The 72089-nt window shown below is 38.1% G+C and overlaps 1 long non-coding RNA gene across 1 annotated transcript; it reads left to right on the forward strand.

Moving 5' to 3' along the window:
- Positions 1-7705: 7705 nt before the first annotated feature.
- On the forward strand, positions 7706-23615 carry LOC131419822 (uncharacterized). The gene is made up of 3 exons (XR_009223341.1): positions 7706-7867; positions 18160-18259; positions 23475-23615. It is a non-coding gene; the product is annotated as an uncharacterized LOC131419822 (long non-coding RNA).
- The last annotated feature ends 48474 nt before the right edge of the window (positions 23616-72089 follow it).

Below are 72089 nucleotides of genomic sequence, written 5' to 3' on the forward strand. Positions count from 1 at the left end.
GTGGGGTCTCCTGTCTCCCTTGTCACAAGCCATTCTCCCTCTATGCTTTTCAGTGGTACCTTGTGGCCACTTTCAATTAGCTCCTGTAATGGAGTCATCCTTGTGTGACATAGGTTGAGCTGCATTAACCTTGAATATGAGAGAGAGAGAGAGAGGGGAGAGAGAGAGAGAGGAAGAGACTCATATTACGGCATGTTCCCCACCCCACCCCACCCCACCTCAACAGGGAGAAAGTACCTAAAGTAGTTTGTCGCTTTGAGGGTCATAATGAACTAAATGGGTGTCACCCACTCTGAAAAATCTTAGCGATGTCTATCAGCCACTTGAGACAAGAAGGCACCTGTTGTTCTGTCATCATTCCTTATCAGTCCTTGGCTTTGGAAAGAGGAACTTTCTGGAAGGAGAAGGACCTTTGTGGAGTACAAAGGAGGGGAAGGTTTGTGAATTCTAGGCTCTGAAACAAATTGGTGACAAATTGTTCCATAGGCTGACAGTTTCCCCTTACTTTTCCTTTCTAACACTGTACCTCTCATTGTCAGAGACTTGGAGGAAGAGTACTAGCAAGAATAAAATGTAATCCCTTAAGTATATTCAGCACAAGTTAGCTCCAACCACACTGAAAATTCTCAGTGTAATTCCAACACAAGTGTGGTCTGTGATCCAATAGGTAAGTGAAGTGACCCTCCTGAGGAAATACATGTGATCACTGTGGCTCTGGCTTTCTTAGCATTTACTAATTGTTGTGTTCATTTTCATCACACCAACTGCTTAGCACAAGATTGTTTAAATGGATTGAGAAATCTCACGAAAACAATTAAACTAAACAGTTCCTGTTTATGGGCACATGCCTGCATATCAGGAACTTGCTTTATGAAAGCGTGGGCATTGGAGTCAGGCTGCTGGGGTATGAATCCTCATGCCACCATTGTTTGGCTCTGTGACAACAGGGAAGTTACATAACATTTTTATGCCTCATTTTCCTCATTAAATATGAGTATAATAACTGTGCCTACCTCATAAGATTATTGTGAGGCCCAAGTGCAATAACATGTAGTGTACCCTGCCTGGCATCTAGTAACTGTCAATTAAAATGACAATGAAGATAATGTAGGTGTATCTTAACATGTAATTGTAATTTTGTTTATTCAAGGCCAAGTATTCTAATGTAATGGAGTTTGCTGAACACAATGAAATGTCCAGGATTTTAAGACCATGGCTTCATTGCTCCCTCATTTTTTTGCTACTTCCTTTGAACAGGCAAGAAAGTCCCAGTTGACTGACTCGTGACTTTTTAGCAATGTATATTATGCTGACTTCACCCTCATGTGCCCTCAGGGCTATCACTCATGAAATCAGGGGAGCAAAGAAGTGTGTTAGCGGGAAATAAATGAGGAAGAACAAGGACAAAAAAGCATCCTGAGCTTATTCACCGACAATATTTATTATATGGAACAATGATCGTTCTTCAGATGTGTTTGTTCTGTGTTGTACTGTAAATACGGAAGATATATCATTGCTCAAGAGCTGTCTTGATCACTTACCAGGTAGACTTGTGTGGTATGATTGTCTAGGGTGCATTCAAAATACAGTGTCGTTTTTGCATGAAAACTTTCATGGTGAGTGCTCGGTCAGTCATGATTGAAAGAGATCGCCATCTATAGGCTAGTTGTTCATAATAAAATAAATTTCCTTACCTTATCACATTCTTGGTATCATGTGTCAAGCAGAGCTCTTCAGTGGGCTTAAGATTTAGCAAAGAACTTAAAGTGACAACCAACATCCCAATCCTTCTAGATTGCAAATCTTGGTGAGGCAGCATAAAACTTTAGCATGAACTGGAGCTTTGGGCTCAGTCAGACTTTCATCTTGGTTTAAGGTTAGTAGCTGTGTGACCTTGGCACTGGTATTGAACATCTATAAGGAAATTATCTCAGAAATATAGGCAATAAAATCTTCCACCTAGTTGTTGTGAGGACTCAATGAGATTGACATTATAATGATCTATGTTATAGGTGCTCAATAAATATGAATGCCTTTGTTTTTTTCTTTCCCTGTCTCTTTCCTCCCAGTCTCTTAGCGCCATTTGGAAGTCCAAAGTTTATAGGCCTAAATTATTTTACAGATAGCAAGTCAGACACTGGAGGAGGCATAAGGTATTTGAGGACTTTGAAGCTTTCTGCTAAATGGAGACCAGGGGCCAGAGTCAGTATTTATACTTTGCAGTACGTTGGTCAGCTGTTCCAGCAAATCAGATTAGCTGAGAGCAGGGGAGATGCTAGTGAGTGTTTCCCAATGAACTACTGTATGTGGAAGTGCTTTGTAATGGTATTGTATGGTATTACTATCACTATTTTCAGCACTTACCCCTTTTCCTTCTCATTTTACAAGTTAGGAAATTGAGACCCAGAAAGATGAAAAGTGATATCAAAGCAGCAAACCTAGTGTCTGCCTAGTGCCAACTACAGATCGAGGCACTTTCCATGTATTTCTGGTAACTCATGTAATCCTCATAATCACCTTGTGAGGTGGTTAATATTATCCCATCTTACAGATGATGAAACAGAAGCACGCAGAGGTCACACAGCTGTTAAGCGGTTGGGATTTGAACCTTAGCAGTCTGAATCCGGTAATCATTTTGACATGTATGCTATACACATACACATTTGGAAAATAAATCTGGGTTCAGACAATGAATATTCTCTTTATGTTTGATCATTTTTTTCATAACATATTTTGATTCTTTTATTTGTTAGCTTTTGAGGATGTTTTAAAGATTGAAATGATGCACATAAAATGTCTTGGTTATATAAAACAAGGAAATTGCTGTTAAAGTCAGCAAACTAATTTAAAGATAGCTTTGAGATACTCTCCTAGGAGGTTCACGATGGCAGAGATGAAGAGCGGGTAGGTGGTGTTCCAAAAGAAATGCAGGACATATCTTTTACAATCTAGCTGAGGATAGAAATGAAAACAGAGAAAAGTCCAGTAGAAATTGGGGAAGAGAGATGAGCTGGCACTCAGAAGGTAAGGGTTTCAGGTGAGAGATGAGACTGAGGGAGGCCTCATGGGGTGGGCGAGGCTAAAGAGTTTACAGGTGTTATTGTTAGAACGATCAAGGACTTAGAAATAATGTCAAACAAGAAATGGATAAATAAACAAAAACCAAAACCCCGAGACTGCTTAGCTTGGAGAAGAAAAGAGTCAGAGAGATAAGCTTACTTTTAATATTTTAGGACTGTCATATGGCAAAGAGATTAGATTTATCTGTGTGGTTCTAGAGGACAGAAGTAGGGCAAAGTGATGCGAGTAGAGGGAGGAAGACTTGAGACCAAAATGGAGAAGAACCTTCCAGTATCAGCTACAATGAAAATATAAGAGCTACAACAACAGAAAGGGCTACTTCTACAATCACGTAGCCCTTGGTCACTGTAGCTAGATGTGTAAGCAGAGGCTGGGCTACTGGTAATGTTGTAAAGGGAAACAAAGCAAACTGCAGAACAATAAACATTGTACTATGTTCCCATTTCACAAAACTTGTATATGTATCATATGCATACAAAAGGATACCAAACTCGGGGCCGGCCCCATGGTGTAGCATTTAAGTGCGCAGTGCTCCGCTGCTGGCCGCCCAGGTTCGGATCCAGGGTGTGGACCTACCCACCGCTTCTCCGGCCATGCTGTGGCAGCATCCCACATATAGTAGAGGAAAATGGGCACGGATGTTAGCCCAGGGCCAGTCTTCCTCAGCAAAAAGGATGAAGATTGGCATGGATGTTAGCTCAGGGCTGATCTTCCTCACACACACACAAAAAAAGTACACCACACTCATGGCCACTTGCCTTGTATAATCATTTTTTTTTTAGTTTTTTATGAACATATATTAAATAATTTAGAACAACCTATAATTTTTTTTTATTTGGAAAAGCTTAGGAAGGTTAATTACATTTTCTGAAGTCACAACTAAAAGCCAAGATTTGAATCCATCTGTGTCTGACTTTGTCTAGTCTTCTTTCAGGAAGCCGCAATCCCGCATTTCAGAGGATGAAGAAGGGAACGGGTAGAGGGGCCTGTCCCGTGGCTTAGTGGTTAAGTCCTTGAGCTCCGCTACTGGTGGCCCAGTTCCGATCCCGGGCGCGCACCGACTCACCGGCCATGCTGAGGCCGCGTCCCACATACAGCAACCAGAAGGGTGTGCAACTGTGACATACAACTATCTACTGGGGCTTTGGGGAAAAAAAGGAGGAGGATTGGCAATAGATGTTAGTTCAGAGCTGGTCTTCCTCAGCAAAAAGAGGAGGATTAGCATGGATGTTAGCTCAGGGCTGATCCGCCTCACAAAAAAAAAAAAAAAAAAAAAGAAAAGAAGGGAATGGGTAGAGAAAACGTGGAGGTTGTAGGTATAGAATACTAAATTGTAGGAACCTCTAAAATAGCAAACAGCAGATTTGGGACGTATGACTGGAAAGCGACAGAGGACAGTTAAGTCAGTTGGAAGTGAATTGTGACAAAGCTGTTGGAGACACAGCAGCGAGGGTGTGGTCATCCTGGCAAGTAGCAGATGTTGAAACAAGATAGAGTTATTTTCTCTCTCTCTCTGTCTCTTTCTCTCTTTAATTTTAAAGCCCTTTATAACAAACAAAAATGTCCCCAAACAAATATTATGCTTATTTCTATCTTCTGAGCTGTTTTTATTTTTTAGTAACTTCTTATCCTTTAGCAATACTTATTCTTTTGAAACAAATTTTGTCTTTTATGTTTCTAGATAAACTACAAGTCATATTTATGTGGGAATAGAAGTAGTCCTGACTACTCCAGTACAGAGCAGAGTCTAGCTATGTTAGGGCCAAAAGTGGTCTTAGCCGAGTTAGACCCTCACACCATTATTTATACAACAGTGTGGTCTGCCTCCAAGATAGAGTGAGGTGTTTTACGACCACAGGCTTTATGAGTTGTAGCTATAAAATAATCAATCTTTCAAAGCAAATATGCCACAATGTCTACATCCAAATGCTAATTGTCCTTCAGAGCTGTGACCTTGGGAAACTTTTCACACCTTTGGGCATAAAACATATTTAAACTCTTCGCTGGAAACATCCTCAGACCCAGTTTCTCTCTCTCTCTCTCTCTCTCTCTCACACACACACACATATACATTATTTTAAGGTACATTTTATTTTTAACCAAAAATGTTTTATCTTGCTTGCTAACTAATTTTATTTCCCTGAGAATTGGCTATGAATGCCTCTGTCTATCAGAAAAATCAAATCCATCATTAAAAGACAGTGTTGCCACTGAAAAGGTAAAAAAATGATGGAGTGCTGACTCTAAAGACCATACCTACAGAAGAACTGCAAAGATATTTGGAATGTTGGCAGTATCCTTAGTGTAGGAGAATGGCTTTCCAAGATGCTATTTTGAAGGATATATTTAAATGTCTAATTGTATATGTATAAAATGAAAACTAAATCCACTTCATATCCCAGCTTGTTTAGGACACTTTTTGCGGTACCACTTGATTTCTAATTTATGGTCACCACCTTGCTGTCACTTTGCACACTGAACACATGATCAATAGTTCTAAAGCAGCCACACCCAGACGTAAGGAAGATCTATGGTAAATACTGTGTTGGTGAAGGTATGCAAAAGCAGTACGTTTATATACTATTGGAGGAAATGTAAATTGGAAAAACTTTTGGAGCATAAGTTGAGAATATCAAAATTCAAAATGCACTTGCATTTTATTCAGCAATTACAATTTGAGCCCTGTGTTCTGTAGACATGTTCACAAATATACACAAACATATATGCAAATTGTGTTCATTGCAGTGTTGTTTGTAATAAGAAAATACTGAAAACAAACCAAATGTCCATCAATAGGGAAACTGATCAATAAATTATGGTATATCTGAAGAATAGAATAATATACATTTGAAAGAATAAAATAGTTTATATACGCAGATCTGCAAAACATATTGTTAAATGAAAAAACCAAATAAAAAACTGTTTATATTTCTCAATGTAGGAAAATCTATATACATGTATGTGCATATTCATGACAAATATCTGGAAGGATACATAAGAAAACATGATGGCTGTTACATTTGGAGAATGAAACAAGAGGTCCATGACAGGTGAGAAAATAACTTTTTATTGTATACTATCTTGGATGTTTAAATTTTTTATCATGTGCATATATTCTTTCAAAAATAAGAAAAACAATTTAAAAAGATATAATCTACAATGGAGGAATGCATTGATTAAGATGTGGTTGAGAGCAAGATTTGATCTTCTTTCAAAAGTGGTGAACTAAATTTTTGATTCTTGCTCTTTGGATATGCTTGGCGGGGATGGGAGGAGTGAGACCTGGAAGGTAGTGAAAATAGTCGGCAAATCCGAATGCCAAGGAAGTGCCATAAGCTAACTAAGCCTAGAGGAACGACATTCTGCATCAACTCTTTTACATTGTCTGACCTCTTTTACTTAAAAACAAAACAAAACGAGAAATTTTTATTTTTGGACACTTGACCAATTATTAGCCTTTTGGGGCTGTTTTTTTTTAAAAGTAAAGTAAGTGTACCTGGGTGCATTGTCTCATAGTAATTCTTAAGGATGAATTAGTTTCATCAAATTGCCTCCCTTTCTCATAGCTGGTGGAGGAGGGAGATACTGAGTTTATGAGAGCTTTAATGAGGGAAGAAGGGAGATAATTTCAGAGGAAAGGATGGTTTGGGTGGGCACTTTTGTGTTTTTGGAGGAGAATTTTGAGGGCATTTAGTGTTCTGCATAGGTCCACTGAGGATGTTGGGGTAGGGGAAAGGGAGAGCAAGAAAGAGAGTGAGGAAGGAGGGGGGAGGAAACCAAAGGCCAACTTTGACTCCACCATGGTTTTAACAAGGGTGGGGTCTGGAGGGGAAGGATTGTGGATTCATTGTATGAAGATGCTAAACCATGGAAACTCTCTGTAAGGTACTTCAAACTAAGTCAGGATGGCTTTCAATAGCAGAAGCCCTTTGTCTATTTCTCTAGTACTGAGATGAATGCAAATATCTCAATCTAAGGGGACTAGAACAGTGAAATCAAAGCGTGGGCTTGAGAGTCAGAGCAAACCAGGGTCAAAAAAGGGTTAAAGCCCTACAACTGGTTGGTCTTGGATGAATTATTTAATCCTGCCGTGCCTCAGTTTCCTCATCTGGAAAGTGCTGATCATACTACCTCTGGGATATTTGTAAGGATTAGGTTTAATATTTAAACATTTTCTGGCTCCTATGAATTCTGTTGGCTCATATATTGCAATAGGTGACCAATCTTTTGTTTATGGAGTTAGTAGTTGTTTCAAATTGTGGAATTGTTTACTTCTTATTGTCATTATTATTCTTTTTGTTATTATTCTTACTCTTTATGGAGTACCTAATACATTTTAAACCTTGTTCTAGGTATTTCATATGAAGTATTTTTAAACCAAACAACCATTTGAGATGGCTAGGTCTAGCCCATTTTATAGAACGGGAAAACTGAAACTCAGAGAGGTTAAGTAAGGAGTAAGCAGTAAGGACAAGATCTGACTTTCTCTTCCAAATAACTGGCAGCATAAGGCAATGGACCAGGTACCAGGGTGATGGGAGGGGCATTATTTGGCCTAGAGGCTGCAGAGCATGAAAGCAGAGGAGCCCACAGACTCCAGAGGTGAGCTGTGTTTGAGGGCTGGGAAGACCGAATGCTCTGCTCGTCACTAGACAGGAGCTGGAGACAGGCAGATACATGGCTACTGGACTGAGTCAAGAGATACCTTGAAGGGAGGAAGAGAAGCCTGAGAGCTTTCTGAAATTCTGAAAATTATAGCAGCTTCACCTACGGGGAGACAGGCTGGGTAAGACAGGATGTGGAGTATGGCTGGTACTTGCATTGTTCTTTTTCCTTATGCTTCATTATTCTTTTCTTCGTTCTTTTACCTAGGTTAGAAGTTAAACAATTCTTGTTGCTTAGTAAGTTTAAGACTAAACACTAAGATTTCATTTGTAGGTATAACTCCTAGAGAACTCTGATAAAATTTCCAGTGTACATGAATTTTCCATCATGTTCCGTGCCCTTATTACTTTACAATCTGATTTGAAATTACTGCCCATCTTGGAGCTTCAAGGGAGAAATTGTGCTCAAGGTAGACAGAAAAGAGCAATCTTTAGGTAGCAAAGGGTTTCCCTGACTAGTTTCTAGCTCAGAGAAGCAAAATGATCCGATTTTCATATGTATCATATTTGGAGCTGAGCTGACTTTAAAAGCAGACGATTTTTTTGCTTTCATCTTTAATAAATAATGGTGCTTAGAGCAATGTGTGTTTACTGGTAACAGATTCCACCAATGGGTGTGGTGAAAAGCTGAGCATTTGTGGACTGTAAAGCTTCTGCTATTGTCTACAGCATTTCCTCTCTCGTCTCGGAGGTTCATGCTTTCTCAAGCAAGGGCGGTTTCAGGTCCAGATAGATGTCTGGGTTTTCTTACTCCAAGGATGAGGAGGTGGGGGTGGTGGGGTGCTGCTGGTGTGGCTGTGGAGCCATCTTTTTGGCAGGGATTCCATTGTAGGGAAAGTCTGTCTTTAAAAAAAAAAAGTAAACTGAGACAACTAGTCTAATTATAAAATGATTTCCTTGTTGATATGAGGTGAGGAAAAGATAAATAGCTTTTGGGAAAAGAACCTGTGAGTATACAAGGGAATAAGAAAAATAAGGAGTTAAACATCGAGGAAGACTTATGAGTTAGATGAAATGTCAAGGCAGATAATTTGCTTTTTCATTTTGCCGGGGAGACAGTAAGATAATCTTTTTTTACTAAATCAGTAAAGCTCTAGTGTCTCTTCTGCTATGGGAGCATCGATGATTATACTGAGCCCCTAAAGAAAGAGAGCCAACTTACATAAGTGTTCTAAATCCTATCTTGTGGTGAGAGGCCTGAAAATTATAATAACCAGAATCAATACTTGCAGTGTATGCATAAGAGGTGGTGCCTCAAATAGGATTAGGGCCTGTTCTGGCCACCTTTTGTTATGGATATGTTTCTCTGCAAATGTTGTGTGGTATCACACCAGTTCACTTGATTTTTCTTAACAACACTGCAGGCCGTCTTTGAGAAAAACTCAACATTAACAATGGAAAAAAGAATATGTTTATCTTCAGGTTTAATTTACAAATAGCAAAGCCAATACACGACACAGAGTGACTTAGATACTAACAGCAGTGTGTCCTCTATTCCCATCTGTTAGGATTATGATAAACGTGGTCCAGGGAAGTGTTTGGTCTGGGTTGTTCTGTTCATGTGCTTGTTTCTCCCTGTCATCTGGGTCACATGCTGATCTGTGTCAGTGTCAGAGTGCTGGGTGACAGCCTGCGCTGTCCAGGTTTTATGGGTCACTTTCTTGAATCAAAGCTAACTTTCCACTTAAGAGAATTCTGTCTCTTTTGGTGATTGTTCAAAACATAGCGTCTCCAACGCAGATGTATCGTATTTACATGTGCAGGCTATTTCTTTCCTTCAACTGTATTTACATGTATTTTGCAGGTGATTTGTTTCCTTAGCTTTGAATTCTTCAGATATATGATATGCAGAAGGTGTGATTCCAATGTTCTTCAAGGGTTATTTGCAAATATCTTGACCATTGTGCCTGCACAAGTTGTCTGTGACTGGGGCTGTGGTGGGGAGACCTTTGAGACATCTGTGGCTTTTCATGGAAGAAAACAGTTTCCTACTGAGAGTCACCCAATCCTTAAATCCCTTTAATCTGTTTGTGAGTCCCATGTTGCCTTCATGACTGCTCAGCCGTTCTGAATACTGTCCTCTTGCTATTTTGTTAACACTTTGCTGTTTTTTCAAAAAACCATATAAATGTACAATCTCTCTGTCTCACACACAAACATAATGAGGAGTGGCTCATAAACATGAAAAGCAAAACTTTGAATTTTATCTCTGAGAAAAATCAACATTATTGATAAGAAGCTGGTATGATATTTCTAAAAGTGGAAATTCATGAAGAAAATAGATTCTTAATCACTTACTAAATGCCAGGGACATTTTACTAGCATTTTCTCATTTAATTTTTAACAACTTTTAAAGATGATATGCCTCAGAGATGAGGTACCCGAGGTTCTGAAATGTGAAGTCACCTGTCACGGCCACGGTCAGATGCAGGGCCAGGCCAGGCGCCTGCTGTCTCTGATACCCGAGATCCCTCACTCTTAATTATTCTCTATGTTGGGCTTTAGCTAATTTGCAGCTGCTTACTGCATTAAATTCATAATCCTGCTTTCATCATAGCAAAAACAATAATAATCACACAACACGACTATTTGCAGTGGCTTCTGGCCAAGGCCATTTGATTCAGAGTCAAAACCTCATACTCATGAAGTGCTTTCACTTTGTCAAAATCTAATAAGCGTAGTTTTTATACCTGAGGAAAAACAAGGTAATCTCTCTGTTTAATACAGTGACATATCAAATTATTACTTTCATGTATTTTAGTTAGTCTCTTTCTTTGTCTGTCATTCTCTGTGTTTTAGAAAGTGGAGAACTTAGAAATACTTTTGGAAAATTCCTTCTCCAAGGACAAGAGATGGTTAGGTGTCCCTTTCAAAGACAATAGCTTCTTAATGAGAGTGGAGATGAGAATTCCTGTCCTTAACAGAGAGTTCATTGTCCCTCCTACTACATCACGCAATCTGGTGTCTAATCTGTCTAAAGACATGAGTTCCTTGTCTATTAATAGCCTTTCTAATAATAATGTACAGTGACTGGATATGCCAAGCTCCTAACTGGTGTTTTGGAGAACTGAAAAGGTTTTCAGAGTTATATCTAGAAAAATCTTTGGAGTTTCTTGAACATGTTATATGATTAGCAACTGGAACTATGACAGGAAGGAAGGAAGTAAACATGCATTGGAAATCTATTATTTGCCACACATATGAGTAAGCACTTTACATATAATAACTTTGTGAAGCTGATATTAACTTGACTTTACAAGGGATAAAAATTCTGAGAAACTTGTAATTTCCCCCAAATTGTACAGATAGCAGGATTTGACTAGTCTGTCCAACGCCAAAGCCTTCATACTTTTCATTACCTTGTCTCCATCTTGTTTGAAAAATCAAATGTATAGCATTTCATGTCTGGACCGCCTCAACAACAAAATTGGGCACTCTCTCCCTAAAGTAGCTTGCACTAAAAATAACTACCCCTCTTCCACCCAGGAGCTTCCCAAGTTGAAGAGACGAGCACTGGAGCTCTGCTAAGCCTAGGAATGCCGCCTACAGTAATCTGAGATCAATCTGAAATCAGAGGATATCATTCAGATCATTTTTTTTCTTTTCTGAGATTGTCTCTCTGATCTCATATGCATTTTCAAAGATTGTTATGGTGAAAATTTTCAAGCATACACTAAGGTAGAGAAAACAGTGTAATAAAAAATTGGATACCTAGAGCCAGCTTCAGTAATTTGTGCTGTAATTTTATGCTCTATATAATAATAATAAATTATGGATGTCTGTATGTGGTGATGAATAGATAACAGACAACACACTTTTTACCCTTTAGGCCATAGTTCTTACTCCAATACAGCATAAATATTTTTTCTCCCAATACAAAGTCTTGATGGGTTACTAGCAGTGATATTTTAAAAAGCACAATATGAGAGATGAGAATAAATCAGCTATTAAAATAAGATACCATAGGAATATAAATATTTCACTTTGAAAATAAAACAAAGTCAGGAGAAGAGTGGGAAGACTATGAAGTGTAGGAGTGTGGAAACAAAAGACCGTTTGGAGCCATTCTGTCCCCATGAGATCGTGTGTATTGGTTCATTCCATGTTGGGAAGGACAGTTAAAGGGTACAACCTTCAGGATAAGACCACTGGATTACCTGAGAGACACAGTTGTCCTCTGCTACAGGGAGTGTCTGCTGTAGGTAGCATAGCTCATCTACCATGAGAGAAATGGAGACTCAAGGGAAGAAATTTGTTGTCATTTTTCAATTATCCATGAAAATGCTTGGGAACAGAGGCATGGATTACAAAAGATGGAAGATAATAAAAGCATTTGTATTTGACTTTGGAATGTATTGCTGTACTTACATTTGTCTGTTCTAGGGGCGTGTCTCTTCTGATAATTTCCACTGAAGAATATAGGAGGCCATTCTGTTACAACCAGGCCCTGTTGTAGCTGTTTTGTTGTTCTACCAACCTTCAGCGACACACCTCTCTCTCTCTCTCTCTCTCTCTCTCTATGTCTCTCTCTCTGTCTTATTACCTTAATGGCAAGATTTCAAAATGTTCTGGTCCTTACATAATATAAACATACATTTAAAATATTGACAAAGTTGCAATTAAGCAGATAAGATTCTAAGAGTTAAGCTGAGATTTTCCAAAACAATCCAGTTAACAGACTTGAAAGCACTTGTCAAGTCTGTCCTCAGATATAATTACTGAAGACATTAGCCCTTCTGGCCCATTTTTTTTGTCAACAGAGGTTCCACCTCTATCAGTAGCTCACTTCCAGTTTCAGTTTTCACATGATGTTCATTCTATTTCCCCCCTGTTCTGTCTGCTGGCCCCTCTCACTATGGTACTGGGCAAGTTTTATTCCTGATATTGTCCTCACAGAAAATTGTGGGAAGTGAAGATGAGGTTTTCTTTAAGAGCGATAACCTAGTATACTGCACAGGTGTCTATATTTATGCATCCTATAATGGAAGGAAGGAAAAAACTTGTCTTAACTTGCCCATAAATTCGGAATCTGGCCCCAAACAAATCCACCCTTTACTTCACTTTTGTAGACCTGGCACACTCTTATCTGAGGACTCAGTCCATTAAAAAAGCAAACCACAGGATTTATCGATACAGTGATTTTCCCACCCTGAATCACCTGTGCTGTTTGTACGTCAATGCTTCTGTTTCTTTGCTGCTAAGTGCATATGATTTGCCGGATCATTTGTCTCAATTTTAGTTCAAACAGTGCAGTCACCATACTTACAGGGTGATACGAAATAATATACAACAGTTTGCACTGAAGAGAATTGCCCCTGTGTTGGCAAAATAATAAGTATGAGAATAATAATAATCAGTATTTATTGTGTGTTTACTCTCCACCAGCACTATATAGAGTGCATTCCTCTCATGACCCCCTTGTGTCCTCACAATATCCCGATAGGCAAATTCTGTTATAAGCCTCACTTTGCAGATGGATCACTGGAGCTTCATGGGGTTAGTTAACCTGCTTCACAGTAGTAAGAGTAGAGCTGGGATTTGAGCACGGGTGGAATGACTCCAGAACCCAAGCTCTCAGACACACACACAGAACAACTGCCGGATATAGATCCAAGGCAAAACATTCTTGAATAGAGAAGCAGTGTGTAATTAGGAAGCCGTAGTGCAAAGGCAGGGGTAGGCAGGAACAAGGCTGGGTGGGTTCATCAGGATGGGCTCGCTGGGCAAGAGCAGTTTGAAGAAGGTAAAGGAGGCGGGAAAATAGTGGTAGAGAGGAGAGGAAGAGTGGTCAGTGGGTAAGGTAGATAAAGGTAGTGGAGGAGATTCAAGGTCGGAGAAAGAAGTTGGGGACAGGAGATGACAAAGGAAACACCTCTAGGCTACGAGTCTCTTTAAAAGAAATGGTGGTCTATTGCTTTGCTTCTTAGTAACAACGTGCTGATTATACAGACTACTGGGAATCTGTATATTGTTTTTAGAGGCTTCCTTTTCCCTGATGGGTTAGAATTGGGTTCTAACTTCCTTTCCTGATGTTATGATCTGAGACAGGTTTTCGTCCCATTGCTCTTTTCTTCTGAACACTCGAGATTTATTGAAGGAAGTGAAGCACACCTATGCTTTTGATTTTGATGACTAATATTAATTGCCATATCTTACTGATCATAAATTCTTTTTTAAAGTCATTTGAAAGGACATGAGGTACTTAAATAAAGATAGTAACCTTGAAAGTATGAGTGTGTCCTCTGTAGCTAGTTCTATGATATTTTATGATTTAACGTGTACTTGACATATTTGATAAAGGGTTTATCTGCTATGGTTTTATTGGAGTAGATAACTTATCTATTTGTAAATTACATTTTACTTTGTAACTTGGTACCAACGTAAAATGTATTCCTTAAAACAATGTCTAAATAGAAAAGAATAATCTTTGCACATAGATAAGGTGGTATATAATTGTATTTAGGGCTGAATCATATTTTGAAATATATTCTATAATATAAAAACTAGCACATTTAAAAATCACTTTACCAAACTCTTTAATAATACCTGTTTACCGTTAAAATGTCTGTCTGTTCCACTGAGGACAAATTATTATGCTTTTAGTTGTTAAGCCTTCTGAGTTGTTAAGCCATATGAATTCTTTTCATGTTTCTCTGTAGTCATATAAAACATTTTACTTCAAAGGAAAAATGCTATGAATTTACAGTGCTTTTAGAATTTAAAATCTGTTTCCTATTTTGTTGATTAAGACAGAGGAGCATTGATTGTGAATAAAGAACATGCTATGTTGAAAAGAAAATTAAAGATCCTGATGTTTCTCTGCCAGATAGCACAAAAACTAAGAACACCACAGGAATTTTTCAACATTATTAACCTCTTGACAATGTGTGGGTCGTATAAAGGACAAATGAATGTTTTGGAGGGACTGAGAATGCCAATTTTAACAGACTGTCCAATCACTGTAGATAAATATTTGTGTTCCTGGGGATTATTTGATTTTTATCAAAGCAAATTGAATTGGAAACATGGCATGTATTAAGTCATTGGTACTTATTGTCTAATTCTTTTTCCCATAGAAGTTTCTATGTACTGAAAGAGCACTAAGTCATCAGTTAGACATACCATGTAGTGATTCTTATCATATCCAGACAAAATAAAAGCCTTTTAAGAAGCTACTTCACAAGACAACTGCATAGCTTTCCTCACAGGAACTTCTTAAACAAATAATGATTACTACAGCTATTGGGTCAATCGCTTACACTAATTTAACAAGAACAATTCCAAGATGTCTAGCCCATTCCACATTCCATGTGACTAACTATGGTATCCAGAGCTTGGAAAATATCCAGGCAACTCACGGTAGCTTTACTTAAATGCTTTCTGGATACTGGATTTTAAGGAAAGTGATAGAATTAGGCTTACACAGGAAAGACTTCAAGGCATACCTACTTTCAGTGCTATAAATGGTCTCAATTGTATCTGAAAGTTGTTTGAAAGTACCCAAAGTTGAAAACATCACAGATTTAGTTCCTATCTATATTGGAGTTGGCAAATGCATAACTTCTAATTGTTGGCATGGAGATTTATCGTATCCAGTGAGACAGATATACTAGGAGTTTTGTACACACCTCCAATGGAGAGGCAACTATGAATTGGAATGATTAGCTTTCAAAAATGTGTCCACATTAACCACTCCTTTATGCTTACAGTCATGCTGTGATTGGGGTAGAAACGAAGAAGGAAGATTTAGAGTGGAAAGATAGGGATAAGAGAGGGAGGACAGGGTTGAGTCAAACAAGGAGGACTTGGGCAGGTTCGGGGTCAATTCTGTGGTTGTTAACTAAGACAGGTAGGAGCAGCAGTTCTTATAATATTCAGCACGTATAATATTCAGCAGGCAAGAGGTCAAGTTCAGGAACAGCCGTGGGGAAGACCAGTTGATACTCTAGGTCCCTGTTTCTTGTAAGTAGAATCTGGAACCCAGAACTTTGGAGATAAGTTAAGAACCCAAGATAGACTTTAGAATCCTGTGCCAGGAATCCAGGCAGAATCTGGGTAACAGAGGCAGGGGCTAGGAACCAGCACCAAAAGGTGACTAAGGCAAGTGCTTCTTATTTCCTGCTTAGAGCCCAAACTTGTGAAGATTTTGGGAAGGCTTGAGCCCAAAGTTTATTTTTTCATTCAATTTGTATTTATTAGGCATCTATTATGTGCCAGGCACTGTATGAGCAGCAGAGACTATTACTGAACTAGGCAGACATGATCTCTTTTTATAGAGGAGACTTACAATAAACTAGTAAATGAATGAATGAGTAAATAACTCTAGAAGGAAGTAAACAGCATGCTAAGTCTGAGAGTCTGAGGAAGGTGTTTTAGATAGGATGGCCAGAGAAAAACCCTCCAAAGAAGTGATATTTGAGAATGAGCAATTTGCAGAGGTGGAAGAAGAACCTAGTGGAATGGCCTGGGGGTAAAAAAAAAAAAAGACCTGGCATGTTCAAGGAACAAAAGGAAGTAGATCTGGAGGACGGTGAGCAAAAGAGAGTGTGGTGTGAGATGGGGGATAGAGAAGTTGGCGAGAGCTAGATCATACAGTTGGAGGGGAAGAGCATTTGGCTTGAGTAAGGGATGTACCAAGTAGTCTAAGAACTGATTTGAGATAACTCACTGATTTTAGAGCTGTAAACTGGAAAATAGATTACGAGGGACTGAAAATTCTGCCTGAGCAGCCCATGCATTGTGAAGAAGTTTACTAAGGAAGTTTCCTAAAGCAGAGAGAGAAATATGAGGCAGACCATTGGTGCCAGATCTTGGTGATCAGGATAGTTGCTGAAGAGCCCAGGGTTAAAAATTAACTACAGGGCAAAGCACTGCAGTCCAAAAGAGTGGTGATAGTAGCCAGAGGGCTTTTTCTTTTGATGATGAAACTATTCTGCAAAGGAGAGTGGGGCAGGATGGTGAGTCACCCAGCGTGGGCTGGTGTGATGCAGAGCATAATGTGGGTTAGCCTGGGAGGCACATGAATGGTAAGAAGGAAGAAACACAGAAAGCATCATCCTTCTTGTGATTTCCTTTCTTCCACAGAATCAGCTAAGTCACAGGTCCCCTGAGGAGGTCTTTCAATTGGTTCACAATATATTATGCTGCTCCTTCGAATTTTTTAGTAAATATGAAAATTTATTGATAATAGCAGCCAAAAAATAGTAGCAATATCTTGATCCCCCTTATGGGTTGAATTGTGTCTCCCGAAAAGATCTGTTGCAGTCCTAATCCCCAGTACAGCAGAATGTGATCTTATGTGGAAATAGGGTCATTGCAGATGTCATTAATTAAATTAAGAGGAGGTCATACTGAAGTGGGGTGGGCCCTTAATACAGTATGACTGGTGTCCTTATAAGAAGACGAAATTTTGACACAGAGACATGCACAGTGGGAAGAAGGCCATGTGAAGACAGAGACACACAATGAGAATGCCATATGAAGATGGAGGCAGAGATTGGACTGATGTGTCTATAAGCCAAGGAATGCCAAGGATTGTTGGTCATCACTGGAAGCTAGGAGATAAGCATGGAATAGATTCTTCCTCAGAGCGCTCAGAAAGAAGCAACCCTGCTGATGCTTTGATCTCAAACTTTTAGCCTCCAGAACTGTGAGACAATAAGTTTCTGTTGTTTTAAGCCACTCAGATTGTGATACCTGTACAGCAGCAGTAGGAAACTAATACAATCCCTTCCCCTTCCTCTGTCTTATTCTCTCTCACCATCCTCCCTCACACTATTATCCATTAAGACCAAATTCCTTTTCCTACTGCTTGTGCTCTTTCTGCCCAGAATACCTTCCTTCCCTTCTTTGTTTGCCAGGTACCTATTTTAAAATAATTAAAAAAATTTATGTTTGATTATGAAATTTTTCAAGCATACATAGAAAATAACAGATATCCAGTCTCTCAACATCTAGATTTATCAGATGACAACTTTTTTTTTTGCCATATTTGCTTCAAATCTTTCCTATTTACCCTAAAAAGAAATATTGCTGATAAAGCTAAAGCCTCCTCTCCCCCTACACTCTCCCACTTCCCCGGTCTCCTCTGCAGTGGTCATTCTTATTTATTCTCATTCATTTTTAAAGTAGCATCACAAACATCACCCAGACCAATGTAACAACTTGATCTCCTGTTCCCACAATACTTTATACACAACTTATGTTAAACAATGATCATATTGTATTTTGATTGTAGTCTTTCTCTCTATAAGAAAAGAAAATGACTGGTCATTTTCAATCATTATCTGGTGCCTACACAATGTCTAGCTCTTGGTTAAACAATTTTAATTACATAATGTCTACACAAAAGCATTTGACTCTCACAAGAGCCCCATGCATCCTCAGGACTGGAATTGTCATATTTTTCTTCCAGATATCGAAACTTGATGAATTTCATGTGACTACTGTGGTTGATGATATTATTGGTCCGCAATTCTGCCTGCTCTCCTCATCCTTGCTATGGTCTACTGTTGGTGAGTATATTTCCGTGCCTCCCTGAGGTTGGGCTTGGTCATGTGATTTGTTTTGGTCCATGGAATGTAGGCGGAAGTGACAATGTGTCAGTTCTGAGCTGAGGCTTTAAGAGGTTTAAGCATTTCTGCCTTCCTCTTTGTGCTGCTTCTATTCAGTCTGACAACAGGCTCCAAGTAGCTACTGGTCCCAGAATGAAGAGACATGTGGAGCCAACCTGACCCCAACCTGAAGACTGGTTGCAGCCAACCCTAGCCGAGTCCCAGCAAACTTGCAGACTTGTGAGCAAAAATAAATGCTTTCTGATGTAGATTACAGAGATTTGGGGTAGGTGTTACACGGCATTATCGTAGTGGGAACCTCATTAGTACATCTAACTAGTGGATGGCAGAGCCAGAACTAGAGCACACATTGTCTGACTAGTAATCCAGAATCTTTCTGCTAAATTATTCTGCTATTCATCTGCACATTCAATACTTATCATATATTTCCTATGGAAAACAGAGCACAGAAAAACCAGACAGGCTGTGGTCTCTGCTCTCACGAAGCGCCTGTTTCTAGTGAGGGAAACAGACAAAAAGAAGTAAATTTAAACCATCGTATAACGAGAAATTCTTATAACAGCACGCACGTCCTTCTGAGAGAGAAGGAGGGTTGGGGTGAGGGACGGGAGAAGACGACCGTCATGGTGGCCAGGGTGGGCGCCTTGAGGTGCTGGTGAAGCTGAGCAAAAGCACATCTTTCTCTCCTTCAAATGGTCTCAGATAATGAGTTCAGTTTTTTCTTTTTCCTGTATTTATGTAGCGTCAGCCCAATTGCGCGTCTCTGCTCTAGGCTGGCTCGCTGTCCTTGGTTTGCATCCTGTGTGTTCAGAGAGCTATTGGGTTGTTTTGGAAATTCTTAGAGAAAGACTGAAAGAGGCTTCATTTTTCCTTTTCCAAAGGGAGCGATTACATACTCTTACTAGAACAACAAACTTAAGTCCTGGGTTGTGAATGACATCTGAATTCTCTCAGGTGAGAGGGATTCTGTATCTAGAAAGTCAAGAGCAAAATGTGACTTTAGCAATACTGTAGGGAACTGTGGTCAGCACTGAGCTTATAAAGGCCTTTGTTTTCCGTGTTTTGATTGGCTCTGTGAGAAGCCTGGAGCAGCTCACACACCCATCTGTATCCATATTAGTGGGACTGAAAACTGCTGACACAGAATTGCAGATCGGGGCCTGTGGCTTGCCAGGGTAAACTTGTGTAAGACACTGTACATCCCTCCTAACAACAGTGGTTCTTTTGTCGCTTAAACAGAGGCTATTAAGAACACGAGTCATTAAAAAGAACTTCAGAAAAGCAGGCAACATTTTCCAATATCGTGGCTTTAGGTGATCCCCAGAAAGTGTCAGAAGCTCTGGAAGGAGTGAAGCGTTTCAAGAATAACTAACAATAGATTCAGAACCATAACCCGAGTTGGTTAGAAGTGAGTAATATTCCAAAACATAATTTCTGAATGTCAAAAGAAGCCCATTACTATGGAGAATTGGATGAAAATTCACCAAAATATTTTCTTGAATATACATAAACATAGCAAATAAGAATACTTTAAAATCTTTAATTGACCCAGGAATCTCTGGTTTGCTGATAAAAGCGCAAATTCAAAGAAACTCACTTTAGAATTTCTTTTTTTAATTTTTAATACATAAAAAAGTGCAATTGTAGGAATAAGGAGGGGAAAAAGTCTTTATTCCACTATCCAAAGAAAAATCTGGTTAGCATTTTTTTTTTTTAATTTTTTTTTTAAGTTTATTTATTTATTTATCCCCCCAAAGCCCCAGTAGATAGTTGTACGTCATAGTTGCACATCCTTCTAGTTGCTGTATGTGGGATGCGGCCTCAGCATGGCTGGAGAAGCGGTGCGTCGGTGCGCGCCTGGGATCCGAACCCAGGCTGCCAGCATCAGAGCGCGTGCACTTAACCGCTAAGCCACGGGGCCGGCCCCTGGTTAGCATTTTGATGTTGTTTCTGCTAATATTTTTCTCTACAAATACTTTTTACATAGTGGAGATCAAGCAGTATATGTAATTTTGTTTCATATATTTTCTTTCACTTTTGTTATTCTTTAGGAAAGATCAGGGGTTGGCTAACTATAGGCCAAATCCGGTGCACTGTCTGCTTTAGCGGAACACAGAGGGCCACACTCACTCATTTACATAATTGTCTCTGGTAGCTGTCACACTGCAATGGCAGAATTAAGTAGTTGTAACAGAGCCTATGTGGCCTGCAAAGCACAAAATATTTGCTCTCTGGCCCTTTATGGAAAGACTTTGCCAACTCTTAGAATGGATTATTAGAGTCACATGTAAACAACATTTTTAAAGCTCTTGTAAACATATCCTAAAAGTTGATGTATCCGTTGGCACTCTTCACCAGCATTTGTCTGATGAGACTGCTTGTTTGACTGTCTGTTACCAAATAGACACGTTTTATATACGTATCTATATATATGTATATAAACCAGCTGTATATATTTTATATATTAATATATATGTAATTTTGGAATTTAATAGACATGGAATAGTATTGTATCTCTTTTATGCTTTAATTTTTTTAGATTTCTTTGAGTAGCAGTTAGAATAATTTCCCGTTGTTTTTTAACCACTTTTATTTCCTCTTTTCTTCATTGACTTCTTGTGCCCTTTGCCCATTTTGAAACAGAGATATATTTTTGTGTGTGTGTGAGGAAGATTAGCCCTGAGCTACGGTCTATTGCCAATCCTCCTCTTTTTGCTGAGGAAGATTGGCCCTGGGCTAACATCTGTGCCCATCTTCCTCCACTTTATATGGGACGCTGCCACAGCATGGCTTGACAAGCTGTGCACAGGTCTGCACCCAGGATCCAAACCTGTGAACCCCAGGCCGCCAAAATGGAGTGCACGAACTTAACCGCTATGCCACTGGGCTGGCCCTGAAACAGAGGTATTCTTTAAAAAGTAAATTTGTAAGAGCTCTATAACAATTCAGAATATCAACATTTGTTTATTTTCTTTACTTTGAGTATATTTTCTCAGGGTATTTTTTTCCACTATAATTTGTGAAGTCTTTTTTGAAACTTGTAAGTTATTTAATCTATATAAAATTTCCTCTATGATTTCTTCCAAAACTTCTAAGTTTAGAAATTTCTCCAATATATGATCTTTAAGGAGTATCTTGTTATTTTTAATTTTTTAAAAATTTATAAAGATTTGTATTTTATTTTATCAAATGACTCTTCAGTGTCCACTGATTTTTTTTTTAACAGATTTTTTTAAGAACAGTTTTGGACTTACAGAAAAATAGAGAAATTAGTACAAAGAGTTCCCATAACCCCCACATCCAGTTTCCCCTATTATTAACATCTTACGTTAGTTTTGTATATTTGTTGCAATTAATGAACCAATATTGATATATTATCACTAACTAAAGTCCATACATGTCTTTAATTTTTACCTAATATCCTTTTTCTGTCCCAGGATCTCATCCAGAATGACACATTACATTTAGTTATCATGTCCCTTTGGCTCTTGTTGGCTGTGACAGTTTCTCAGACTTTCCTTGATTTTGATGACTGACAGTTTCAGGGAGTACTGGTTAGATATTTTGTAGAATGTCCCTCTCTTAGAATTGGTCTGGTGTTTTTTTCTTGGTGAGACTGGGGTTATGGGTATTTGGGAGGAAGGCCAGAGGTAGAGTACATCATGTCAAGAGCACATTCTATCAGCGTGACCTGTCACTGCTGATGTTGACCTTGATCACCTGTCTGGGGCAGCATTTGTCAGGTTTCTCCACTGTCAAGTTACTCTTTTTTTCCCTTTCCCATGTTGTACTCTTCGGAAAGAAGTCACTATTCATAGTCCATTTCTAAAGAATGGGGAAAAAAGTCAAACTCATAGAAAAAGAGAGTAGAAAAGTGGTTTCTAGGGGCTGGGGGGTGGGGGAAATAGGGAGAGGCTGGCAAAAGAGTACAAACTTCCAGCTGTAAAATGAATAAGGCCTGAGGCTCTAGTGTATAACATGGTGACTATAGTTGGTTACACTGTATTGGATAGTTGAAATTTGCTAAGAGAGTAGAACTTCTGTTCTCACCAAATCCAGAAAAAGATAAATATGTGAGGTGATGGATGTGTCAACTAACTAGATGGGTGAAATCCTTTCACAATGTGTATGTTATATCAAATCACCACAATGTACACTTTAAAAAATCTTTACAATTTTATATATCAATTATACCTCAATTAAGCTGAAATTTAAAAAGAAGCATTTCAGCAGATTAAAGGAAAAAATGAAAAGGAATGGGGAGTTATGCTGCCTCTCCTTGAGGATGGAGTACTTACATAAATTATTTGCAATTCTTCTGAATGGGAGATTATTCTCTCCTTCCCCATTTATTTATTTATTCAATTATTTATTTATATCAATATGTATTCATGGATATTTATTTTATACTTTGGGTTATAATCTAATACTTTCCTTTATTTTGTTGCTCAAATTGTTCCAGATTGGGCCATTGGGAGCTCTTTCAGTAGGCTCCTGTATCTGTTTGAAAAACCCCTGTCAACGTAGGTTGGTTTGTTTGCTTGTTTTTTAAAGAACTTAACTTCCAGCACTACAAGATGTTCCAGTCTTACCTTGCATACTTCTGGCCTCAATCCTGGAACCAGCCATTTCTCCAAGGAGCCGTGATTCCTTTAATCAGTTTTCTTTTATTAGAAACCGAGACCTGGGCACTATGTGTGCCTATTGCTACTAGGTGTAGTTGCTTCTAGGACCACTCAGCTGACAAAACAAGGTAATATAGGTGTATCTGCTAAGCTGTATATATTTATACATATATAAAAACATTTCTAAATGTAACTACCTGTATCAAAAGTGACCTAGGGCCAGCCTGGGGTAGTAGTGGTTAAGTTTGCACCATCTGCTTCGGCAACCTGGGTTTCACAAGTTTGAATCCGGGTGTGGACTGATGCACCGCTCATCAAGCCATGCTGTGGCAGCATCCCACATACAAAAAATAGAGGAAAATGGTCACAGATGTTAGCACAGAGCCAGTCTTCCTCAGCAAAAAGAGGAAGATTGGCAAAAGATGTTAGCACAGAGCCAATCTTCCTCACCAAAAAAAAAAAAAGTGAGCTGAGCATGAGTTCATACTGATGTTTCCAACTCTAATCCATTACCACTTGTATCATTTTAGCCTTTCCTTGCCTATCTGTAAGCTCGCACTCCAGTAGTGAGAAACCTGGCTCCCACCATCCACAAGTTCCAGTATACATGCATAGCAGTATCAGCATTGTTAACCTGTATCCCTGTGGAAAACAGCTTTATCAACTAGAGTGCCAGGTATAGTACCTTTTATTTTTACTCTTAGAGACTCCACTCATTTCCAAAGTTGTTTGGTCTGTCCACTGATTTTTAACTCTTATTCTAATGCGTTTTCTATCCAGGTTTACTTCTTGTTCCTAGTTGTCAGTCCTGATGCTGACGTGGTAATAAAGGGAACAGGTGGTATATGGGAGAGATTTTCAAATTCCTTGAGGTCATAAAACATATATGTGTGTGCATATATTTATAGTAAAGCTTTGATCAAACAGAAAAGCTGATAGATTGCAGATAGCTAATGGTGTGAAAAATGTTTACGTATAATGAATCCTCCCAATATATGTAAAGAAAGGCTTTATGATAAAATATTTCTCTTCCTTTAAATTTGCTGTTCTCAGCAAAATAAGTGCAACTTCTATACCATTAACTTTCTGCCATGGCTATTGCTTATATTATGGATTATAACGTAAAGATATGTGTGGGATTTAGTCTCAAAATCAGGGAATGCAAATATGAAAACATAAGCATCATAGACATCTCATGCTAAGAAAGTGAGCACATGTGAATCTGAGACAGCGCATTCCAAAAATCTCACCCCCAATTTCCTGCTTGTTCTTATGTTCTCCTTACTCATTATTTTTCTTCTTGCCTCAATTTATTTTCTAGTTTTGCTGGCTGAGTGTCTATTTGACTATTTGGAAGTCAAATGTTATCCTCTTCATCAGATTCACAAATTACTAGTTAAACTGTACCTGAACTAGAAAATGGCATTTTGGTGCTTGAATTTATAGACTATAACGACTGAAAAAGCTTTTTAAACGAAACAAACAGAACAATAAGCAAAAAATGCCAGTTTGTTTATTGCATACACATAAGAATAACTCACACTATTGACATATTATTTTTGGTTCGCAAAGCACATATGGATTAGACGTGGAAAGATCTTAGTGTTTATTGAATTAATGAATGTATGACTCCTGTATATGTAATATTCCCACCTCCCTTTAACAAAGAAAAAGTTGAGGCTCAGAAAGATTAAGTGAATTACGTGAAGTTACACTGTTCATTAAGTGCTAAAGTCAGACACAAATCTAGGCCCTAATCATCAGAAGGACAAGTACTATGTCTATGTTACTAATGATGGTGTCAACAGTCCTAGCACAGTGGTACATAGTAGCTGCTCATTAAATATCATTAAAAAAAAAAAAGGATGGTGCTAGGTATTTAGAGGAATACAAATTCCACACAGGGGAAAAACGGTATGCATATAACTTGATAAATGCCCAAATAATAGCTAGAGAGGTGCAGAGGATAGCACAAAGCCACATCACATCTGATAAACCCTGAAACCAAAGGGTTTTATAGACTTATTTCCACCTTATATCATTATCATATGAAATGATAGACTTTGGTGCTTTCAGCCTTTTGGTGGCATGTGGTTTGTTACTGTAGAAGTTTTTTCCATACATTATTTTTTACTTCCTTTTATGTTATTTTTCCAAAAAAAAACCACCCTCCTTTTCAAGTGTATAACACCAAATTTTCTGGCCATAAAAGAAGATTTTCTCCTTTTTTGAATACACGTGTGTATATATAGAGAGAGTTCTATTTCTTTTTTATTTTTGATGTCTTCATTCCCCCTACCCCTGATTTTAGAACCTAACTTTGACTATCACCTCATTTTGAAAGATAAAAATGCCACAAAGATAATAATTTAGAAAATGAAAGTGAAAAATTGCATCAATTTCTCCTCTACTCACCTCCTTGGATAACCACAGTTAACACACGAGTTGATTTATTTTTTCCTATGCATGTACTATGACCGGCCTCATGATCCATTCATTGGCTTAAGTTTGAAACCACATTGATTCCATCAACAAAGTCTCTACTTCCTACTAACTGACTAATATCAGTAATGGCTAATTGCTGATACTTGGTTATAATAATATCTTTGAGCAAATTATCAACGTGAGACTGTTCTCAACTTTCCCCATTGATGCAACATCTCTAATAGCTCATTAATCTTTTCCTTCCCTCACCTCCACTGATGCTGCCCTAGTGCATAATCAGCTATAGGTGAAGTGTCCAAAATGGTGTCTTGTACTTTACCATCTCATTCTCTGCCTAATTCATTCTCCTCCATATCTCCAGTGTAATCTTCCTACAATACAAACCTAATTATGTCACTCTTCTGCTTAAAAGTCTTTGATATGTGCTTACGTTTTAACAAATTAATTCCAAATTCCTTGAGAAGCTCATACAAGACTGTATCAGAGCCTCAGGGACCCTAACTCACATCTTTTCAGCCTCACCTCTGATTCCAGCCTGGATGCAATGGGCATTCTAGATTTGACTCGTTATATAAAACGAAATCTAATCTCAAATGAACACCATGCATTTTTCACCTTTTGCTTCAGGACTTCTCCAATACCACAGCTGGGAATGGGATCTTACTTGATAAGCTCACATACGGAGCCCCAAAATTTATGAAAATTAACTCTGAAAGCAATCCTCAATCAATGAGAGATGGAAACCTAGGATAAATACTTTCCCCAGTTGTTCTTCTAGAAAATAGCTCTGAGATACACTCTGTATATTCTTTAGACACAATGATTAAGCCCCAGTATCCCAAAGCTGTGATATCAAAAATGAACTTTTATATAAACTTTTTCCCCTTTCTTCATTCTCTCTGGTCCCTTACTTGTACTCTGGGATTATCTCCTTGGCCAAAGCTTTGCTTTTTGGTAGAACCCAAGCTAAGACATATAGTACTAGACTCTCCCTAGGGGTGACTTAGGATGAGAAAACATTGGGAACTGAAGATTGGGGCAGTTTGAGGTAGCTAAGGCACTGGCATGGTAAGGTCAATCATAGGCATTTCTTGGCATTCACATGCCCAGTGATTTTGGTGAATAACAATTGCAGTAACCATGGCCTGATAATAGCGAGATAGCCAAGGGCTCATCCTTCTCAGCAGTGAAGGTCTGCGTCACCCCACTAGGCTAGAAACCTAGACAGATGGGAGTGCTGGCTGAAGGAGAGGGAAATTTAATACTGTGGTGGAGGAAGGAGATGAAAAATACCGATCATAACTCCAGAACCAATTACAGCAGTGAAGACTGCAGCTTATTGTATTGATCTTTGTCTATTTATGTCATGCATAGAGATCATGGCTGACCACCACCGTGAAGACTTAGAGGCAGACGGGACTTACTGTAGGGCATAGGTATATCTGAGTGGTACAAAGGATAGATTGTTTGAATTGCTCCTGGATTCCTGACTCACTTCCTCTTAGTCTCATCTCTGATTTCAGTGCACATGCAGTGGGCAGTTTGGCTTTCATTGTTTTGCACTTTTGCGCTCGGGGTTTTCCAATACCCCAGTTGCCTTTGGGAAGCCCTCCGGTCAAGCAGGCGTGCTCAGTCTGGAAGTATATAGGAATTTACACACCGCAAAGTAAGTCTCAACTAATGCGGGATATGAGCTATAGATAAAAATCAGCAATCCTCAGGTCAACAATTCCAAAAGGTATCCCACATCCTCTTTCAAAGATTCCAGGCAGGACTGAGTGCCAGTGCCCCACAATACTGATTTAATAATGCATCTGTGTGTTTGCTTTTCCACTTTCCCTCACTCTTCCCTGCTGCTCCCTGTTTACAAGGTCTTGCCGCAGGCACTACTTTTGGGAAAACTCAAGCGAAAAAAAAAAGGTCCTTAAATCCCAATATGTCTCTGTCCTTTATTTTCTACCCCATTTTATGCTGCTTCTCCTTGCTGCTTCCCTGATCTATGCCAAGGAAATAAATGGAGAAATAGACGGGAGGGACCATCAACAAATAATTGAATAGAATTTCCACAAGGACTTACACTGCCAAATTGAAAGGGTTTGCTAAGTAGCCCAGTAAGTGGTTAAAAATAGATCATTTCAAAGTTTTTTTCCATGAATACTCTGTTTTTATCCCTACATCTGGTGTACAGCTGTCCTCCGGAGATTTCTCTTTACTATCCTTTTGTGCCAAAACTTCTTTGTTATACCCCATGCTTGCTTTCTTGGAGCACTTCTGCGATAGTCTTAGAAAGGATGCAAAGGAGGTAATTTTTTTTTGAGTGCTGGAATATCTGAAGAAGTCCATCTTTTTTTCTTCTACATGATTGAATAGATATGGAATTACGGTTTGACGTAATTTCATTCAAATATTTGAAGGCAACGTCTTCTCATTTTCACTGTTGTTACTGAAAAATCTTAAAGCAATTTTGTCTATAATCCTTTTTTGTGATTTTTTTTTTTCCCCTCTCTGAAAGCTTGCAGAATCTTTAGTCCCCAGTGTTCTGCAGTTTCAAATGAAGTGCCTCGATGAAGGTTTCTTGTTTGGGTCTGACCTCTATGTTAAAAATTTCCACAGATGTTTGGTAATCCTTGGAAGGCTTTACATTGTCTTTTAAATAAGTTAAAAGAAGAAAAAAGGGAAAAAAAATCGTCTTTATATTTACTTGTGTTTACTATTTCTATTGCTCTTCATTCTTTCCTGTAATTCTGAGTTTTCATCTGATGTCATTTTCTTTAACCTGAGTAAGTTCTTTTAGTGCAGACTTGCTGGTAATAAATTTTCTCAAATTCCACTCATCTCAAAAAGCCTATTTTACTTTCATTTTCAAAGGATATTTTCACTGGATATATAAGGCTGGTTTGATAGTTTTTTATTTTTTGTTTTTTTTTTACTTCCACACTTATGTATGTTCTATTGTGTTTTGTCTCCATTGTGTCTGATGAGAAGTCAGGCATTATGTGTATCATTGTTCTTCTGTATGTAATATGTTCTTTTCCCTCTAGCTACTTTCAAGATTTTCCCTTTGTCTTTGGTTTTCCGTAGTTTGGTGATGATGTACTTAGGTGTAGTTTTCTTTATATTTATCCTGCTTAAGCTACATGGAGATTCTTGGATGTGTAGGTTAATGTTTTAAACAAATTTGTGAATTTTAGTCCACTATTTCTTCAAATATTTTCTTCCTCATTCTCTCCTCTCCATGTAGGACTCCAATTATCTGTAAGTAGACCTCTTGATAGTGTTCCATAGAGATGAAGGCCCTGTTCATTTATTTTCAATATTTTTTTCTTTTAGCACAGCAAACTTAAAGTTTACTGCCCCCCCACCCCGCCCTCTCCACGTTTCCCCCCCGGAATCTCCAATCTACTTTTAAGTTCACTCAGGAATTTTTCACTTCAGATATTATATGCTGTAGTTCTAGAATTTCCATTTTGTTCTCATTTTTCTGTTGATATTCCACATCTGTTCACTCTTTATGACCATACTTTCTCTCAAGTCTTTGAATATATTTACAATAGCTGCTAATTATGACCTGGGTTATTTCAGAGTTTGCTTTGTCTTGACTACTTTGTCTCTTGACTAAGGGTCACATTTTCATTTTTCTTCTAATTTCTAGTGATTTTTTATTATAAACGAGGCATTGCAGATAATTTGTTATAGGTATTTTGGAGTCTATTATCTTTGTCTGAAGACTGTTGATTTTGTTGTGGCAGGAGGGCATCAGCTGACATCTCTGCTCAGTTTTTCAGCCTTTCATCGGTTGCCCTCTGTTGGGTTATTTGGAATCTCCTCCATGTGTGCATAATTCAGTGGCTAGCCAAGGATTTGAAAGGAGTTTCTATGGAGATTTGGGGGCTTTCTCCTCTGTAATTCTCTCCTTTCAGGGCTTTCTCTGTCCAATATCCAGTCATTTTGGCATCCCTCAATTCATTCTCTGACTCTTCAAGTCAGAAGGTCGATGGCTTTCGTCCTGACTTTTAGCCACCCTGCACTACATGGATGGAGAAGTGCCCTCAGAAGAAAAGCTATACTAAAGCAAATCTCACCTAATGTAGTTGTCATTTTTCAAGGGTTGACTCACATCCATCTTGCACTCTTTTTTGTTGTTCCCAAGGACATTCAGATAATTGTTTTTTATACTGGTTCAGAGTTTATAATTGTTATCTGTGGGAGAGTTAGTCTAATACAGGTATTCAGCCATTTCTAGAACCAGGCCCTAGAATTATATAGCTCTTACCTTCTCACATATCTCTTTAAAAACCTTGAGTGGCTCTTCCTTGTCTATAGAATAAAAATAGATTCTTTAGACTAGAGGCAGTCTATTTTATTTTCCCGACAACAGACCCTGTATTCCAGCCAAACTGAACTGGTCTCCAAACAATCTGTTTTATTATGGTTCTTTGCTCACATAATTCTTTACACTAGGATATCTCCTTTATTTGCATGTCCAAATCCAGACTATCCTTCAAGATGTAATTCAAATGTCAACTCCTCCATGAAAGCTATCCTTATCTCCCCAGTTTGAAGTGACCTTAATTTTCTACTAAACTACCTCTTTATATTTCATTATGTCACTCATTAAATAAGCCACTCAGGTGTCAGAAGCCATAATGAGCACAAGGGATTAAAAGATGGATAAGCCATAGCCTGCATCCATGAGAAATCTCTGCTCCTATAGTGGTAGAGAAAGCCAAGTCAATAGAAAGGTGGTAAGTGCTGCATGCAGAAGTCGCTGTGGGAAGCTCTGAAGAGGTAAGGCCAACACAGTCTAGGTTATTAGGGACAGCTTCTTGAGTCAAGTACTCCTAGATCTGAGTCTTGAACAATGAAATATCTGGATTAAATACTCAGACCAGGAGAGGAGGGACATAGCTGTAGTTTTCTCTAGCGGAAAGAGAAAACTACAAATTTGAAGGCAGAGAAGTATGAACGAATATTACATGTTTAGGGAAATGCAAATTGTTTATATAACTTGCAAGAATTACATTATGTATGAGTGGAAAAAATTGAGGACTCATCTTTTTTTCTTCTTTTTTTTCATCCTCTATCTTTAATCCTTCTGAAAGTACATTATCTTCTCTTTAATTCCCATGTTACCATCTTAGTCCAAACCACCATCAATTTTCTTTGGACTTCTGAAATACCCTTGTACCTGGTCTCCCTGCCTCTATTCTTGTGTCCTTAAACTTCAGTCTTCACATAGCAGCTGAATGATCTTTGGCACATGTAAACAAGATTACATTACTCCCCTGTACATAATCATTCAGCAACTTCCCATTGCAATAAAGTAGAGCCCAAGCTTCTTGCCATGATCTCCTTGCCATACCACAAGATATGTGCACTTCCTATACTCTGACCTCATTTTTAACACTTTTCTTTGCCTTAACATACTTCAGAAGTACTTGTCCTTTTCCCCAATTCACAATCACCCCAGGAGCCTAACTACCTCAGGGCCTTTACATATGCTATTCTCCCTGCCTAGAATGCTACTCTCCTAATCTTTACAGGTGGCTCCTTTGTATCTTTAAGTTCTTAGCAAAAATATCATCGCCTCAGAGGGACCTTCACCTCCTCAGTCACATCCCTGTTTTAAATTCTTCAGAATACTGGTGATTATCTAAAGTTATTTATTTACTTGTTTAGCGTCTCTCTGCCACCAGAACCATGTACTTTCACAAGCAGGGATGTGCTGTCTATTCTTCATCCTGCTCAGTGTCTTGGGAGGCCAACTTCTAAGAGCTGCAGTAGCTGGGCTCCCCTGCCCTCTGGCTTCCAGTTGAGTTCATTTAAGAGATCAGAGAGCAGGAAGAAAGGTTTGGTGGTAGCTGTGTTTTTCTACTGAAGGCCATAGCTCCTTTCAGGCAGTCCTCTCCTACAGCTCTTGGATGCCATTACTTTTTCCTCTCCCTGATGATTTAGGCCTACAGGTGATAAAGTTTGGCTACTTGGCTTCTCTTCCTTGCTGTTGCTTGTCTCAGGGTGCTTCAGTTCCCCTCAACGCTGTCCACATCATTTACAAACAGACCCTTATTAAACTCTCTTTAATCATCTATTTAAAGTCTGTCATCTCTTCCTTTCTGGGACCTTGAATTTTGTTCTCTAAAGTATAGCTAGTACCTAGCACAGATCCTGGTACAGGTAACATTAGATATATATTTGTTGAATGAATGGAGGAACGATTCAGCTCTTTGGCTCTTCAATCAGAATCCATTAAGCTGCAAGCTCTTTTAATACTTTAATACCAGGATTCCATTTTTAAAACTAAACTTCTTGAGAGCGTAGTCTGTGTATTCCATTTTTTAATCTAAGTCTTTCTTTAAAGAAAGGATTGCATGTTGAGTTTTTGGAAATACAATGTATTATTTTTAATATGTGCTATTTCCTGGAATTGAAATCACGAATATGCCATAAACAACATCTACCTTTACAGGTGAAGAAACTGAGGGTCAGACCTGAAGAGCGATTTGTTCAAGGACACTATGGTACTGGAACCAGTTTTTCCTTTGAAGGTTTTGCTTTCTTGATATTAGATTTTTTCATCAATTACTAAGTGAATCCTCAAGTAAGACTTACCACAGAGTCACTTTACCCTATTAACCAACCTTTTTTTCAGTTTCACAAATTTGCCATTTCATCCCAGTAACAAAGGCTTTTTTCTTATCTTAGAAAAGATTTGAGAAGCAGCTGCCACCGAGCTCAGTCTGTCACCAAACATCCTCCCACAGGGGCCCAGTTAAACTCTTGATAGCGCTGAGCATTCTGTCCTTAGGTGGTCTGGCCTCCTAGCAGATGGAGAGAGCTGCGGCAATTTATCCACAACACCTGCCCCTCCCAATCACCTGCCAAGTGACTCTCCACTCCTGGCTTTGCAGTGCCAGCCCTCTTCTGAGGTCCAGCTCTCTCCATCAACCCTATAAGTCTGCACACTATAGGTAGATGCAGGAATCATCTGTACAGGATCTTTCTTATTCCAACTAATTGGCTGTGTGTCTTCTTACGACCTGTTTGCGGGCAAGGATTGTATGTTAAATGCTTTGAATCCTTAGAACCTAAGAGAGGGCTTCGATACTCAGTAATCAAGCATTTAATTCTACTGAATAAAGAAGAAAATTTTTCAAATCATGAACTTTATGCCAGTGTTGTCAAAGTTATAACAATAAACTAGCTCATTCTAGGTAGGTTCTGTGTTGTGAAACTGAAGGAGGAATTTAAAAACTTGAAATAAATTCAACAAAATTATACATTATGGTTACACTGATGTATGTGTGTGTACAGAGGAGGGGTGAGAATAAAGAAAATTGACAATAGATTCCTTCTATTTTCTAGAAGGAAGAATTTCTAGAATAATGGATTGTTTTAGTGTAGTAAACTTACTGGATAATTTTCATTTCCTTTTCTTTTCTTTCTTTCTTTTTTGGTGAGGAAGATTAGCCCTGAGCTAACATCTGTCACCAATCCTCCTCCTTTTGCTGAGGAAGATTGGCCCTGGGCTAACATCCATGCCCATCCTCCTCTACTTTATATGTGGGACATCTGCCACAGCATGGCTTGATAAGTGGTGCATAGGTCTGCACCCAGGATCCAAACCCGCAAAACCCGGACCGCCGAAGCGGAGTGCAAACTTAACTGCTATGCCACCAGGCCGGCCCCTCCTTTTCTTCTTTAAAAAATATTTTAAAAAGATATGCAAAATGATTACAAGATTGTAGGAAGAAGACTTGGAAGAAAATGATAGGCGAGTAACAGTGATTAAAGAGCTGCGATGTAGAGTTAGAAATCAAGCGGTTTCTGGCTTGCAGAATTTGAAAAGAACCTCATGTGAGGAGGTTGGTCTATGGAGGATGATGACCATCTCCATTAGGGACCAGGCAGGAGGGATCAGGCTTAAGTTACAGCAGGAGGGATTTAGATAAGAGAAAAGGAAAAATTTTCAGACAGTGAGATTTGATAGACACTGGAATGTGTAACTGGGGAAGCTTGTGGAATTTCCTTCTCTCGAGGTCTTTTAAAAATAGAATAGCATCTCATCTGCCTGAAGGTTGGACTCTAGTTGACCTTTCCAAGTGTCCATTGAACCCAGAAGTTACAGCACACCTTGGAGAAGAAAGCAAGCTTGTGTGATCCTGGGTAGTAATAAAAATAGGGTGAAAAAATCTCACATTTAATTTGGTTTCTATATGTCACATATGTAAATTATGACTGTTACAGTTCTTTCTTTTCCTTTTGGTTGAATGTTTTCATTTTTAAGGCTTGGAGATTAGGGTTTAAGTAAAAACATTGTAGGGCAAGAAGGAGGAACTCTTATCTTACTTCAGAGCATATTTTTATAGGGACATAGGGGAGGAGAAAAGATATTTTGGACATCTTTGATTTTGACTTCACTTCCTAGCTTAAATTAAAAACACCCAGCACTGCCCTTTCTGTTGGCTTTACTATTTTTTGGGTAAAATTTTAAAAATTAATTTAATCTAAATGTTTCTACAGTGTTTTTGGCAGAATTGGTATCTAAAACTGGAAGAGGTTCTCTGTATTTAATTTCCTCTCAGGAAGTTTACCTTCAGAAGGCCAAGTGTGAGGTCAAGCTTTGGGTTGCCGGAAGTGGTAATGTCCTTTACTGTCTGAGCACCTCGACAACACTTAATGAAACATCCTACTTTGTGGACATTGGTAAAGATTAAAGTGCTTTAACTATTTCCTCTTATTTTGTGATTTGTGATTTCCATATTCAGTCTTCTGAAACTCAGAGAAAATGTTATGTATATGTAAGAGCTGTAGTCTTCATATTCAGCTATAGCTGCAGATTTTCAGTTATAGGTGATATCCATCTTTTTCCTTCCTAAAACCCAAAACGCACTGCAGGCTAAAAGGGATGTAAGCTTTAGAATTCATTATCTACTTTAAGCAAAAACAATTCCAGGGTATTCTAAACTTGACTTCCTTCTAACTCTGTTATAGTTGACCCGAGGACATTTACATGAATCGTAGTATCTCCTATTCGTGTAGCTCTCCATATTTGTCAAAATGTTTACTCAGCTAATATCTAATTTGATCTTAATAAGAACCTCATGGATGTCGTGATCTTATAGATGAGAAAGTGGAATCTCAGTAAGGAGATGTAACTTGCCCAAGATCACAAAACTAGAAAATGCAGAGTTGGGACACTTCTGATTTCAAAGCCTGTCTTTTCCACTGCATCATGCGATGCTGGCTGCGAAAATCTGTGATTTCCTGGTGTTTTATTTTTTTCACTGTTGACGAGATCTTTGCCTCTGATTCATTCTGAACCAAAGTCATATTAGAAATCATGACACTGATGTTATCATCACCAAACACAATGCTGTGCTAGCATTTTCATGGAGCAAAACACCACAGGTTTTTAAAAATTCTGCCATTCCACATATTAAGTCATGTAAATTTCTGATAGGGCGCTCTATATGGAGATTACAACCTACTCTAATTCATGCTAGCTGTGGATTATTAAGCAGCATTTGTTTTTATTACAAAACTTACTTTAATTATTGCATCAGTCTCCAAGAGAATATTGAACACAACTCCCATAATCTCTGGCTCTCTGTCCTGGGTGTCTTTGGGGTTCAGTGGCTTTATTTCCTTCCCTAACAGTTCGGAAGTTTGTTTAATACTGACTCAGAGGAAGCATTCTGGCTGAGTCCTCACATGGTCTTGTTTACAGCTCCGGAGTGCACATAATAGATAAGCTACTGATTTCCACAAGACCCCCCGCACTTCCTGGGTGTGTGGGTGTGTGTGCTTGCGCCTGTGAATTAAGATTGTGCAATCTCCCTGCTAACTGCATCAGGTTACAAACTCATTTCACATCTCTTAAATATTTCTCTAGCAAGCCTAATTTCATAAAGCCCAAACCATTGTATTCCATGCGAGGTGTGCTGGTAACTAATAATTAACACTGAAAAACCCATGAGTTTATAACAAGATCAAACCTGATATTGAGGCAGGGAGTAGAGAAATTTGCCTAAGGAAATATTGTGAAATAAAGCTGCAAAGGCCATAGATGAACACTGTTCCATCTGTAGGATTTCGTTCCTTGACTGTAGTTATAACCACCACTTACAGAGAGCCTAGTATGTGGCAAGAACTTTGTAGGGTCAGCATCATCTTATTTGATTCTAACAGTAGCCTTGAAAGATCAATGTAGCTAAAATACTTTTATAGAAAAAAAAAGACCAGAGAAGTCAAATAATGTGTCTTGTATTGCACTGATGGTAAATGGTAGAGAGATGAAGGGGCCAGGACTGTTTGACTCCCAAGATCAACTAGATTCTTTCCACAAGCTTCTCTGGTTCCTTTTTTGATGTGATTTTGCATGTAATTTAATTGCAGATTACATAAAGTATAATAAAATTTATTAGAAGAGCTGTCTCTGAATATTAAGGGGATTCAGGCTAAAGATGTTTGGAGGATGATGATGGTGGGATGAGAAGAGCTCCATTAAACTCTTCAACATTTCAGGGAAGGTGAGTCCAAGGCAAAAAAGTCACATAGACCTCAGACCATTCTTACCTAGAGATGGAGAATGTGTACGTGACTGTGTATGTAATCTGTCGAGCATAGTACTGAAGTGATTAAATCCGTCATGTACAGGTATTGAACATTAAAAATCCAGAAGCAGATTCTCTTCAACCAATTTTTTGCATGAAAACTAAGCAACTTTTATTATCTCAAGATTGTGCTTACCAAATTTAGGCATTCTTTCTAACTCTTGGTTTTAAAAGCCATCATAACTCTTTCCCTCTTTTCTCTCTTTCCAGCTACTGCTGCTGAATTATGAAGCACGCCATGCCTCACTTCTGCAGTGGCTAGCTTTATTTCTGCACAGTGCATGAATTGGAGTCTGTGGGGATGCAGATTGCAGGCACTGAAAGACCTAAATGAATGTGTAAGAGTGACCACAAGGCACCAGACGTGGGTGTATTTATCCGTTTGTCTCATTACTAAGAGGTTTTAGTTCCAAAAAAATATCCGGAAGGATTTAGTTTTGGGGAAGTAAGGAGGGAGAAGAAGTAGAATAAGATTTTTGAAATTTTAAACAATTTATTTGAGCTTCCAGTTGATATATTCTGTTTTCTTTACATCGGAATCAGGATTTCTTAGGGGATAACAAGGAAAGATTTTCATACTGGTGTCCATAGGCATTAGAAAGTTGATTTTGAAATTTATTCAGTGTGTTAACAAGAAGACATTTTATTGCAAAGAAAATTGGAAATTGGAAAGTTTAAATATTAGTTATTAAAACAGCAATTAAGACTTTCTGTGGCCCAGGAATACGTTTGTCCTGGTGACATTTGCTCTGCTGCATTTGCAAGTTAATTGTATTGATGTGGTTCTGTCTGATGTCGTACTCCTTAAATAGGTCATGTAGCTTCATTGATGGAGGATAAATGAGCTCCTTTTCACTCTTCACAGACAGCACAGGACAGTGGTAAAGATATTCAGCTCTGGAGTCAGACTGCTTGGGTTAAAATCCAAGCTCTGCCTCTATCAAGTTTCGTGACCTTGGGCAAGTTACTTAACCTCTCTGTGCCTCAGTTTCTTTATCTGTAAAATGAAGATAACACAATATTACTTATATCATGGGCTTATTATGAAAATTAAAATGAAAGGATCATGATAAGTATCTGGCACATATTAAGAGATCAATAAATGTAACTCTTTTTAAAATTTACATATAGTGATATTCACCTCTTGTTAGTGTACAGTTCTATGAGTTTTATTACATGCATAGATTATTGTAACCACCAACATACCAACACAATGGGATGCAGAATAATTTCCATATCCCAAAGAATTCCCTTATGCTGCCTCTTTGTCGTCAGACACAAGTGACCCTCCCCACACTGATCCTAGCCCCTGGCTACCGATGATGTGTTTTCTGTCCCTATAATTTTGCCATTTTTCAGAATGTCATATAAATGGGCTCATACTGTATGTAATCTTTGGAGACTGGCATCTTTCACTCAGCATAGTGCCATTGTGGTACAACCTGATTTATACAGGATCTTATCTGTAGAGCTGACTTCCCAGAAAAGAGATTAGACAAAGGTGGGTTTTTTTGTTTTTAGGATCATTAAAAAGAAAGAAAAACTCAGATTAATATTATCCAAGAGAAGAGTTCGGCCTAGCAGAAGAAAGGAATTTTTCAGAGTTATCAAGATATCAACTAGGGTGCATCTTCAAGAGGAAATTATCTCCCTGTCATTAAGAGTGTAGAGACATAAGCCGACAGGCCATTTGGAAGGCAAGGTGTAGAAAAATAAAAGAGTCACATATAAGTTAACCAAGAGAAAAGTGTTGATAATGGTGGTCTGTGGTGTGTTTGTGTGTGGGGGCCTGGAGTGGGGCAAGGTGTTGGAAAGTCACAAATAATCCCTAATAATCTGTAAACATAACCATATTAGCTCTGTATCATGTGGGTACAAGTTAATTGATGTAGGGTGCAGAGGGGCATGACCCCCAATCATCTCCCCAGCTGAACTGCTTAAATGGGGAGATTAGGCAGCAGTTATTATAAAAGAAGAAGAGACCAAATCTTGGCCAGGATTGGATGAGAGAGACTGATGGGGTGAGGATAACAAGATTGAAGGGAGGGAAGGAGCTGGAGGAGGCTGAGCAGATAAAGCTGCCACTGGTGGAGTTGGAGTTGTACGTCAAATTCATGTTTGATCCCAAAGGCAACAATTATCATGATATTTTTAAAATATCATGTATATTCTCCTAATTTACACACACACACACACACATAATATAGTGTTATGTGTGTAAATGTATGTTTTTAACTTGATCCATCTTTATTCTGCAAATCAGTGAACTTGCTCCTAAAAGATTGGAAGTTTACCATACCAGCTACGATTTTTGGGACACGTACTAGGGTAATTTAGATGCTATTTTATTTAATCCTTGAGTCGACACTCTGTGGGAGAAATTATTTTTTCCATTTTATAGTTGAGGAAACTGAGGTTCTGAGAGGTGAAGTGACTTACCTAGAGAAAGACAGAGTCAATAAAGATGGAGCCAGCTTTTGTTCTCAGGAATGTCTGATTATCTTCCGAGTCCAGACTTCTTGCCTTTACTCTGCTATGACATGGTGATAAGAATCAGTGGATTCTGAGTCTTCTTTCTACTTGAAAATCCATGATCCAATTTTAAACATGAGGGAAAACAACATCTTTATTTTAAAATATATAGTATAATGATATTTGCTCTTTATGTGTTTGTTGTAATTATTATTAATGGTGGTAATACTTTACATCCACAATTACTAACTGAACTTAGCAAGACATTGAGGAAAGGAAAGCCAAGCTGTGGAAAGGTCTTAGCATCAGAAGATCTAAGTTAAAGCTTCAGTTCCGCTCATTGTAACTGCCTGATCTCTCTCAGCTTTGTGTTCTTTGGGGAATTCAAAATGATAATGCCAACTTCCCAGTGTTTTATATGGTTAAATGAGAAAATATATGGGCAAACGCCTGGCTGTGCTTTTCACATAGTAGGCATTTAAGAGGAGTTGGAGAGATTAGAAGAAAATATAATTAAGAAGCACTTTTAATTTCAAGACAAGTATAAGAAGAAAGCACATGGCTGTATTGATTTGGACTGTAGTCAATATGGGGCTCTGGTTTGTGTTCATGGTTTTAAAGTAGGATACACACGACTATTTTGTTTACATTCAACTCAATCTTCCACATATAAGTATGAATCTAGTTAGATCAACAAGGACTACCTTGAATGAACTAAATTTAAGTATACCATGGTATACAGATTACCATGACAGTTCACACTTAAATATATATAGCCTTTATACTGTTCTTTTCTCCTTTTAATTGCTCTCATGTTAAGACTAATAAATCCCTCTGGTGATTTCACTACTAAAAGTGAAAGAAGCCAAGCCAGGCTGAGAAGTTATTTATACTTGCTTTATTTTGGCACATGTTCTTTTTACTTAAACCTCTTCTCTCTGATCTGAGAGAAATGCAAATGTGAGCAGTCAGGAAACCTACGTTCCACCAGGATTCAGCCTTCGTATAATTTAATGGCTGTGGCTGCATTATTCCATTGTGAGACTGGCATCTTTCACCTTTTTAGTAGCACTGTTTCTGCTACTCATTCGAAATTCAGTACTACTCATCAAGTATATTTATTGGAAGTTTGCTCCCACTCATGTCCCACATGCTGGGACTTGTTGACATAAGGGAGGAAGCCAGGCACAGCAAGTGAGGACGGCGCGAGTTTGGGAAGCCAGCTGGGAGTCAGCGCCTGGTTGGGCAGAAGAGAAGAGAAGCCGGCACGGGTAAAATTGAGGATTGATGACGATGAGAGCAAGGTGCTCAGCTGTAGGTAGCCGCAAAGTTGTTAAAGCAGGAGGAGGGAGGGCAAATACTCCAAATTCTGCTGGAAGCTTGGCTGCTTCCCCAAGTCCCAGCTGTGTGTCATTCTTCCTTGCTGCGCTGGTGTGTGCCCCGTCCATCTTTTTAAAGACACAGAGCACAGCTTCTGATACCAGAGAAGAGAAGAGAGTTTATACAAAGCTTCCTTGTTGAAAGTGTTTTTAAGGAGGACTCCAAACACAATATCTGACCTATTTGTTTACAACTCTGGTGGGGATTTTTTTCTCTTCTACTCACAATTCCTCATTACACAGGAGAAGCCAAGTTTGGAGCTGCCAAAAGGCACTAAGTAATGAAGTTAGATTTTAGTCTATCCCATGCGTCAGTCAAATTGACCACATACAATTGAAGTTAATTGCAAAATTTTGAGTTCCTGTAATGATGCAGAGCTCCCCAAAGCTAAACAAGGTCTTTTGTGTGTTTTTTAAATCCCTTCAGCATAGCTGGCAGGTTAATAATGCCCAATTGTCCTAATAGTGGGCATCCTTGCTGTAGAAATTACTGAAAAAGACATGGCAAACATCTCCAGCGTCTTCCCAATGCATTTATTGTTACTTTTTTTTCACAGTATCCTGGGAATTATCAATATTTCTGTTTAAAAATAAAAATACAGTTTTATATCTTACTTCTCAGAATTTCTCAGCTACCTCTCACCTAATTTGAACCTTACAAGAACCCCATGGTTTAGATATTATTATCTTCGTTTTGCAGTAGAAGAGACAGGATCAGAGGAGTTAAGTGCCTTGTCCAAGAACACACAGCCAGTTAATAAATAAAACTAGATTCTGACTCTTTGTACAACTCCAGAGTCTTTGCTTTCTCTTCTAGAGCACACAGCTTTTGTATAGACGCTGGCAAAATATTGGGTGATGTAGGTGATAGTATACACTGAAACGAATCTCTTGTCCATGCTATAGTAATCTCTTGCTTTCTTCTTGTTTTTACCATTTCCTATCCTAGTTTGTTTAACAAATCTATCTCTATTCACCAGGTACAAAATCATAATAATACGCTGCAGGCACAAAATTCAACAGTAAGAGGGAGCCACGTTATCAAGAAGTTCAGAAACATACGAAAGTACGTGGAGAGATTTATTATGTGTCTTTTTAAAACTGAAAAAGAAAAAAATGATGGGCTTACTATTTGGAAAATAATGAAGTAAGATCCCAATTGACACTATAAGCCATACATCAAGGTATAGTCCAGATGGATTAAAAATGTAAAAGTAAAAAATCATTAAAGAAATGATAAGAATATGAATATTTACCTCATTTTAGGAGAGGACAGGATTTTTTAAGCATAAAGGCAATGAAAGAAAGCACAGACAAATGACTATAGATTTGGTTACATAAAAATTGACTGCTGAATATTCATAAAATAAACAAAAACCAAACAATAAATGGGAAAATATTTGGCAACAGATTAAGAAGGGCTGTTATTTTTAATATATAAAAAGCCCTTACCAATCAAAGACAAAAGTCACTAAGACTGCAATAAAAAATGGATAAAAGATATAACTAGATAATTCAGTGAAGAAGAAATATGTGATTAATTTTAATTAAAAGATTTTAACCTATTTTTTAAGGAAACCATTAATCAAAACAAGATACCATTTCTCTATCAAAATAGAATGACTGTTTCAAATATATATACTTAATTTTGGTGATAGTTTGGTGAGATGGACACATACACATTGGTGGGGTTATAAAATGTGCAAACTTTCCAGAAAACACTTAAAAAAATTTTTAAGAACCTCAAAGAAATTCATGCCTTTTGACCTCATAATTCTCTTTCTAGGAATATGCTCTGTGGTTTTAGTAAAATTTCAAACAAAGATATGTATATACACACACACACACACAAAGATTTTTATTTCAGTGTTTTAGGAAAGCTTTTTATTATGGAAAGTTTTACACCCATATAAAAGTAGAGAGAATATTACAATAAATCTTTATGTACCCATTACCCAGCTTTAGCAATTATTAATATTTTTCCAGTCTTGTTGTTTCATATGTTTCTTCTCTCTCTCTCTCTCTCTCTCGGAGTATTTTAAAGCAAATTCAAGACATCTTATTATTTTATTCATAAATACTTCTGTATGATAAAAGCTTTAAAAAAGTATTCAAAGGCCATTATTAAGTCTAAGAGAATTGAATGGATTTATGTTCAAATTTCTTCATTGTCTCAAGAATGTCTTTTTATAATTGTTGTGTTCACATTAGAATCCAAAAGAGGTCTGCACGTTGCATATGTTGATGTTGTGTCTCTTAAATTTCTTCTAAGGTATAACAGTCCCTCCTTCCTCTTTCTCCTGTTATTTATTTGATAAATAAACACCATCATTTGTCCTGTAGATGTCCTACATTCTAGATTTAGCTAATGCCTGCTTCATGGTTTCATTCATTTTTTTTTTTCCCTATCCTCTTATTTCCTGTAAACTAGTACTTAGAGTGAGGCTTGAGTAGAGTCAGGGTCATTTTTATTTTTATTTTTTTGGCAAGAATACTATATGTGTGGTGCTTTGTGCTTCCTGTTCACACTAGAATGCATGTAATTTCTGGTTGACCCACTTTTAGTGATGCTAAGATTGATTTGCACATTCCGGTGAGCCCTCTTTCGTCAAGTTCCCTCCTGACTTTTTACATAATTGTTAGTTATAACATTCGTTAATGAGGGTTGCCTAGATCCATTATTTCATTATGATTTACAAATTGGTATTTTTCTAGTTCTACCCATCCTTTTGCATGAATTAATTGGAGATTTTCTATAAAGAAAAACTTTCCCTCCCCAACAATTGGGTTACCCTGAAACAGGTCATGCTGGAAAGGCATGATACATACTTGATTCTTTCCCTTATTTATCAATTTTCAGAGTTACATGTCAATGCTCTTGCTACCTCTATCTCATTGGTTTATAATGGTGCAAGCTGGTAACAACATAAATGTCCAACAGTAGAAGATATCCTGTGGTACAACTATGCTATAGATACTGTACACCCTTTAAATTTCAAAGAATGTTTAATAGCATAGAAAAATATTCCAGATAAAATATTAAGTGAAATAGACACAGAAATGTGTAGATAGTGTGATCCAAATGTTATCTAAAATACATGCATTGTAAAATACTGTCTCAGCCTCAGAGAATAACATGATTGCCATAGGGTAGTGAGTTTTACAGTCCTGTAATTTTTATCTTTATTTTCCATAGACCCTTCTATAAAATACATTATTTTTATCATTGAAAGAATACGTAAATTTATTTAAAGGAGAAGTCTCTGGATAAGTCATTGTACTAGGAGAGATTCATGGATGCTGATCTTGGCTCCAGCTTTCACTTCTATTGTGACTTTGGACCTTCTCTCCTACGTCTAAATGAGTTTTTATGGTGCTCACCAAACAATTGGAGAGATTTGAAATGTGCTCAGTTCTGTAGACTTTGGGGCATCTTTTTCATTTACTCTCTGTTGACTCACAAAATCAGTAGAATGTGTTCTCTTAAATTGAGTCACGCTTAACTCAGTTTGACCAGTTCCGAAGACAGCCGAACTGAATTTCCTGTTTTTCTTTCTTTCCTCTGTGTGTGTGTGTGTGTGTGTGTGTGTGTGTGTGTGTGTGTTTTATCAACTGGTCCATTGATCCATATCAGATAAACAGATGGACCACAATCTCAAGATTCTGTCTTCTTGCCAGGGCCTGTTTAACATACTAAATTTGTTTGTTGCTTAGTTTCAAGATGAATGAAAGGGAACCAACACACTGGCTTTGCTTTTGACAAGTTCTCAGTGATCCCTAAGAAAGTACTTGATTCTGTAGGGACCTCCCTGAGGCCTAGTTCCTACCTCTGTAAAATGGGGATCAGAAGGCTGGATTCAGAGAGTTGTTTCCAGCACAATGTATGGACCAGATTCTGGTCCAGCTCCACTCCTGGCTTTGGGCAAGTGACATAATTAAACTTTTTGGGCCTCAGCTTCCTTATATGAAAATGAAGATAATAATGGTACCTAATTATAGGCTGCTGTGCATATTAAATAAGTTAGTATATGCAGAGTGCTTAGAATTTGCCTGGCACAGAGTAGGAACTCTATAAGTGAAAGCTATTATCTTTATTATCCACCCAGAGGAATGGAATTTCCAAGCTCAAGGTTCAAGGCACTTCCCCCTTGGATAACATGTGAGATACACTGACCACTTCTTGCTTTTTGCTTCTCTTTTTCTAGGGCCTATACAGATCTTCTTCCTTCTGGTGATACATTTAATACTCACAGCCACGCAATCTAGGTTTTGCTTCATTAGGTCAAGCTTTTCTCCTGTGATTATAATTGATTAGGATTATGTGAAGTTTGTCCCCTTTCCTTGTTGTTATGATGGTGTGGTGATGGTTGTCATCGTGTGTTTGTGTGTGTGTGTGTGTGTGTGTGTGTGTGTGTGTTGCGGCCCTGAGATGTGATGGTTCGGCCACCCTGATGGACTTGGGTGAAGCTGCAGCTTTCCAGGCATCCCTTTTATGACTAGTCTTTTGTCGGGAAATTTCTACAGATTTTTGCTTCTGTTGTGGGACATGTTATTAGTATATCTCTCAAAAGGTAAACACTGCACTCTGCTTGGTGAGGGGTGGGAATGGGATAACCTAAGTTCTTCCAACTATGTTGACAACAGGGGATCATTAGACAGGTTTGGGAGAGAGTGCTGAATGACTCAGAGACAGGGACCAACCACATGGCCATATGATTCAGGAATAGGACAACCTGATCAGTGCAGAGGGACCACTAATCCCAAATAGGAACATTACTCTCAGATTACAGGGACTGTGTCAGAAAACATTTCTCACTTAAACTAAAGAAAATAAAAATAGATCCAAAGTAGATGTAATGTACCCTCTGTGGTAGTGACCTAAGAGAGAATTTTTTAAATGTGCTGCTAAGGAGACCAAGATGTCTCTTGTATTTATTCAGAGGCACCAGGGTGCTCAAATTCCATCAAAGTGATCAGAGTGTGTACCCTAGGAAAAATGACAGCAGTGTTGCAACACACCTATGGGAAGGTTGTATTCTTGAAATAGATTGAGTTATGGAAATGGAGTTTGGAGAAACGAGCACCAATGAGAGAAGACTCCTCATTAGGCAGCCAGCAGTTCTCAGAGTAGAAGGTAATCAGATTCTGAGGGCAGGCCCCAGTTGTCTGGACAGAAATATCTAGCAAGGGATAGGACAATCCACTCATACTCTATGAAACTATTAAGAGCATCTATGCCCAGCTGTTTTGATTCTGTGTTCTCAAGGGCACAGTCTGAGGCATCCTTTGTTCCACTGATTGTTCATACCCAGCAGCAGGAAGTGATTTGTGCAAATGCCTGGTGCCAGTAATCTTGTTAGATGAAGCTTCTATCTCGGGCAGATCACATGGGGCCTTGTAGGCCCCGCTAGGGATTTTGGGAGTTGGGAAGCCAATTGTGGGTTTTAAACAAGGAAGTGAGAGAAAATAGGTGCTATTTATAGATTTATAAAATATGAAATCAGGAAAAATCATCTACTTGAACTATTTTAAATTTAAACAAGGAAGTCACTTGCTTTCCATTCATGAAAACTTGGGAAACTCTAAGACAGTGTATTAGTCAGAGTTTTCTGATGGGGTGAAGCCCACCCACATTATGGAGGGTCACCTGCTTTACTCAGTCTACTGAGTAAATGTCAATCACATCTAAAAAATAACTTCACAGCAACATCTAGACTGGTGTTTGGCCAAACAATGGGGCACCATAGTCTAGCCAAGTTGACACAAAATTAACCATAGCAAATAGTAAAGAATTTATGATGTTACCTTTAGTTTAAAGGTGACTTTGTTAGCCCAGGAAAATCAATTGACTATTTTTGCTTTAGGCCTGCAATCAATAAGAAAGAGAGCCACTCTCCTTATCTGCTTCACACTTGGAAGGTAAGGCATAAGGTAGCAAGAGCATTTTATAGCTCTCTGGAAATCTAAGGTGATAAGTAACATTATTTGAACACTTGCTTTTTTGTCCTATTCTCACACAATCCTTTTATTGACAACTTAGTGATAAGGACTAATCCCTATAAGCTTCATTATTGACATTGTAAAAACCTACTAATTGATGTTTTATTAATTAACTGAAATTTTCCACCTTAAAAAAAAATGAGTTCCTTCATTTCTGATTAACAATCTTTTCTTCTTAGGAGGCAATATTTACAAAATCCCAATGACCATGTTTAAAGAAGATGAAAAAGGATATTGGATTGTGTTCTGGAAGGTTGTTAACAATTTTGTTTGATAATAGAAAAGGGAGAGTTTCCTTCCTACTTTGTAGTTTTAAAAGTTTTTCCCTGTACATTTTGGAGCCGTGATGATAAATACACCAACCAACAGAGAAACATATATACAGTCCCAAGCTCATTACATATCATCTAAGATTGACAAGGAAAAAATTCTAGTTTCTTAGAAAAATTGACTTATTATTTAATTACATGAAATTTAAAGGTCATTTTGTGATTATTTGAAATAAAAATAATCATAACAATTTTCAATACTCTTCCATAAATTTTCATTTAAATTCTAACTCTAAAACTCATTTAGGAGCTCCGTGGTGTAATCAGTTAGTGCGTGGTACTTATAAAACTCATTCAGATCAGGTTTTAAAAAAACATATATCACCAAGGGCAAGTCATTTATTATCAATTTCTAGTGTCCAATACCAATAAACATAAGTTTGATTCTCACGTGAGCCATTTGGTTTTAATGCCCAGATTTTTAGACTACATCCCAAGGTTTTAAACGATATCTCTAACCCTCTGAAATATATCCTTACTCACTAAGGGCACTTGGCAAGAGGTATGGGTAAATCAGTATACACACATGCTCCTGTGAGACAGCAACTCAGAATTGCAGGCTGTTGGGGTGTGGTGGTGGATAAATTAGGTCATTACCCTGTCAAAGATGAATGTACAGGGCCAGCATCTTTCTGTCTGCATCTCATTTGTTTTTTTTAATGAGATTTTGACTTTCTTTTAAAACTAACTAGCCAGAAATAAATGTATTGTTGTGCATATCAAAGTACACAATAAAGATTGTTACTGTTGTTTACTAGATTTTTAAGATATTTTTCTCTCTCACCTACATTACTTACAAATTCTAGAGACTGAAAACTGAACTTTTAACTAATTTGATTCATCATCTAATCCTGAATTTTACTCATCTATCTGCAAGATTTGTGTAAATGAAATCTTCTTCCTTTGTTTATGGGACCTAACCAATAATGGTTCCATTGCGACACTCTTGTGTGGTGAAATGGAAGCTTTCTGAGTCTAAGATTTGCTGAGAGCCCCCATGTGACATCTACTGAGGACAAAGATACAAAGCAGTCCCCTGCCCTCAAGGAGCTCACAAAATGTCAAGGAGTTTACACAAGGAACACATGTAAAACATTTTGATCAATGGTGTAAAAGAGGTTTGCACAGAACTGTTTTCGCCTGTATCTTTTCTCACACCACCCACATATACTTTGTTGTGGACCCTGTTGTTTTTCCCTGCTCAGCCTCCCTTACTTCTCTGACAGGACCCCAATTTTCCCTGGTGAATCATGCCTTCCCGATTACGACCTGTCATTTGAGGTGTACCAGACTGTTATTCAAGGTGACTGGACTTCTTTAACCAGGGGCAAGTATGTGACCCGTGGCAGGCTAACTGACACTCTCTCCCAGATCTTGAATCTTAGTGAGTGTCTTAAGGAAGAAAAATGGTTGGAGGCTTCATTCCCATGGCCATGTCCTGAAGAGATGATCCAAACTGCCTTAATGATGAGTGCTTCCTTCCCTGCCCTGCAAGAAGCTTAGTTATTTAAGTTTCCTTTGATTTTGTGAGCTACTTCATCCCATATCTTTCCAATAAATTCCTCTAAAAATGTTGTTTAAAACCAAAGAATCCCTGATATGGCATCATTCAATATAAACAGCTCTCTCTGGCCCTCCTTGTTCTGCCCATACCTTTATCCTTTCCTCATATAAATTTCATTCTCTTTTCTGTCATTCTCTACATTTTGCCATTTGAGGGAGGTTCTTCTTTCAATTGAGACAGACCTGGATTTTCCTTATTTCATTAATCACAGAGAGTAGGAATTAGAACTACTGTTTATTGAGAATCTACTGTACATAAGTTACCTTAGTTAATTATGACAGCAAGTCTATGTAATAGGTATTATTATGTCCATTTTATAGTTAAGGAAACAGAAGTTCAGAGAGGTTAAGGCACTGGTCCAAGGTTACAGGAGTATATCAGAGCTCTAATTTGAACCCTTGTCTATCTGACATCAAAACTCAATTTTTCCTTGAGATTTCTCTGCCACCCTCCCTCAAGACATCACAACCTTGATATCTTGAATACATTGCTTTATCTCTGCGATCTTGGTTTCCTTATCTATGAAATAGAAATATGAACATCTACTATGTCACATAGCTGTGATTACTAAATGGGATAATATACAAAAAGCCCCTAGCTTTTATAGGTAGATAAAAAATGTAAGTGCTTCATAGTCCACTCTCCAAGTTTGGTATGGAAGTCTGGATCTCAGAGATTATGGTGAATTCAAAATCTTGGTTGAACCAGTCACTTCTAATTACACCTTAAACATCTCATCAGAGCATCTAGCAGCTGAAACACTTTGAATTCTTTTGTTCTCTCCTTTCTCCTCTACCCTTGAACCTTTCCAACTCCCGGAAAAATGCTAAATAATGAAGCACCTATAGTAGGACATCAATGGCAAAGGACCATTCATGAATTCAAACTGTAAGTGGAAGATGGTCTTCTGCACATTTGCCTCTAAGATTACATATTTGCATATTTATGTTTCACATGTCATTTGTGAGTTTAAAAAATGTGACTCATTTTTTGATAACACTTTAGAATACATCTAAACTTGTATCTCTAGGGTTTTGTAAACTTAGAGGGAATTTTCAGTTTAGCAGGTGAAAATAATAGTCTCTCTACCTCATACTGTGAGGATTAAATAAAATAATGCATGACAATTGTGCCCAGTACGGAGTAAGCACTCAATTAACTGTTAGCTATGCTTATTAGGACCCATATGTATTTCCAGTATTTTGAACATAATGAATGCCTAGCAAATGTTTGTTGAATTGAATAGAGTAGTTAGGTCACAAGGAGAATGCATTTCATGGATTAGCTGAGTAGTTGAAAAGAAATTTGTTTTAAGCTACACAACGTTTGAATGCAAACTGGGGGAAAAGAAGTGAAAATTAGATTAAAAGTTTTTTAATCTGGTCAACTTTTCCGGTGTGAGATTTCGTTATGGTAAAGTTAGAAATTATTGACTCAAATGCAACTTTTGGTTTGAGCTTCAGGTTTAAGTTTTACTCATTTTCCTCATTACCAAGAAGCAATATCTGCACCAAGCGGGTGTAAGGGAAGTCATACTTTCGAAACGCACCAAATTCTAAAGGTACTTTACTGTCCCCATAACTGTAAATGAAGCCCACATCCTTTCCTTCTGGCGGAGGTGATGGTAAAAACACCCCAGGAAACACATATTATCAGCATTTATTTTATAAATCTTTGTCAAAATGACATTGTTTCACGAATCTCATTTTAAGAGTTCGTAGATGAGATACCACAACTGTGAGGCCTTGGGAGTATCAGACACCCATGTTGAGTTCGCTGGGGTTGTGGCTGGGGCAGGAAAGCAAAAATGATGTGAGAAGTAAATCATAAAATATACTTATTTGAAGAAACATTTATACTAATGAAGTATGATGATGATGATGACGATTTTGATAGTCTTTTGATCTATTATAGTAAAAACAATTACTGTCTCTGAGATTAAGTTGCAAAAATCCTTAGTTTTAAATTGCATAATATTTTAGAAAGTAAATTTAACAGCTCTTGATTTTTAATTTCTATAGAATTTTATTTGGTTTCTTGAGAATCTTGGATAATTTTTTATTTTTGTTCTTTTGTATTGTTTTCCATTTTATAATATTTTATTTTTCTCATTATGAAAGTAATTCATGTTCTTTATAAAAATCTTGGAAAATCAATTGTAATTCCAGGACCCGGTGATGTCAACATATGGAAATATTTCCTGCAGCCTTCTGTGTGGATACGTGTGACTGATACATACAAGTGTGTATAATATGTACAAACTTAGGATTTCTTTGTAATCCACTTTTTGAAATTTACATTTTATTTTGTGTGTTTCCTAAGTCATTGGACAGTAATGATCATTTTAATAAAAGTTTATGTTAATCTATGACTACTCCATAGCATAATTCCCTAAAATGGAATTACTGTGTTCAAGAGTATGAATACTTGTAAGATTTTTAGTATCTGTCTCTCAATTATCCCTCAGAAATTGTTTTCCAGTCCAATTTCCGGAAAATGAGTGCTTGTTTTGATTAAGCTTCATTAGTATAGAATATTAACATGTAACTTTTTGATAAATTGATGTATGAAATCTTGCATCTCAGTTCTTTAACTTTTTGTGAGAATGAACTATTTTTCAATATTTTTGAAAATTCTTTTTCAAATATTTATATCTATAATTGTAATTCTTTGCCTTTCATGATATTTGACCAACTTTTTATTTCAGGGCTCATCTTATTGATTTGTAAAAACTTGGTCTATAGTAAAGATATAAACCTTTTGTGTATCTTATGTTGCTAAATGATTTCATTTGTTTTTTCCTAAAGAAGTTTTACATTTTTACAGTCAAGCCTATCAGTGTTTTTTATTGTTATTTCTTTAAAAAATTTTACTTAGAAAGTCCTTCCCATTCTAAGGTAATAAATATATATTTGAAAAATAAATAAATATATATGTTGATTTATGATTTCTAAAAATACTTATTTCATTCCTTCTGAATTAATTTTAGGAGTATAGTGTGATAGGAGGCACTGACAGGATTTTTTCCAATCATTTCATTTCCATGTCATATAGGGAATAACTTTTCCTTTTTTACTGATTTTTTTATTAGTAACTTTATCACATACTAAACTTTTATTTTCTCTTAGGCACATAACGGTGCATTGATTTACCAGTAAATGGGCTGTCTACACATTATCTTTCCCCACAGGCTCTTAGAGGACCCTCTTTCATATCTCCTACATTACTTTGAACATGGTAGTCAGTAAAAATTTGCCGAATAAACTATACAATTAATGAATCATAAATATACCTGGAAAATATTAACTGTAAGATAAATAAATGTCTGTTGTGACTGGTTTAAATATTTAACTTATTGAAAAAAGGGCGCTGGGCCTGATGGGTTCTTTAGAGACTCTTCCGGTTTATGATTCTTTCATGTGACTTAAAGAACTCAGACACGGTCGCTTCTTAAGTCAGAGCATCAGGTTAGCTTCTCATGGTCCCCAATGTCAGGATTAACATTGGGATCCAAGGCATTTTAATTCATCATTCTTCCAAAACAATTGTGACGCAGCGGGGCTGGTATTTCTCAAGCCCTAGTAATGTACAGACACCTGTTGCAAAAACCTTTGAAGATTGCACTGTCCTATCAATCGAGCAGGATTTCCATATATACCAACCAGTTCTGGAACATGTCAACAACATTCTCCTAAGAATTTGCTTCTAGAGATTCTTTTCTAGCATTGAGACACACACACACACACACACACACACACACAGACATACACCCCCCCACACACACACACCCAACTCGACTGTAAACTCCAACCCCATAGGGACCAGATCTTCCTTTGCTTTTGCAACCCCCTGCAGTATTGCATTCACTCTACTGACGCTTGCTCCGTGATTGAGCCCTCACCTTGCTGCTCTCCTTCTCCCACCAGAGCCACGGAGCGGATCTCGGGCCTTCAGGTCACCTCCCTGTCTCCTGGAGGCTGCAGAGTTCCACGGGGTGGCACGTCCCTAGTGCTCTGTGGCTGCTTGTTTCCGGGAAGCTCGGCCTCGGGAGGCTCGCCGGCCTAGGTGCGGGGTTGAACGCACGACAGGGCTCCGGGCAAGTGGCACGGGAATGGACCCCCACCCCCCGCCCGCCCCCGACTTCCTGGCCTTTCTCTCCCTCCCCTCTGCCTCCTTTTGCAGCACAGTAAGAGTGGATTGAGACAGTATTTTCATTTCATTACTTCATTAAGTAACGTCTTTGCTTCTTTCTGAAAGATCGTGGTATCCGGCCTTCAGTTCCCTTTAAATAAAACAAGAAGGCTGAAATAGATGGGTTTTCAAACTGTGATTGGGTCTCTAGGAATGAAGAGGAGCCTCAGGGGGCATTGTTTAAAACAACCTAAACAAACAAAAAACAAAACAAAACACCGAAACACTTCTCTTCCCCCTTTGCCCCTCAAAACACAAAACCATAAAAAACCCAACAACAGAAATCCCTCGTAAAATCACTGAAGCAGATAACCCCTCAAGTATTCTTTCAGTGCTAACATGCTATGCTTTAAAAGTTTTTTCATTTTCTTTACAACACATCACTGGCATCTGTTTTCACCTGTAATGATTTTCACAAATAGGGAGTTTTACTTCAACAGTTTCTTAATATACATTTAATAACTTGTGTACATTATATCCATTAGCTGATTAAAGCAACTGACATAGAAAAATCAGCATCGCACAAAATCTGTTCCAGAGACAATTCTAGAATCTAGACCAAAGATTAGGGTTTCAGCCTCAGGTGTGCTACTGTTTTGTCTTGAGCAATTCGTTTAACCTCACCTTTGATCTCCGAGGAATGAACTAGTAGACCTGAATAACATCCAGGTCTCTTTCCTGTTTTGCGTTTTCAGGACACCCATACTTGCTGATCCCTTGGCGGGCTGACTACAGTCAGACCCTCGGTTGAGTTTAGGTTTAACTGCCTAGGATGGTGCCTTGGCTCTCAATGAGAGGTTTCTCCCCTCTTGGCGTTTTAGCCACTCCTTTCTTCATTAACCTTATCAATGGGAAGCAGAGTGAGTCATTTGCTGTTGGGTTAGTGAGGGTTCTCAGGGCTCCTTCCTGATAGCATCTGAACCTAGGTCCTAGGAAGGAACCCATGGCCGTACCTCGTTACAAGAAGAGCATGCTAAGACCATATACTTCTTTTCCGCTATGATAAGCCACTCTTCAAAATCTACTTGTCTACTAAGGCTGCTAACTATTGTGGGCAAAGAAACTGTAAGTTGGTGCCAAAAAATTGAATCAAGTGAGATAGGCTGCAAAAGAAGAGGTCATCTGGGGTGGACAGAAGATGTACAACTCGAGCCTCCTTATATGGTCAACTTTCTTGGATTTAAAAAAAAAAAAGTTGCCTTAGTTATTCTCAAGGAGGTCAGAAAAAGCATTAATGACAAACTTTTGATTTAACTCACAGATCAGAGATCTTCCCGAATAACTTCTACCTAATCTGGGAAAAGTCTGTTGAAGCAAAAGATAGATGTGTTTTCCACATTAAGACTACTCTATTTACAAGTTAATTTCCTAAATAGTTTCTGTGGTGACATAGGTATAGACAGAGTAGTGTGTCTCTAAGCATGTTGACATTTTTGTTATCCCAAAACTCAGTAAACTCATATCAACAACTTATTTCTGTTTTGAATTATAGAATAGGGTTCTTCAAAGATTTTAACAAGTTATTTACCAAAGTACTCTAGGAATTTGATTTGATTTAAAAATATTGAATGTTTAAGATACTTATATACCTTTCAAAAAACATGGAGAGCATTTAGAGATCTTTAATCATTAATAATAACTACCTATGTGTTGCTAAATGATGGGGATACGTTCTGAGAAATGCATCGTTAGGCGATTTCATTGCTGTGCCAACATCATAGAGTGACTTACACAAACCCAGATGATATAGCCTACTACACACCTAGGCTATATTGTAGTAATCTTATGGGACCACTGTTGTACATACGATCTGTTGTTGACTGAAACGTTATGAGGCTCATGACTGTATTCTTTTTTTAAAGTTAATTTAAAAGTTTTAGTTTGAGCTGTTGAGTGAAGTCTAGTATCAAGGAAACTCGGATTCCTGGTTCCCTTTAGTGGGGAATGGTATTAGAGACTAAGATCTGGGCATTAGTGGTGTTCATTGCTACTATGATAGCTTTGCCTTTAAGCCTTTCTGTGAACAGAACTTAGACATATATGCAGGTAGATAGACATATATGTATACATACATATATGTATGTGTATATCTATAGGTATAAATATATATATACACCTGTGTACCCATATATATATATCTATGCTACATGTATATGTATACACACATACATAAATACATATATATGTACACATATATGTGCATATACAAATTTACATATTAGAAATCTTGAGTCCATGCTGATACTACCAATCCACACCCATCCTCACAGGGACTTTGCCTTCCCTCTTCCACATTAGTGTGTCCTTTCTTCCACAGTGAGAAATCCGTGGCTCCCAACGACTTCAATACATTTCTTCATTTGCTAAATCCTATAACAGATATAAAATAATTTCAGAATTTCTTTGCCCATACTACTAAAAACAAGCCTACTAAAAAGAGTTCAGGATGTATTGCTTTCTCCACCCCTGCTCTATGCCTGGCCCAAGGCTGAGAGTCAAATACTGTGGTCATCAGTTACTGAGAGCAGTTCTTTCATTTCCCTCCCATCCCTGTAATGTTATGTTTTTCTGTTGAAATAACATTGGCTTCATTAGTTTCAGTTTGCTCTCAGTTTTAGTTTTTTCCCCCTTTCTTATCCTTTTTTGATTTAGGTTTATTCTTTGAGCATGTAGAATATTAATTTGATTTCATGTCAAAACTATAAAAATAGGAATTCTCAGGGAAATGGCACTGTCTTGCATATCCCTTCCATCCTGTTCCCTTCACCCCTTGTAGGTAAACAACTTCATTGTTTTCAGGTTTCTCCTTTCTTGTTTTTTTTTTTTGTAAAGATATGTAGGTATATGGGTGATTTCTTACTTTCCCGTCTTTTGTTACATAAAAGGTAGCCTATGACATATGCTCTTATGCATTCTACTGTTAGTCACCTCATAGTATCTTTGGGAAATTGCTTCAGGTGAGTTCATAGAGATCTTCTTCATTCTTTTTTATAGCTGCACGGAGCTTAGAGGGTATCAATGAGCTAAAGATTCAGAGAGAGAGAAAGAGAGAGAGAGAAAAGGAGAGAGAGACAGAGAGAAAGATAGGGCTACTGCTGTATGATGTGGGGATTTTGGGGACAAAGATGAGTAAAAAATATTTCTTGGAAGTTTTTCTCTGGGCTTTTACTGTAATTTACTGTAATGTACTGTATTTCCCCATCCCCTAAGAAAACTTTCCGAAAAAGCCACTTTGCTGTTGTGTTGGATATGTCACTTTGCTGAAGTAGTTTTGCAAGTGTAACAAGAAGGTTGATTTTATTTGAAGTATAGGAGGGGATCAATGATACCATACAGTGGGTCATTTGAAAGTCCTGTTTCAACTGTGGCTACTGGTATAGATCCTTCCAGATCTGGGTGGGCTGTATGAAAAGAGGCAGTAGATGTCCAAATCCCTGTCCTATGGGGGTTTGACGGCTCATCTAGACAGGGAAATTTCTCACTCGAGGCAGTGGAGATGACAAAATTAGCTGTGTGAGAGAGCCACAGAATCAGCATGGCATGAAAACTTCAGTGACAGCCTGGGATCCAGAGGGTTAGATGCTGACATCAGAGCTGGGTTGTTGTGCCAAAATCTGAGAACTGAAGATGAAAGGAGGGCCCAACATTTCAAGAGTAAACAGGGAGGGCCGCAGGATGATCTTCCAGCCAGAACAAGTGCTGCTGTTCAGAGCTGCTTTTGAAGTGCTGATTGGGGCGTGGTGGGTCAGCTGAGTTTAATGAACCTGAGACACAAACACGCAGAAATCCAAGGACTAAGATAGAATGCCATCGAAAAGGTCCAGAGAGGGAGTTAAAGTGAGTAAAATATCAGTGTGCAGGGAAAATATTTGAATTTTATTTCTATATTTTGGAAAGAGATCTAAGATGGAATGTGACAGCAGCCTTTTGAAACAAATCGTAGAATACCCAAACTCAGACTCTTGTGTGGAAACATCTGAAAACTAAATTATATTTCAAGTGTCAGGTAGTAAGTGTAAGTAATTTACATCCTCAATAGGTTGAAAATATGCCTTGTTTCCAGCATAAATTCTTAGATGAGTGATTTGGAGATAACTGAGAGAAAGTAGAGGCATTCAAATAATTTTTTTTTCTTTTTCGGTAAGACAGGAGGTAAGAGCTTATAGCTTGATAAATTGCAAAACATGCCTCCCACTTCTTCTTTCTCTCTTTACTCTTTCCTCTTTCACTATTAAATTTGTGACAAACATCTATATTAAAACTGGAAAGCCAAAAAAAATATATATATACTTAGTAAAATGTGTCAAAAGGCTATATTTAAGGACCATTTTTCAAGTTAAAAAATAAAAAGAATTAATTTTAATTTAAATTTTCAGGTAAGTCATAACATTTTTTTCTGAGTTTGTTTTTGCGGTATTATTCTTAACTTTCCTTGTGCCATGGATGCTTTTGGCTGTCAGATGAAACCTAGGGATTTCTCTAAATAATGATTTTTAAATGGAAAAAATAAAATAAACAAGACCACCAAAGAAGCTAGTTGTATCGAAATACAGTTATCAACATATAAAAAATGTAAAAATTGTGATATAGTAATAGATACACTCTTTAAAATTAGCACATTAAATAACAGAGAGGTAACTGTAGGTCTATTACAATGAGTAATATGAGTCTGATGAGATGAGTGTAAATATTTTGTGATATTTGCAGCAATTGTATATATGAAACTGAGATTTGGATTGATGAAAAAGTCAAAGTTCTTGTTATCACTACTATGGTTTGTTATTTACACTCAAAATTGAAAGAAATGCTAGATTCCAGCTAGTGAAAATAAATATGGAAATTTTTCCTATTCGAGTTCACAGACTCCCTGAATTCTACGGGTTACGGACTCCACTTAAGAACCCTTGCTCAAGGAATCATTGTATTTTATGACATCCTAATAGAAAAAGTATGACTCACACTCTTAGGTTCATTGCATCGTTATTCAGAATAGCCAAGATGTGGCAACAGCCAACAGATGTCTGTCTATCAACAGATGAATGCATAAGAATATGTGGTATATACTTACAAGGGAATATTATTCAGTCTTAAAAAGAAGGAAATCCTGCCATCGGCAACAACGTGGATGAACCTGGAGGACATGATGCTAAGTGAAGTAAACAAGCCATAGAAGGACAAATACTACGTGATTCCACTTATATGTGGAATCTAAGATAGCCAAAGTCATAGAAGCAGAGAATACCATAGTGGTTTCCAGGGACTAGGGGGTGGGGAGTTGTTGTTCAATGAGTATAAAGTTTCTGTTATGCAAGATGTATAAGTTCTAGAGAACTGCTGTACAACATAGTACCTACAATTAACAATACGATATTCTGCACTTCAAAATTTCATAAGAAGGCAGATCTCATGATGAGTGTTTTTACCGCCAAAAACAAAGAAAAAAAAGAAAAAGAAAAAAGCCAAAAAGACACAGGAAACTTTGGAAGGTGTTGCATATGTCTTTTCCCTTGATTGTGGTGATGGTATCACGGCTGTTTGCATATGTCCAAACTCATCAAATTGTACACATTAAATATGTGCCGTTCTTTGTATATTAATTATACCTCACTAAAGCTGTTAAAAATAAAAATTTTTAAAAAGTATGGATCAATGACACAAGTCTAGAAAAATAAATATGCCTCCATGTGTTGGCTGGCACCTCTCTCAGGGCATTTTTTTATATTTATTTATTTTTATTGAAGTATAGTTGACATACAATATCATGTTAGTTTCAAGTGTACAGCATAGTGATTCAACATTTACTTACATTACAAAATGATTACCCTGGTAAGACTAGTTACCATCTGTAATCATACTGTTATTGCAATGATGTTGACTATATTCCTATGCTGTACATTCTCCCAGTGCATTTCTGAATTTCAATGATTTTATATTTTTCATTTCTAGGAATTTTATTTAAAAAATCTACCTGGTAATTTTTATGTCTCATTCTTTTATATATTTTTGTACTTATTTATCTCTTTAAACTATTTATCACATTTAATATTTTGACTACTTGCTAAAATTTATGATTTCTGCTGACTTTCATTCATAGTGGCTGGTTTTATTGTGTGTAAACCCCACATGCCTTGCCACCTTATCTGTGGGAACTCTGAGGCCTGAGTTTAAAGTGCTTTCCTCTAGAAAGAATTTATATTTACTTCTGTCAGGGGCTGGGGCAGGGGAGGGGGGCAGGCATCACTAACTCAGGAATCTTTAAAATTAGGTTTTCAGCTTTATTTTTGTTTTTAAGGTCCACACAGGTATTGTGAGCAGAAGGTCCTAATCTGTGAGTGCAGGATTATGGCTAGTAATCCTGGGTAGATATTTTTCCCTCCACCCAGATCTAAGGAGGAGACAGAAAGTATCTCAATGTCCCTTTGAAGGTGGGGTCTTTTGGGAATCCTGGCTTTAGAGTTTTTTTCCCACTTTATTGGTTCCTCAGTCCTGGGTCCACTGTGAGTTGGCAGATGCCCACAAGACAAAGCCGTCTCAAGCACTTGCTTACCTATCTGTATATGTGTTTTCTCATTGTTTCTGGCCTCTGAGGATTTCACTGACTTTCTTGCATACTTAGCCACACAGTAGTTTTTAAAAATTACTTTATAAAGCTTTTGTGTGTGTGTGTGCGCATGGTATTCTCTACTGGAAGGATTTCTTTGGACACCTAGGACACTGTATTGTCAGATTCCATTCTGATTGACTTTTTACCTTGTTTAATCTTACAATAATACTGTGAGATATTTTTAGGTCCTCCTTTATTATAACTGTGGACAAGAGAATCAGCAAGAGCAGCCACCCAGCTCCACATTATACAGACAGTCAGCGGCAGAGTTGAGATTTAAACTGTGTCTGCCAGGCCCCCAAAGCTCATGCTCTTTCCTTATTGCTGCCCTGAATTTGTTCTGTGCCTTGACATAGCATTCTATCACGTGCATTGTGCTAGAACGGTAGGTCCATCCTGGTGGGATTTGTGTCTGTTTTGCCCCCTCGTGTACACCCAGCATCTAAAGCAGAGCTGGCACATAGGAAAAGCTCAATAAATATTCATCAGATCAACAAATAGGTGAAGTTTTATGCTACCATATAATCTTCATAATGGTAATTTTTGAGGCTAATATACCACTGAGTTGAATACCTGGGACAGTGTATTTTTAACTTACACTAAGATATTGTGACATCTGTCATATAAGTGCCAAAAATTCTCAGGAACTGGTCAATTATTTTCTTTTCTTGTACTATCTCTGTCCTATATTGCCCAAATCCTTTTCAGTGTTTTTATTTTTTGTTCGCTTTCTTTTTTTTTTTTTTTAGCAAGTCACATCACGAGATCCCTGCATTGCGACTGTCCACGGTGGGCTGGTGGGCTCAGTGCTCCTGGTTCTGAGGGCCTTGGTGGTGGTTTCCCTTTCATCTCCTGCACTATTCTTTGTAGCGATTAGTCACAACGGCAACGTGATCTCAGGCATTTCTTCTGCTGTGCAGCTGACCGTGAAGCAAAGTAAAAGGGCAAACTATTTATAAGTCAGGCGGTTACAGGTGCAGAGAATAGATAAGAGTTTAGCTTTGTCCAGGTTGGGGGGACCATTCTTACTGAATTTCCTTGTTTGGGCTATTCCAGTGTAGGCTCAAATTTAGAGTCAAGTCTAGGGTTTTTTTAAGTGCTGAACTTACTCCCACCTAAGCTGCTTTAGAAGTCTGTCATTGCTAGAGTCCATATCCGTTGATTTTTCCAATCAACAACAGTTTATGAGCTAACACCATGATAGGAGGTGATAAAATTGGCAGGGGGATACAATAAAATCAGTAATATATAGGAATATTTGCTAGGGCTGATATATGTGATATACGTGAGCACCCAGCAGAGAGCTGCTCCCTCTGGTGTGGGCAAGGATGGCTCCTAGGACTTGCCTTTCTGTGGAGGCTGCCCTTACCTTCCCCAATTATCCCCAGATGGCCTTGCAAGACTCAATCTTTCTCAACATTTTTCTCTTTCTCCATCCTTTTCCACCCAGTTTGGATTTGTAGCTTTTAGCTGTTAATAGATATTATTAATATTTATAATTTAATATTAATAATTATCATTTACAATTATGAGTCATTTATTTCTCCAGGAAGAGAGAGGGACAGCTCTGGTTCTATCTCCTTTTCAGTCCCTGGTGACTGCTTCTATTAATTTAAGTCATTCAATATGCATGCACCTGGGAAACACCTTTCTCGATTTTGTCCCTGAAATTCTCTCTTCTATTTCATTTATTCAGATCCTCCAAATTCTTTGAGGCACATCTACTCTTGTTTATTTGCTTGTTTATTTATGTAAGTATTTTTTTGTACACTTGTCCACCATAGTCTCCCTTGCCTCTCAAATTATAGAAGTATTGAATATGCCAGTCTTTGGTAAATGTTTGATCCTACTACATATCCAGTATTTTTGTGTGTGTGTGAGGAAGACTAGCCGTGAGGTAACATCCGTTGCCAATCCTCCTCTTTCTTGCTGAGGAAGACTGGCCCTGGGCTAACATCCATGCTCATCTTTCTCTACTTTATATGACACGCCGCCACAGCATGGCTTGACAAGCAGTGCATCGGTCCATGCCCAGGATACGAACCTGTGGACCCCTGGCTGCCCGGCGAAGAGGGGTGTGAGAACCTAACTGCTATGCCACCGGGCTGGCCCCCATATCCAGTATTTTTATCTTGAACAATCTTGGTGTTTTTTTTTAACACTGTTAAACTTTCTTTCCCCAATTTATTCTTTTGAGTTCAAGGGTTAGGTGTTATTTATATCTTTTTGCCATTGTATACAGAATTGGGCTTCATAGGCTTGCTTTTAGATTTAAGATGTTAATACACACAAAAATAAAACTAAAGTGCTTATGTTCATAGAATAAATGTTGATTAGCCAGAGGTTTGGTCTTTTTTATTTTCTTTCCTTTTTCATTTCCTTTCTTTCTCTCTTGCAATCCCATATTCATTCATTCTTTATTTCTGTAACCAAAAAATCCAAAATATGTATTTATGTTCCTAGCACTTTGCAGGCACAGGGTGTACACAAATAAATAAGATAGAATCTGCCATGGAAGATGGGAAGACACACTGTTTGAAATATCAAGAAACAAGAGCTGGTTCTATGATATTTTTGTCCAATATGTATTTCATGATGGGTTTGACTCTTCCTTTGATGTCTGTGAACCACCTATTAGTTCGGGAGAATTTTGTTACTGATTCAGATTTCCTGCCTTGGAGCCTTAAGCTGCTGTGACAGACACGTTGAATTTTTCTTAAAGCTTGAGTAAGACACAGCATTTGTATTGAGACTTAATGCAGTGTATTTGAGAAAATTGATTTTTCTGTAAGGAAACAACCCCCTATCACTCTGACTCCAGGCAATGGGTTTTCAGATGCATTTAGGAAATCTGGTAATCCTCGCTGCTTGTTATCTCTGAGTATGACTGAACTGAGTTGAATAAATATTTATTGAGAGCCCACAAAGGAGAGCCTCCCAGCTTCCGCATTAGGTTTGATACAGAGGTCGGTTGTAATTGGTGGGGGCAGCCATCAGAAGAGACAGGAGCAAATTCATAGTGGCAAAATAATTTAGGAGTCTATGGTGGCTATGTTCTTAGAAATATTTCAGGGTATAGTGGGAAAGCAAGTTGGTGGACTATTTCTGAAAGGGTTTGGAATACTTGGCTGGAAGTGGCAAGTTAAATATGACCCACACAATTGGGCCTTGGCTTTTCATCCAATAATGAATCAGTGTCAGGTGAGGCTCTGACGCACCGAGAGGACGCCACCAGCAAACACGTGCAAACCCAAAGAATAGTCTCCATCGGGTCTTTGGCTCTGATATGATCAGGAGGGAGTAGTCTGAATTGTGGTGCTCCCTGAAGTCTTGAAGCAGAGTTCAGTTCAGCAAGTTTTCTCCTGGAAGGTGTGAGGAGCTGTGAGGGGCTGTCCAGGTCTCCATCCCATTTGCAAATCACAAAACATTCCCACTTATTTCTTATGGTGCTTCAAGAGACACATGGAGTACAAAAGCCATGTGAATATTTTTTTATCTTATTTTTGGAAATGATGTCTATTGAGGATAGGAAGTATGGTTTTTAAGGTCCTTTGACCATTTGGTTTCAATTTGGGATTGAAATCACTTGTAGAATTTCAAGACAATGCAAAGGTGAAGCGTAGTTTATTGCTTGAAAAACAAATGACGGGCTGGGGGGAAGTTCTTTATCTATACCACTGTCACCTTTTTAGCTTTTTTATTAAGGTGCTAGCAGTTAACAGGCATATAACTCTCGGAGGCCATCAATGACTGGCCCTAGATCAGTGATTTTCACATTAGGTACTAATAGAACGGGAGCAGGAATACGGTGGTGTGAGTAAAGAGCTCGACGCAATAAACCCTGAAATCTTTAATTTGTGTCTTATCTATTCTTTTAACAAATATGTAGTAAGCACCTACTATATGTGAGAGTCTGTGCTAATTCTTGTCAAGAGATGTAAAAATACATAGTCTTACATGCCTTTTTATCATATGTCAAGATTGGCAAGTTTCAGGGGCCGGCCCCGTGGCTTAGCGGTTAAGTGCGCGTGCTCCACTGCTGGCGGCCCGGGTTCGGATCCCGGGGCGCGCACCGACACATTGCTTCTCCAGCCATGCTGAGGCCACGTCCCACATACAGTAACTGGAAGGATGTGCAGCTATGACATACAACTATCTACTGGGGCTTTGGGGGAAAAAAATGGGGGGGAAGGGTTGGCAATAGATGTTAGCTCAGAGCCGGTCTTCCTCAGCAAAAAGAGGAGGATTAGCTGATCTTCCTCACACACACACACAAAAAACAGATTGGCAAGTTTCAAATTCTTTCTCTGGGATTTGAAGGTTTTCTCCTGTTTCTTTTCTCTACTGCTTCTTAAAATGGGAGTCTCTATGTCCTTTGAGGATGTAATAAGCAAAGAAAAGTACATTTCTGATTCATCAGTTTCAGAATGGCTTTGAATAAACTAGTCATAGTGCCATAACAGTGTTTAAAACATGAATATGAATAGAACGTATTACATTTTACGGAGCATGTCCACCATGTAGTGTTGTATTTATAATATATACTTGTTTCCATGTAGCGTCCGTAATAAGGTGGGCACTGTTTATTGCCCCCATTTTACAGATGGTGACTCAGAGGTTGAGTAACTTGGCTGTAGCGGCAGAGCCTGGAGCGGAAAGGGGTGTCTGGTGCTCTTCCCACTGCATCTCTCTTCTTCCACAGTGTCAAGGGCGGCTGGATGTTGACATTCCTTTCAAACTCCAATCAAAGTGACTCTTCAGCAACTGAGGCGGTCTGAAACATTTTTAAGTTGTTGTTTTGTATCCTTCTTCTGTAAGAAAAGGGAAATATGACACATAAACATGGTTGAAGAAGACATGTACCTTGGTCTGAAAAGACATCTACAAATATTCTAATCACCTTGTAAACTACATCAAATAAATTTTTAAGTTTTTTTTTTTTTTAAGTTTGAGTTGCTTTTATGGATATAGTTTTAAAAAGTCTGGCATTGTTGGGGCCGGCCCAATGGCTTAGCAGTTAGGTTCATGCCACTTCGGTGGCCTGGGGTTTGATGGTTTGGATCCTGGATGCGTACCACGCACTGCTTATCAAGCCACGCTGTGGCGGCGTCTCATATAAAGTAGAGGAAGATGGGCACGGATATTAGTCCAGGGCCAATCTTCCTCAGCAAAAAGAGGAAGATTGGCAACAGATGTTATCTCAGGGCTAATCATCTTCACCAAAAAAAAAAAAAAGTCTGGCATTGTTGACATTTATTTTACTTTAAAATTTGTTTTTGGAGGAACTAGAACCTCCCAATTTGGGTGTAGTAGTAGTTATTGATGAGTTATTATGTGTCAGACACTGTTACATGTATTCTTTTTAAGCTGTCACAACAACTCTGTGAGAAAAATACTATTATTATCTTAATATTCTACACAAGAAGATTGAGGAACAGAAAAGTTAAGTGACTCGCCCAAGGTTATACAGCTAGCAACTAGGAGAACTAGGACTTGAACTTGGGCTGACTGACTGCAGAGCCTGTTTTTAACCACATCCTTATAATGCTCCGTCGTGGCACTGCACTGAAAAGTGGGTGACCGTTCTTAGGTCACTTAATGGCTTTGGTCTTCGGGTTCATTATTTGTGAAAAGACATTGCACTAGATACTTTATTTACTTAGCAGTACCTCTTATTTACATACATGCCTTTATTTAATCCTCACCCTATAGACACAGGGTCCCAACCCTAGACATGGGTAGTATTATTATCGTTCTCATTTTCCATATGGGGAAGTTAGGACTTAGAGAGGTCAAGGAACTGCTACAGGTGATATAGATGGTGTAAGATCTGGGATTCAAACCCAAGATTTTAATCAATATACTTCACTGCCTTTCATTTTTAAGGGCTCATGCAGCCTTAAAATTCCATGCATTGAATCCTGGCTTTTTATTTCAAAGTTATAATAATAATATGTTTGTTTCATAAAGATGTTAATTTATAGTTCTTTCAAGAAATGACCTTAGTCTACAAATGGCTCCATCTGACCATAGTCTACAAATGTTTGGGAACCACTGACATAGATAATAGCAGCCGTAACAATGAAACATTGTGCTATTAATATTATATTATTATTTTTTTGAGGAGTCACATGTGTAGCAAACAGGATGTAACCGGTCATGTTAGGCAAGCTGTTGCTAACCCAGAAGACTAAAAGGGATTAAGTTCTCATTATTACTCACAGTTAGTCCCCAAATATCTCTGTATGTTCAGTTTCTTCAGTTTGGCAGGAAGTTTTAAAGAACCAAACAGCGTGCCCTTCCGCCCCTGGCATATTCATAAGCTATTTTGGGGTGAGTCATCGGAATTCTGTGGTTTGTATATCCTGAAGGGAGAGAAGAGACACTGTATGGTTAGCATTTATTTGAAATAGCTAGTTGGAAAAAAAATTCTTTGATAAAAGTTCAACATTAGGTAAGAAATGCCTGCGGAAGGATCTTTCCATTGTTATGAATATTCCGCTTCTATTCACATCTCTGGGAACATCGCAACAAATTTAATTCTTCAGCCTGTGCGTATTCACAGCTTAACCTAGTGCACACAGAAACCCTGTTCTGGAGTTTCGTTGGGGAAATTCACAGAAAATAAACAAGTAGCTGAATGATTCTTCTTCTGTCTTTGGAGTCTCTGCTCCCTAATGTCAAGTAATGCTCTAAGTTGGATAGAGTTGTAGATAAATGTAAACAAAGAGACCAACCCCACCCCCCCTAGATGTCTGTGGGATAATATCACCAATATTATAATTTGGAGTGTCATTAAATCATTACAATAGTAAAAGATAAGTGGGTAACAATTAGTCTTTCTCCTTGTAGCTTCAAGGGAGCCTAAGGGGGAATTCCAGTCATTAAATATATATTTTTTCCTGTCTCATCAGGAAAAGAAACTGATTATTAATAGAAAGAAGAAATACAAGTTAGTTGGCTACTTATGACGTGCCAGATGCTGCAATAGGATTCTGAAAAGTCTCATAAAGACTATTTAGATTTGGGGAAAATATTACTTTCAGAAGTTGAAGTGAGCCTGTGGTCTGCAGCATCAGTGGTCGGTAAACAGGGATACAAGGAAAGGAAGTGGTGACATCTGACACCTGTGTTCACAGTTATCCATTCAATTATGACCACCTGGTTGGTGACTGTAGACAGACATAGTCGTGGAGGACAACTAGGAGTTGGTCCTCATATTGGGAAAGTTAAAATAATGCCCTGGGTTTTTTATTTTCCTTTTTGTTGAGGAAGATTCGCCCTGCGCTAACATCCGTTGCCAATCTTCCTGTTTTTTTGCTTGAGGAAGATTAGCCCTGAGCTAACATCTGTGCCAGTCTTCCTCTACTTTATATGTGGAACACCACCACAGCATGGCTGGTGAGTGGAGTAGGTCTGTGCCCCGGATCTGAACCTGCGAACTCGGGCTACCAAAGCGGACGGAACACGTGGAACTTTAACCACTCAGCCACCTGGCCAGGCCCATGCCCTGTTTTTTGAAGTATAGAGAGACTACTGCTTGGTCCTTAAATTGGTTTTAGATGGAACATGAATAGGGCATTATATAGCACTGAAATACATAATGAGTAAATGCTCTCTTTTTAATTCCCTCTTAATTTTCTGATTATGTCAAGTAGGAAGGTTCAGTCTGGCATCAGCAAGATTTTACCTCTTATCAGAGCAGGCAACCATATCTCCCTAGACTTGAATAACTACTTATTCATAGCACTTCTTTGTACAGTTACATGTTATTTATGGCAAGTGAAATTGGTTTTCTGTTTACATGGAAAAGACATTTAAAAATGTATCCATATTAAAAAAATGAGTTGATTTAAAAGTTACTAACTAAATAATAGTACAAATGGTGAGCTGAATGGGCAATGGAGGATTGACCTGAAGAGGTTACCCACCGTATAAAACTTTATAACTTTGGTGATTAAGAAGCAAATAGTTGCACAAATGAAAATAGAAAACATGGTTTGCTTAAGTCCTGCCTGCTTGTCCAGAGCAGTCCTACTCAAAGTGCAGTCCGTAGACCAGCGACGGTCTGTGAACTTTTTGCCCATCTGGGAGGAGACAAGTACAGAAAGTGCAAGTAATCATTTAGAAACATTTATAGCTTATTGGCATTGCTTTGACATCTGATCACATGAAATATTTTTCTAGTAACTTATTTTTATTTTATTTTACAAAAGTATTAGTCTGGAGTGGATTAGAAAAAAATCTGATAGTTTGAGAAACACTGACGTAGAGCATGTGTTTAGAACAAGAACACAACTAAGAAAAGGGGCAGCCTAAGCAGTTATGATAAAGGAATATGTGTTGGTGCAAAGTACATGATCTTCATAGAATCTAGAAGAATGGGAGTAAGAGGCTAATATAATAAGTACATTGGTAAGGGCTGGGACTGTCCCAGTTTGTTCATGGTTGTATCCTCAGGATCCAGCAAGGTGTCTGGCAAACAGTAAGCACTCTATACCTATTTCCTGAATGAATGAGTAAATGAATGAATGAATGAATGAGTTACGGTATCTGGCAGGCAGGTCTAATGCAATCACCAGAGAGTACGCTTTATCATAGTGCAGTAGTAGTTCATTATGCTTTTCCAGGCATCTCACAACACTCTCAGTCTCTTTTGTTCTGATTATGTAAACACCAAGTCAACTTCCAAGTATTAATTAGGTTGTCAATGTACCTTGACTCCAAGAAGGTGGTGCCTTAATTTAAAATAATTTTTAATTTGAGGATGTATATCACAACAGGGAGGATAGGTTGGGTTATGTTTCAGTAATAAATACCCCAGTATCTCAGTGGCTTAACCCAATAATCACTTATTTTTTTCTCATACACATGCCCAGCAAATGGTGACATGGGGCTCGGCTCACTGTAGTCATCTCAACCTGTGTGTCCATAACAACCATAGCAGGGGATGTGACAGATCACACCCTGCCTCTTAGAACTTCAGCCTGGAAGTGACCCATTGCACTTCTATTCATAGTTTTTTGGCTAAAGCAATGATCATGTCTAATATGAATGGGGTGGGGGAAATGCAGTCCTACCATGAACCAGGAAAGTGGAGAGCTAGGAATATTTTGTGGAGAGTGCTAATAGTCGGCACACACACCCACCGATTGTGAATTATGTTAACCAGACTTATTCCCTCTTTGGCTGATCATTTGTGATTGTACCATCAGCATTGAATTTCTGCATTTCCACATCTCTGGACTGAATCTTGAACATGGTGACCCCATGAGCATAGGGGGGTTTGGATCCCCCTGCCTCAGCCATCAGCTCACTCACTTTAGCAGCTCTCTTTTTTGTTCTTTCTATAATATCGTTAGTGACCTTTTCCAGAGAATACCAACGCCTTTGGTTCAAATTCTCTCTCCGTCAACAAAACTTTACTGCTGAATACACCTTTATGTAAAAAGGCAGAAGATTGGCCTTAGATCTTGGTCAGGGAGATTTCTTCTAGCGAAATTTTAAAACGACTGTGAATATAAACTTTTTGTAAATATTCCTGTATGAGATTGTTATACTGAGCTTCCAAGAAGCTGATCAATCCCGAGAAAATCAAGCATATCAAGTTTCCAGATCATCCTTCCTTCCTTCCTCCCTCCCTCCTTCCTCCTTCCTTCCTTCCTTCTTCCTTCCTTCCTTCCTTCCTCCTTCCTTCCTTCCCTCCTTCCCTCCCTCCCTCCTTCTTTCCTTCCTCCCTCCCTTCCTTCCTTTCTTCCTTTCTCCCTCCGTCCTTCCCTCTCTCCCTTCCTTCCTCCCTCTCTCCCTCCCTCGCTCCCTCCCGTCCGTCCATCTATCTATATTCCGAGGCAGGGCATATCTACATGTCTAGATTAGGCTAGAAAGGATACTTCTGAAGTGCATGAAAACTTTTACTCTCTAATAGAATATAAAACATATTCACCCCTTATAAATATTTTTACATAATTTTCTTGCAAATTTACCAGGGAAGAAAGAATTTGCTTTAAAAAGGTGACCTTTTTGTAGCTATTGTTAGCATTCTTTGCACTTCTAAAATTAGTGGAATCTGAATCGAGATGGGTGGAATCTGACAGCATACTTGAAAAGCCCATATTTTCAAAATTATAAATAAAAACCAAAATATCAATATCTGCCTCTGTCTCCAGACAGATGACAGAGGGAGGAAGAGGTCTGAGACTTCTAAATGGGATCAGTATAAGCAGTCAACTCTGATTACTGAGCTTCTGCAAAGTCTCTTTGAAGAGGCTTTTCCCCCAGCTGCCTGTGTTGTACACGTTAACAGAATGATTTCCAGATCTTTACAAGATTGTGCCTGTGGACACAGACTAATCACCCAGCTGAATGGTAAGGGGGGAGGGATCTTTTATGACTCCTCAGTCAGCTGTTGCACATCTAGACATGTGGCTAATCATTTATTAGTCTCTAATTTTGGAGGCTGGCTCAAGATGATAAGCCTCATAAAAATCTAACAAGGAGATGCCTTTGATAAGGTGGTAAATCATTAAATGGAGAAGTGACCAGTTGATTTATGACTTACCGGGATACTTTAGACCGTGAAAGATATACCTCCATTTCTCTTTTGCAAGTGATATTCCTTAAAAAATATTCAACTTGGATTACACAATGCAAAAAAGAGCACATTTTTGCCCAATTTCGGAGAGGCTGGCTGAGTGGCTGAACTCAAATCCTAAGATCTCTTCCAGAGACCACTAGTAAGTTCCTTCAAACAGGGTCTGCATCTCTAGAGTAATCAGCCTGCTGTTGGCATAGTAGGTGCTCTGTGAGTGCCTTTTGGTTGTGCGCATCAATCCTGTGTTAAAATGTAAGATTGTATAGACAAAAGATGACTAAACACATAAAAGATTAAGTCTTTTTTAAAAAATCTAACACATCCTTCATATTCCTGTTTCAGGATCTTTGCACATGTCTTTCCTTCCATCTAGAAAACCTTTCTCTGAGATTTTGCTGTGACTTGTTCCTTCATTTCTTTGAGATCTCTATTCAAATGTCAGCTCTGTAGAGACACCTTGCCCCACCACCTTATCCATAGTATCACTTCCCCTACTCTAGCCCTGCTGTTATTTTCTTCATAAAATAATGCATTCATTTGCTTCTGTATTTACTGTCTTTCTTCTCTGTTAGCATGTAAACTCCATGAGATGGGGTGGTGGTGTGGGAAGGACTTCGTATTGTTTATAGCTGTTTCTCTAGTACCTAGATGAATGCCTACATCCTACCCAGGGAGCACTTAATAAATACTTTTAAGAATGAAGGAATGGATAAATGAATGGATGCATCAATTAATCCATAAGACTGGAAAATTGCTATGGCTCCTAGGAACATGATTTTTTTCTCTAAACTTACTTGGTTGTAGTAAAATCAGAGGTTGAAATAACTTCTTGTGATCTATCTTGCTTTAGTAGTCATATAATATAGGCTTCTCCTCTTAAGAAGATAGTTACTTAAAAGTTCTCTTGTTTTCGATATGTTGTATCCATATTTGGACTAAAATGGATAAAAAAAGGATTTGACTTGGGAAACATAAGGATCTTGTGTAATGAAGTAAATTCTAGTACCAGCTGTTACCTCTTGCCAGTTTGTAATGAGAAAATGTTAATCTCTTAAAGAACAAAAAATGAGGACTTTTAGACATAGCTAATTGGTGACAGCTAAAAGTTCTCAAATTTAGATTTTTTGAATGTAAATAGACTTTAAAAACTCACTACAAAAATGTATATTTCAAAAATAATGCGAAAATTTGAAAATGAAATCACTTTCCCAATCCTAAAAGAACTTTTCTAACAGGCTGGGAGCTGAGACTTTTAGCAGCACATCTCCTGCTCCTTAGAAAACTTCTCCATAAACAAATGGACTCCTAACAGTCTCTCTGCACTTCCACTGCACGTTCACAGAGCAGGACAGAATTTAGGACTGCTCCTAAATTGAACAGGGAAGCAGGGCAGACAGTTTTGAACCTGAGCTTGGGAGAAGCACTGAATGTGTGTTGTATGTCATATCTCACAGTCTAACTATAAATCTATGGAAAGAAATTTGAAAAAAACACTAGTCAATCCAGTGCCTAGGACTTTAGAAATCCTCAGTTAGAATAAACGTTCATTACCCAGCCTGGTGTCCTATTTCCTCTCCTGACTGCATAGATATGCAGGTCAGAAATATTCGTGACAATGTTTCCTTGAGAGCAGATAAAAATGGTAGAAACTGGGCCGGCCTGGTGGCGCAAGCGGTTAAGTGCGAGTGCTCTGCTGCAGCGGCCCGGGGTTCGCCGGCCCGGATCCTGGGTGCACACTGACTCACGGCTTGGCAAACCATGCTGTGGTGGCATCCCATGTAAAGAGGAAGATGGGCATGGATGTTAGCCCAGGGCCAGTCTTCCTCAGCAAAAAGAGGAGGATTGGGAGATGTTAGCTCAGGGCTGACCTACCTCACAAAAAAAAAAAAAAAAAAAAAAAAAAAGGTAGAAACTGTGAAGAATAAGTACAGAAGGGCAATATCATTTTGTGATAAAATATAACTTACAGCAATGTTTAGCTGAGAATTTCCTAGAAATATACATAATTTTGCTATAATTTAATTAGGCATACATAACAGGAAATTTCTGTAAATGACTGTAATTATTATTTACAGTCTCAGCTCAAGTTCTTCAGGGGGCACTTGTGGGAAAGTGTGTGGAGGGGGAGGTCATGACGTGTGAAAGCAGGAATCACATGGAAGACACATTATATACATACGATGCAGTCACAAATTAGTGGAGTCAGGAGATAGGTCTTTTCTCTTAAATAGCTATAAGACCCTGGGAAAGACAGTTATTCTCTCTGGTCCTCATTTGTGTTATGTGTAGCGTGGGGATTTGACTGAATATAACATTCTCATGCCATTTAACTTGCTATGATACATGATTCACTTTCTGAGACAATAGCATTTTTATGTGTGGTTTTATCTAGGTGAAAACAGATTGATTCCTATTTTTCCTTTATTTTATAACTAATTTTTTTCCTTTTTTCTAATTATGAATGAATTTCATTAAAATAGTTGCTTCAACCTTTTATGCTAATTTAAAAATTTACATGCATTATACAATGGAATATTATTCAGCCCTTAAAAAGAAGGAAATCCTGCCATTTGTGACAACATGAATGTATCTAGAGGACATTATGCTACGTTAAATAGGCCAGACACAGAAAAACAAATATTGCATGATATCACTTATATGTAGAATCTAAAGTAGTCGAACTCATAAAAACACTTAGTAGAATGGTGGTTGCCAGGGGTTGGGGGTGGGGGAAATGGGGAGAATTTGGTCAAATGGTATAAGGTTTCAGTTATGTAAGATGAATAAGTTCTGAAGATCTAATGTGCAGCATGGTGACTGTAGTTAACAATATTGCATTGTATACTTGGATGCTTATAATTTGCTAAGAGAGTAGATCATAGGTGTTCTCATCACAAATAAAAAAAGGTAACTGTATGAGGGGATGAATATGTTAATTGATTGTGGTGATCATTTCA

Source organism: Diceros bicornis, chromosome 22, assembly GCF_020826845.1.
Source record: "Diceros bicornis minor isolate mBicDic1 chromosome 22, mDicBic1.mat.cur, whole genome shotgun sequence".
Classification (NCBI taxonomy): domain Eukaryota; kingdom Metazoa; phylum Chordata; class Mammalia; order Perissodactyla; family Rhinocerotidae; genus Diceros; species Diceros bicornis.